This window comes from Rhinolophus sinicus, chromosome 3, assembly GCF_057876585.1.
Source record: "Rhinolophus sinicus isolate RSI-liver-muscle chromosome 3, RSI-T2T, whole genome shotgun sequence".
NCBI classification, from domain to species: domain Eukaryota; kingdom Metazoa; phylum Chordata; class Mammalia; order Chiroptera; family Rhinolophidae; genus Rhinolophus; species Rhinolophus sinicus.
The window spans coordinates 6463886-6524833 of record NC_142503.1 but is presented as its reverse complement, the minus strand read 5'-3'; the positions used below and the strand labels follow the sequence as shown (position 1 = coordinate 6524833).

General features: G+C 45.9%; 3 protein-coding genes across 12 annotated transcripts; 2 read left to right on the top strand and 1 right to left on the bottom strand.

The window, feature by feature from the left end:
- Positions 1 to 268: 268 nt before the first annotated feature.
- Positions 269 to 15189, top strand: CMBL (carboxymethylenebutenolidase homolog). 4 transcript variants are annotated; one of them, XM_074329088.2, is made up of 7 exons: positions 269 to 287; positions 487 to 579; positions 7272 to 7503; positions 10422 to 10529; positions 11368 to 11510; positions 13652 to 13743; positions 14494 to 15189. In XM_074329088.2, the coding sequence occupies exons 3-7, from the start codon at positions 7289 to 7291 to the stop codon at positions 14671 to 14673; spliced, it is 738 nt and encodes a 245-aa protein (XP_074185189.1). In that variant the 5' UTR covers positions 269 to 287; positions 487 to 579; positions 7272 to 7288; the 3' UTR covers positions 14674 to 15189. The 4 variants fall into 4 exon arrangements, with proteins under 4 accessions (XP_074185189.1, XP_074185190.1, XP_019601581.1 ...); XM_074329089.2 differs by lacking the exon at positions 269 to 287 and having other exon boundaries at positions 396 to 682; XM_019746022.3 differs by lacking the exon at positions 269 to 287 and having other exon boundaries at positions 398 to 579.
- A 4384-nt stretch (positions 15190 to 19573) lies between these two features.
- CCT5 (chaperonin containing TCP1 subunit 5) lies at positions 19574 to 34128 on the bottom strand. The gene is made up of 11 exons (XM_074329078.2): positions 33767 to 34128; positions 31021 to 31081; positions 27262 to 27426; positions 26301 to 26499; positions 25432 to 25624; positions 25203 to 25352; positions 23148 to 23267; positions 22329 to 22514; positions 21592 to 21729; positions 20822 to 21002; positions 19574 to 19774 (listed from the first exon to the last, which is right to left on the bottom strand). Exons 1-11 carry the CDS (start codon positions 33869 to 33871, stop codon positions 19647 to 19649), a joined length of 1626 nt encoding a protein of 541 aa, XP_074185179.1. The 5' UTR covers positions 33872 to 34128; the 3' UTR covers positions 19574 to 19646.
- An 81-nt stretch (positions 34129 to 34209) lies between these two features.
- On the top strand, positions 34210 to 56350 carry ATPSCKMT (ATP synthase c subunit lysine N-methyltransferase). 7 transcript variants are annotated; one of them, XR_016020595.1, is made up of 9 exons: positions 34503 to 34638; positions 35006 to 35119; positions 42097 to 42179; positions 43753 to 44042; positions 45822 to 45959; positions 47189 to 47239; positions 52778 to 52950; positions 54806 to 54928; positions 56195 to 56340. XR_016020595.1 is itself a non-coding variant. In XM_088796429.1 (8 exons), the coding sequence occupies exons 2-7, from the start codon at positions 35016 to 35018 to the stop codon at positions 52946 to 52948; spliced, it is 837 nt and encodes a 278-aa protein (XP_088652555.1). In that variant the 5' UTR covers positions 34503 to 34638; positions 35006 to 35015; the 3' UTR covers positions 52949 to 52950; positions 54806 to 56350. The 7 variants fall into 7 exon arrangements, 6 of the variants coding, with proteins under 6 accessions (XP_074185188.2, XP_088652555.1, XP_074185183.2 ...); XM_088796429.1 differs by having other exon boundaries at positions 54806 to 56350; XM_074329082.2 differs by lacking the exons at positions 54806 to 54928; positions 56195 to 56340 and having other exon boundaries at positions 52778 to 53004.
- The last annotated feature ends 4598 nt before the right edge of the window (positions 56351 to 60948 follow it).

Sequence of the window (60948 nt, the reverse complement as noted above, 5' to 3'; positions counted from 1 at the left end):
AAAATAAACTGCAAAACTGCCCTTCTCTGCAGCATTTTGTCAACCCATTGGGATTTTGTGTCCTGGCAATTGTCCTCAGTTTGGCTCAAATATTCTCATAAAAATCCTCTACAGGTTTGAACAGTTTCTTACTTCAATGGTTACCACAACCTTAGCTGTCCAGACAAAATGCGGAGTGGAGGCGGGGCGGTGGAGGGCAATATGATTATGCAATAATTTGTTTTGCAGAATAGCCTAACTTCGATTCACAGCAGAGAAGTTACAGGTCTTAGGAGCCAGGCTCACACGTAAGTTTCACAGCTGTTCCTTCTCCAAGCCGCTTTCCCTCTCCCCTCCTCCCTTTGCACCACCGCAGCCCTGCCTCCCGGCCTCCCCTCCCCTCCCCTCCCCCTCCGGCCCGCCTTCCCCGGAGGCTGGGAATGCGGGGCTGCCACTGGCCCGCGGGATCCGCCGCCCTCAGTCCCCGCGTCCACTTCCGTCCTCCAGGAGGCGCCTCCCACTCCGCTCGCCCCTGACGGTCGCCCTCCGCGTGTCGCCCCCTCCGCGCGCGCAGACCGCAGTCTCCAGGCGGCAGACGAGGTACGTGCGCTTCCCCGGCCCAGAAACGCGGCGGAGACCCCGCTCCGCTCTAACTCGCGCGCGTGTTTGCGGGAGGCGAGGAAGGTCTTTGCCATGTGCGCAGGTAGTGAGCCTGTCGAAGCCCATTTTCAACACCTGGCTTATCAAAGCAGTTCGTTGTCTTTGCAGAAAAGCAACCCCCACCACCCCCCCTGGGCATATTTTCCTGTATTGCTTAGCCACACATTTAAAAAACATACTCCAAATTATACTGTATGTAAACCTGTGGTCGGTTTTTTGTTTTTTCCCCCGTATAACACTATGCCAGAAACCTTTCCTCCCTGCCATTAAATACTCTCTGTAACTGTTTTTCTACAGTTAACCATTTTGGTTGTATAATTTTTACTATTAATATAAAACTATGGGGGGGGGGGATGAGCATACTTGCATTTTTTTAAAGGATATTGAGAGCGGAGGTTCTGGGTCTAGGGGTGTGATGTTCTGGATGCTGGGTACCTGATGCCAAGAAAGACTACACTGTGCACACCCACAGCCCCTGGGCTGGGAGGCAGAAGTGTCGCCTTGCCCAGGCCTTGCTATCATTGGGCACTGCCATTTAGGTTTCTTGTTGATGGAAATTGCCACCTGTTGTTTTCTGAGCCCATTTAAAACACGGTGGTCAGCCGTGAGCCCTGCGGATATCAGGGGAAATCCTATCTAGGCGTGGAACCACCCAAGAAAAGGTCAAAGGCAGCCACGTGATTGGCGTGTTCACAGGCCAGTGTGTGCTCTTGGCCTCTAGCTTTCTCTTTAATGCTGTCTGGACCGTGCGCCCCTTGGAAAATACAAGCATGATTGCTGAAAAGTAAGTAATTGGAGGCGTTCACATTCATAGAATCATTTAAGGAGAAGTAGGGCCCTGGCTTCCCCGCTGCAAGATTGAAAATCGTGGGTGTGTACTTTACCCAGTAAAAAACAAACAAACAAAAACGCTGAGCCTTCTAGTAACCACCGCTTTCCTGTATTCTCTTTCAGTGTTATTGTTGTTGAGCTCGCAGATGGTTTCCATTTCTAAATCTCTGAAGCTTCCAGAAATTGATTGCTAGGCATTTTTGCGAGTTACAACCCCATTTACGGCCAATCCTCTTCGCTCATCAAAATCTGTTTTCCCTATTTCCGGTGGAGAGCTTTATTGCGTTGGGAAGTGTGACTTCTGAGTCAGACTTCTTTAAATCCTTGGGGGAGTGAAAGCAGGAAAGCCACACTTGCTGCATCACACTTTACCACCCATTGCTCGTCTTTCTGACTTCCAGCGAGAAAAGGGGAATGCTGTTCAATTTTACTGTTAAAAGATAATTTTCAGCGAAAGGCAAAATCATGACTCTTCTACAGATATAAAAATGAGCACGTGTTAAAGCTTCTGTTTTATGCATTAAAGAGGGAACCAGGCAGATGTTAGAATTGGTTCCAAAAAGAAGTCAAGAAGCACACATTTGTATGGAGTAAGGAATGCCTGAGGAAGGGACCCCTTAGGAGAGGAGCCAGGACAGGGCAGCCTCCCAGGATTTGCTGATCAGACACGCACAGTGATTCCCATGGGTCTTGACTTGCCATTTCATGGAGGCACTTGCTGCATGAGGCAGGGCTGGAGGGTGTTCAGGAAAAAATTATTCATTCATGACACCTGTTGAAGAACAGTAGGGCAGACCTTATTTAGGATCATCCACAGGTGTAGGGACCACTGCAATGGGATTTTGCAGTAGAGTTGATTGGGCTCAATTCCGAATACAACAAGGAAAAGTGGGGACTTACGGCCAAGGAGCAGGGTAGGAGTCAGTGGATGGATATTACTAAGAGGAAGCATTAGGGACCTGGGAATCCCGCTAAACCAACCTAACAGGATTTAGGCAGAAGACAAGGCACGGCCATCAGTCATCGGCTGGAGGATGGCAGAGGGTGAGGAACGGGACCAGACATGGAGAGTGAGGGCTTCTACTAAATTGACTTAGCAGGCTTTTCACTAAAACTGGACAATGTAGAGATGAACTTGGAAGCCCAAAAGTCAGGGCTTAATTGAGAAGAGAGTTCAGAGGAGCTTGGTCAAGGAGAGAATCTTCATCAAGGGACCATAAAAGTCAGTCTGTAGGGGAGTGGGCCCCTCGAGCATTCATACATGTGGCATCTTGCATGAATGTTATCGGGGAATCACGGGTGTTAGTGCTGCGTTTGGTGTGGCATTGCCAAAAATGTGCCCATCAGGGTGTCCTTTGCAGAAGCATGTCTTGGCCATCCCTGGCGCCATAGAGAGGACCATGACTTCCAGAGGCTTCCGCAGTGGAGACCACAGATCCGATCTCAGGATGGCCGGGATGTGTTGCCAAGCCCACGTGCCATGACAGAGAAGCTGTTCTGGGCACACATTTGATGGGAACCCCACCTTACACGTCAGACCCACAGCCCCCATCCCCTTCTATGAGGACACCGAAACCTTATCATGCACAATGAATGACCCTATAACGTCATGTAGAAGAAACTTCTACTTTCCAGTGGAAAAGTAATCATCGTTCATAGCACACATCCTTCTGGGATGTCTGATTCTAGCCCCATTCACTGTGTTTGAGCTATTTTGCAATGCTTTGAAAGTCCAGGGTAACTGATAGACTTGTAAATTCTCTCCTGTCTGGTAGCGAATTGATTGGCTTCCTCCCCTCGCTTGGAAACATCAGTTTTGTCTCTATTTGCAATTCATCTCACTATTGCTTTACTGCATATAAATTTGTGATCTTTTCTTTTTTCCCTCGAACCAGTTACAACATCTGTCTCATTCCCTCCTATCATCCGAGTAAAACAAAATCCTTCACGTGCTCCTTTTTATAACAGGCAGTTCATAGCCACTGTGGACTGTGCCCACCGTGGCCTTGGCCCAGGACACACAGGCTGCTGTGCCATGAAGGTCTGGCAGGAGCCCAGCCTTCCACATGCAGCACGCTCGGGCCGCTCTTGGCTGCCACCCCTTTCTGCAGGAGAATAACCTTGCAGGATCAGTCCAGAGAGTGAACCTCCTGGCTGTAAACACTTCTTCTGGAAAGTGGGTGTCAATAAAAGGTTGAGAGACACGGCTGCTTTGGAATGGCCGGGATTTTCCCTGGTCTCTGCGTCCTCAGAGGACAGCCCAGGTTAGACATCAGCCCCAGGACTCAGTTCTCAACAATGCTGTGGGGCCTGAAATTCACAGCTATTGACATTGGATTGTTCTCTTACTCATCACAGCTCTCTAATGTAGCTTATGAAAACAAAACCTCGCAAAATAGAGTCATTTTTTTGATCCAATTAATTTCTCTCCTTAAAGTTTAGTTATTTTATTTCTAGTTATGAACATTTAGAATGTTCTAGAAAGTACATGATAGGATATAACAGCGCTCCATATTCATGTGACCCAGATTTAAAAGAAATTAATATTTTGTCCTATGTAATTCAAATCAAAACTTTTTAAGGAAATGAAATGTAACAAATATAATTAAAGCCAGCAATCTTCATCCCTTCCTCCCAGCCAATAGCCACTGTCTAATGGTGGTGAGCTTTATTTCCTTGAGTTATACTTTTACTATTTCCCTACATTTATTAATAAAAATGTGTTCTTTTGTGCTTTACTATTAGCATCAGAAAAGCTATTGTTTTTTTATCGCATTATGTTTTTGAGATTTATGATATTGGTAAATATATATAGTTTGTTCATTGAACTGCTACATGCAATATTCCTTTTATGAGTTTATTTCCTAGGGCTGCCAAAACCAATTACCACAAACTGGGTGACTTACGACAACAGAAATGTATTCTCTCACAGTTTTGGAGGCCTGAAGTCATAAAGGAAGGTGTTGGCAGGCTCAAGCTCTCCTGAAACCTTTCCAGGAGAATCCTTCCTTGCCTCCCTCCTAGCTCCTGGAGGCTGCTGGCAATGTTAGTGTTCCTTGATTTGTAAATGCATCCCTCCAACCCCTGCCTCTGTCTTCGAATGGCCTTCTCTCCTGTGTGTCTGTCTCTGTATCTAAATTTCCCTCTTACAAGGACAGCAGTCGATCATTAGATTAGCGCCCACCCTCATCCGGGATGACCTCATCTTAACTTGACCTCTCTGAAGACCTCAGTTCTGAATAAGAGCACATTCAGGGGTTCTGGGGTCAGCACTTGAACTGTCTTCCGCAGGGACAGATTCCAGGCCACAATAACGAATCACGGTTTGTCCCGTTCTCCTCCTGATGGTTAATTAGGTCGCTTCCAATTGTTGCCATCATATCCGTGTTGCCAAGAATATAACTTACACACACACACACACACACACACACACACACACACACACACACACTTGATTTTCAGTGGTGGGGTTTATGGGTTGCAGATGCTACTGGTGCCCTGAGTTCTTGCCATCTCCCAGGGTGGAAATCAAGAGAGATCACAAGAAAGTTCAGGCAAGTGGCAAAGGTTCATTAAGTGTGTGCACCGGGGAACCAACACCGAGAAAGGGTGGCTCCTCGAAAGAAGTTGGGGCAGGGCTGTAAAGGGAGCAGGGTGGGGTGAAAGCTACGTTTAGGCTGGAAAAGGCGGAGGTTTCTCGGCGCCTGTGCAGTGTGGCTACATGCTTCTTCAAGCATTGCATGTCTCAGTACGGCAAATCTCCACCGCTGGGCGTGATTTTTTAGTGTTTAAATTAGGGAGATGGTCACCATAGGCCTCATCACACTTGTGTGGTGATAGGGAAAGTCTCTTGTTGCTGGTACGCAGATCTTTGTGGCTTGCCTCCCAAGGTTCCTCGATGCCCATCGGTGGTACCCTAGGGCGGATATTCTTGGGAAACTTACCAGGATCCAGCAACTGACGTTTCCCAATAACTCAACAGTAGGAAATTGCCCTCCTGTCTCACAGGGTGTAGTTATCATTGCACATCTTTCCAGAGTTTGTATCAGTTTTCCCTCCCGGGTCACCATCACTTGGTGTTAACAGACTCATTGCCAGTCTGCAAGATATAAAATGGTATCTTGTTGTTCTTTATATAATTTCCTTAAATACCAGTGACCTTTGGTAAATTGCCTGTCCATAACGGGAGCCTTTTGCTCTCCGGGTGGTCTTTTTCTTCTTGATTTATAAGAATTCTTTATGTATTTTACCTAGGTAGGAATTCTGCTTTGAGAATAATATCGTCCCCTAGTCTGTATCTTCTCACTTTGTGTATGGAGCCTTTTATAGTTTTTAAAATTTTAATAAAAATAAAATTTTTTTTATTGTGGAAAATCGTAAGCATACATAAGAGCAGAGAGAAAAGAAGTACAGGGAACAGCCCTGAACTCACCACCCAGTTCCAACATTGACTCACACACACTCTCCTCTCATCGCTGTCACCCACTGGACTATTTTGAAGCAAATCCCAGACATCTGGTCATTTTTTTCTGTATGTACATCTTTAGGTTCAGCGGTCCCAGGTTCTCCTTTCCGATGGCACCTCGATTTGTAAAAATTCAATTTGAGGCGCGGCCAGTCAGCTCAGTTGGTTAGAGCACGATGCTCGTAACACCAGGGTTGCGGGTTTGATCTCAGCACGGGCCAGGGTGAGCTGCGCCCTCCACAACTAGATTGAAACTTGGAGTTGATGGGTCCTGGAAAAATACACTTAAAATAAATAAAAGTTAAAAAACAAATAGTTGCAGAATAATTGCACAGAAAAAAAATGATTTAAAAAAAATCAATTTGAGAATCCGTCTCCAATATGGATTTAATCTACTTATATTTATTTGCATCTCTTTCAGCCACATTACTTCTTGCTTTGGAGTTGATAGGTTTTAATTTGTTTTCTTCTCCTTTCCTGCTTTGTTTGTTGGGTCAAGCTTGTTAGGTCCCTCCCTCGTTTGTACTCCCACTGTCACCCTAATTTCTCCTTATTATTGTTTATTTGGACAGTTTCCTCCTGTGTAGTGCTTCCAAGTGAGTTCCTCTTCAATGCCCTGTGGGGTTTTTTGAGGAAAGTCTTGCTATAAAGCAGTTTTGCATTTTTTTCTGCCCAGGGCCAATTGTTATGTTAATGTCTCAGCTCAGGTTTTCCTATTTGGAAAGGACGGTGTCAATTTAGGTGCTGGTTTTTATTCCCCTTCCTGGGCTTCATTACCATATTCTTAGAAGTCCTGGTTGGCTGTTTTATTTTTGTTGTTGTTTGTTTGTTTGTTTTATTTCCCCCACTAAATAGGAACCTTTGAGGCTTCATGGGGAGGTCTCGGCTATAAATCTCGTCTCACAGGGCCCCAAGGCCTCACTGGATCCCCACAGACTCCAAAGCACTGGTTGTTTAGGGCTTGGTGCTGGGTCTGGCCTGTCCCAGTCTGCCCACGCTCGCTGGGCATCTGCTCATGCCATCCTGAACCTGGTTTCAGTTTCCTCTCCAGTCCTGGTTCAGGTGTTGTTCTCTGTTTCCTATGAGCCCCATCATTTTTGTTTTTATCTGTTGGTTGCGTTCATGCTGGTATAGCTTGTGTTTGCAATGGGAATGGAGTCTTAGCCCCACTCTGTCATGTTGCCAGAGGCAGAAATTACCACTGATTTCTGGCATAAGTGCACTAGGGGTAGAGTTAAAATTAATTGTTTACTGTAATCTTGATTTTAGTTGACTTACTGTTTATAATCTTTGGATTTGCACTGTTTGGAATGTAAGGCGTGTTCTCGCTCTGTAGGCTGACAAATATCTCCAATGGCTAACGAAGCTCATCCTTGCCCGTGTGATATTGGCCATAAGATAGAGTATGGAGGGATGGGCCGTGAAGTTCAAGTCGAGCACATCAAGGCTTATGTCACCAGATCTCCCGTTGATGCGGGCAAAGCCGTGATCGTCATTCAAGACATATTCGGCTGGCAATTGCCCAATACCAAATATATGGCTGACATGATTGCAGGAAATGGATACACGTACGTATAAAGAACTTGCGTAAAATCATGTAAATTTCTGTGATCTGTATTTTTTCCTTTCAGGGAAAACACAAACAAACCCCCAAATCCTGACTGTATTCTAATTTACGTTGTTGGTTGCATTCATGCTGTCATGTCTCGTGTTTGCAATGGGAATGGAGTCTTAGCCCCACTATCTACTTCCGTATCTCTCTGGGGTGCAGGTAAATGGGAAATGTCAAACTTAAACATCCACTGCTGTCCAGTGGAAGCCACCTGCTCCATCCCAGTCCCTGGGCTTCAGGTCCTCCCAGGCGTACCCCCAGGGTGAGCCCTGCCTGGACACAGGTATAGGACATCTCCCCAGCTCTGAAGAGGACCCACTACTTGGTCCCTGAGGCAGCTCCATGTGCATCTCAGCACAGGCGGGGCGTCTGGTATCCTGGTCTCCACACAGACTACCCTGGATGAGCCTGTCTGAGGTAGACTGGGTTCTAGCACTGGCACAATGAGACTCAGGCATGTCCCAAAGTTTGTGCCTTTGTCAGATCACGTGGCCGTTTGCTTTGTACCTCCCCCGGTGCTGGTAACGGCTTCAATAAAGCGCAGGGAGCAGGAACCAGTCCTTCCTTTCCGGCTTCTGAAAGCAGAAAACCTGGCAAGCCCAGAGTTGGGAGCACCCCAGTTTCCTTTGTTTTCTCCAAAAGAGAAGCTAGAAATCAAAGGGAGCACCTCTCTCATTTTCCTACGGAGAGAACTCGATTTAAAGGCAGCAGACCCACTGCACATGATGCAGATTTAGTGTTGCCAAAAAAGAGGACTTTCACTAGATTTTTCACTCCCCCTGCCCCAATTTCTTCTTGAAGAGAAGGCAACCTAACTCCCTAGGGGCAAACCCAGTAATCAAAGCCATGGCCAACTCGATTGCTTTCTGGCTCACCAGACCCTGCACTAGGGTGGTACAGGGCTATTGTCCTTGGTCCCCCAGGTCAGGACTGTCATTGTTCCCATTTTACCAATTAGGGAACCAGGACAGGAAGACAGAAGTGCAGCTGCCCCAGGGCATCCTGCCTCAACCAGCAGATTGAATGGGACCGTGGCCCGTTGGGTCCTTTAGCTGGAGATGGATCCTAAAAAATGAGTTACGATACCTGTGTGATTTACAAAGCCCTGTCACTCTTGTACAATCAGTTTGCCCTTAAAATAATCCTCTGATGCTGGGCGGGAAAGGGTGCAGTCTATTTGTCAGGTCAAGAAAAGGGGGCTAAAAAGTGGTTAAATGATTGCTTAAGGTTACAGGGCAATACTGGGACTCGAGCTAGATTCTTCTGACCCCAAATTCAGTGTTCTTTACACCCCTGCAGGAGGAGCTATGTCCCCCCATCCATGGGGGTGACCCTTTAGTTTAGGAAATGGGTCTCTGGCGGAATCTACCCTCCTGGGTTCACTTGCATGGAAGGTCGTGAAGGGGAGCAGAACAGGTCACCCCAAAACGTGCCACTTTGGCATGTGGGTTGTTTTGAGCTGAAGGCGATCAAAACCCAGCAGATTCAAGAACAACTTTTACTTCTCCTCCTTTCACTACTTAGAAGAATTTAGATAGGGGCCTGGCTCAGAAAGAGAGCTATTACCAGATATAACTATCTAATTGACCTTTCTACATGGCAGGACAAGTATTTAATTACTAAACATTGCCTCTCACTGCCCTTTGGCTTAATCTCCTTCCCCTTGAAGCCCCAGACCCCAGTCCCGTTCCTTAGCGTAGGATGGCACATAAGCCTCAATTGCCTGACTGCCTTTGGGTCGCATATTTTTTGGTCTCATATTTTTTCATACATATTTTAATGGTTTTATGTATGACATTGTTGATGTAAGAAATGTCCAAACCCGTAGAGAATTTTTATGAGTTTATTTGAGCCAAACTGACGACAATTGCCGGGAAGCAAGATCTCAAATGCTCTGGACAATACCAGTTTTACAGCTTCTTTTATGCATTTGAAATGTAAGGCAGAGGACATGGAGGTGGGAGAAAGGAAGGCGGATTGGATTACATGGGGGTTAATAAGATTCTGTGCTCTCTTGGGGTGGTTATTTTAAGCGTCTGTGAACCTATGTGCACAGAAACAATGGACAGGCTTGCTTAAGGCAAAGATAAAACTTTCACTAAAGAAGTTATAGGCCTGGAACATGACTACCCACCATGACCTGTCCAGTTAGGAATTTATGATCAGATCACCCTGTGACGGTACTTTCCATAGAACCCCTTTCTCATCCACAAAGTTAAATTTGCTTTTCACCTGTTCATCGGTCTCACGGTAATTTAATTACTAGAACAGCCAAGGAACCTAGAGGGGAAGGAGGGAAATTTTTTCCTCCCCTACAATCCCCAAGGACTCGGTCCTCTGGCTGTTCTCCCTGTTCGGCCCCTTTTGGAACCCTCATTAGACCATACCCTCTGGGCAGGAAATTGTACCCTGTCGGCATGCTGGGGGAGTCGGGGGAAAATTGCTTGGTCACTGTGACTGGACATGCTAACCAGGTGTGCCGTCCTGCCCTGAGGCTAACGTGAAAGGCCCACTGAGAGGTGTGAGCCCTGCGTGAGGGAGCTGGAGGGGTCCTTGTAGTCACCCTGCTGGAGGCCCTAGCTGCTGGGGCCCCTTGTCCTGTGCCGTAATATCTCACGGTGTGTGTGCACGGCCGGGTCGCCTCGTCATTTCAGATGGGCTGGCAAAGGCATTGCACCTTTGGTTGTGAAACCCGAGAGGGTCTGCCCTGGTGCCAGCTGGCCTCTGCTGTGATCAAAATTGGTCCTCGTGGCCTTGACTTCTCTTTTCCTGGGAGCCAGAATTGCCAACATAGCACGTTTCTTAATGAATGGAAGCAAATACAGAGTCCCAATAGCAACGAAACTAAGATCAATTCCTGTTCCTATTTTATAGAACCATCGTTCCAGACTTCTTTGTTGGGCAAGAGCCGTGGCACCCCTCTGGGGACTGGTCCACCTTCCCTGAGTGGTTGAAAAAAAGAAATGCCAGAAAGATCGATAAGTAAGTTATGGGGGTGTGCGGGTGTGTGTGTGTGTGTGGTTGTGTTTGTGGTGCCTCCCAGAGCACCAGGAAGAGCTGAGTCTGGAGAGGGCAGTGGGTCTGGCTCCACTCCTCTGACACTCAGCCTCCTTCCGGGTTGGACTTCGGTGGCCACAGCCCTCCAATTAAGTACATTGCTTCCAGTTGAAAATGTCTTCTGAGTTGTTCCAAACAACCAATTTGCAAATGAACCATTTGCAACACTAGGGCCACAGTCCATGGTCCCCTCATAGCTTAAATAGTCCTGTCCTGGTGGCTTTCCAAACCTCGCTCTGCTCTTTGGGCCTGGGAGATGAGCAATGCCGAGTGGGGTGTTAGGCAGCGGGAATGAATGTGCCAAGTCAGAGAGTTTGGGGAGCTGCCCAGCTGTGGCTGGTGCCTGTCGAGAGGAGGGAGAGGAGAGGAGTGCTCAAAGGGGCAGACCTTGGGATCAGGTCTTAGAGCCGGCGGTGGCCTTTGGCCTTTAGCGTGAAGCTGTGGACGGCTGTCGCTCAGCTTTCAGCTGGGAAGTGAGCTGGTCAGATTTGCTGGTCTTTTGGAAAGAGCCAGGCTGCAGCCCTGCCAGGTGATTGGAGGAGGCTGGGCTTGGCAGGGAGACCTGCCAGGAGAGGCGACTCTGTCACTTGGGCCTGAGGTGGAGAGATGGAGCTCCAGAAGGAAGAATCTCAGAAGCAAGGAGCAGCTGCTGATAAAGCCCTGTTTCCCTGTTACCACCAACACAGTACTTGCTGCCCAGCGCCCTTCCCAGGGCCTCACAAAATTCCTCTTCATTCTTGAATAACTTTTCTTCCTTTTCTAGAGAGGTTGATGCTGTCTTGAGGTATCTGAAACAACAGTGTCATGCGCAGAAAATTGGCGTCGTGGGATTCTGCTGGGGAGGAGTTGCTGTTCATCACTTGATGATGAAATACCCAGAATTCAGGGCAGGGGTGTCCGTCTACGGTAAATCTGCCTTGTACAAATGTGCACAGTGAAAACAGGAGGTGGGTGGCAGGAACCATGGGCCTCTGCTGAGCTAAGGGCCCCGGGGGCCACACAAAACCCCACTGTCACGAAATTGGCTTCATAAGTCTGAAAGCAGAGGTAGAGGTTTGTTATGCAGTAACCAGAGGATGTCACCGGCAGTGAGGGGACCCGGGTCCCAAGAGTGTGCCTTTGGGAAAGTCATCTAACCAGACACCTCAATGTCTTTACTTAGGATGAAAGGAATGACTTTTATTTTCCAGGATAATGATTCATTCCCCGCAATGTTTCTATGAACAACATCTAGGAAAAGATTTTTCCAAGATACAAATTATTCTTGACTGCACACGTGCACACACACATACACACAATAAAGAAGGGGAGAAAGAAAAGGAAAACGCACTCTAAAATGTAAATAGTGACATAAACATATGTCAAAACAAACCAAAGGTATCATAGCACTGATAGCACATCGCATCTGTGTATAGATGTGGCATACTGAGTTCGTGATTAGAAACACTCAGACCATAAAAATGTAAAAACGAAAAAAACCAAAAAAAAGGAAATTTGGCCTTCTTTCATAATGTATATGTCATACAGTTTATATTAATGATTCTTATTTGGCGTAATGGTTCCTCACTGTGGTATTTTCGCCTACTTTTAGCATTTTAAACGCACTGAATATTTACTTACACGAAAGGAATAGCTTGCCAGTTGCCGCTGGACACAACTGGAGCTGACGGTTGCTAAACGTAGCTCCTTATGTAATTAGCAAAAGGCGGTGCTGCGTGGATGGCTCTCCTGCGCCCCCTTCTGGCCGCTGTTGTGTGAGCTGCGGAGCGCGTCAGGACTCAGAGGCCTGGGGCCATCAAACCGCTGTCCAGCCATAAAACTGGGCGTTAACAGTGGCGCAGGGAGCGTGGCCATCTTTTTCGTGGCTCCCTGCCTCCTAGAGAGGAGTTATGGGTGAGGGGAGTCTAAGTAACCTGGAAAAGGTTACTTAGCTTTGCTGTGCTGCCGAGAGGAAATGGAAAAAAAAAGCCACCTATTATTTTCTCCTCTCTACTAAGACTCTTGACCATATTTGAGTCAGGTTCTGCGAGCCCACTTTCTGAGTAGGCCCTGACCTTGAGCTTTGCCCTTGGCCCACTGGGTCAGTTTAGCGAGAATCCCCCACCTTTGATATCTGATAAAATTCCTCACGGTCCACCCTCGGTCTCTTTCATCTGGCCTGCCTTCAGCAAGAGCCTTGTCATCTGGCCAGAATCCCCCACCCCAATGTTTCCTTTCAGTTTTCTGTCCACTGACCCCATCCTACTCCCTGGCCATAACTCCCCACTTGTGCTTGTATCCCGGGCTAAGCCAGATCTCCCTACTGCAAAAGCCCCATTGCTGGTTTTGAACAGAATCTTCCTTATCGTCCAAGCTCAGAAGAGTCTTAAGTACGACCCTTATCTTAAAATGGCATTATGTTGCAAAGCTTCTGCTTATTTTCCTATAGGAATGGCCACACCCAGGGCTGTTGTCTGAATCCCCAAGCAGAACATCTGACTAAATGATCTCTCAAACTCCAAAACCAAGGATGAAAACGGATGTTTAGGGTTGTCCTGCTAGGACCAGGTGCCCTGTCCAGGGACTTCACACTTCTGGTCTTGTCTGAGCACATATACCCTGTTAAATGGCTGCCCCATCTAATGAATGAACCCACCAGCATGCTGAGGTCAGAGCCTGTGGGGCTTGCGCATACCCTGAGAAATTTCTAGAACAGTGGTGGTCAGACGGTCCAGATTTGAAAGTTATCAGCTCTTGGTAAATGAAGGCACAGAACAAGAGGGAGCATTGTTCAGGCTGCTCCTGTATCTTAATACGCCAAGCAGCTGACAAGGTCTAACTCCATTATTTAAAGGCCCGATTCCTAGTGAGCAAAGTGGGAGAAGAGCTGACTTGCTAAGCTTCTCTGCGAGACTAATTTTATAGGTCGGCCCACTTTGGGGCAGTTGCCAGAAAGAAAATAAAACCCCCAAAGCACATCATTTCACTTTGAAAAATCAAATCAAACCCACGTAGTTTTCTGCGGCATGTGTGGAATCACAGCCCGTGGCCCTGTCCCCACTCTGCAGGCATCGTCAAGGATTCCGAGGACGTGCACAGCTTGAAGAACCCCACGCTGTTCATTTTTGCTGAAAACGATGCTGTGATTCCTCTTGAACAAGTAAGTTGGCAACTTTCACTTCACATTTCTGTATTTAATAGCACGATTTGACAGTTTGGGGAAGACATACTAAAGGGCTGATTTATTGCTCCAAATATTTTTCAACATTGTTTTAGAAGTGGGCTTTATTGGGGACTTAGAGTGGGATTGTAACCCCCCCCCAAAATGCTCTCAGCATGGCCTGGTTACAGGGCCTGCCTCCCCATCCCCCCAGGTGTAAGCCGGGGTTATCACAGGTCTGTGCCCTTAAAGACATGGTGTGTTAAAGCCAGTGCGCTGATGAGGAAAAGGCAGCAGGAAACTGTGGCTCACAAGCAGTCGTTTAGAAATGGCTGTTCATTGCATGAATACAAATTTCAAATAATTTATACTTGAATATATTGAATTTCGTATTGAATATATTGAATATTATATATTTAAATATATTAAAAAATTTGGGGGCGGCTGGTTAGCTCACTTGGTTAGAGTGCAGTGCTCATAACACCAAGGTTGCTGGTTCGATCCCCACATGGGCCTCTGTGAGCTGCGCCCTCCATAACTAGATTGAGACAACTACTTGACTTGGAGCTGATGGGTCCTGGGAAAACACACAATATAAATAAAAGTTAAAAAAATAAATCAGTATAGCTATAGAACTTATTAAAGCATTGATGTTGAATCTCTTTTATGAGTATTCATAGAAGATGTGGAGAAGGGGAAATATTACTGGAGGGTTAAAATCGTATCATCATGAAAACCTTTGCATACCAGGTCTCTTTGCTGACCCAGAAGTTGAAAGAACACTGCAAAGTGGAATATCAAATTAAAACGTTTTCCGGGCAAACTCATGGGTTCGTGCACCGAAAGAGAGAAGATTGTTCTCCTGAAGACAAGCCCTATATTGACGAGGCAAGAAGGAATTTACTTGAGTGGCTGAACAAGTATGTTTAGCAGTGGCCAAATGAAACTTTCTCAAGATAGCTTTTGTCCAGAAGTTTGCTTTGAAATATTGAGGTAATTTGATTTTTCACTTTATATAAAATAAGTTAAGGAATCCTGAGATTCATTATTTCTGAAACACAAACTCAGTAGGAAATGTTAACATATGAGATTATTTTATTTTTAACATGTACATAAATAAAAATTTTAAAAATAGGTCAGTACCTGATGAATTTGAATGATGGAGTAATATCCTAACTATTAGGAAAAACCTGGGGCTATTCAGCGGCCAGTTGACAGCTCAGGTGTGACCTTCCTGGTCTTTTGAGTACGTCCTTTAAAATGACTTAATGTTGCAAAGCCATGAAAACATAAACTGTAAACTCATGTAGATTAAAAGCCCAATTTAGACATTTATCTTTGTCTTAATACAGATAAATGTCACATTCATATTTTGCACTATGAGAGATTAAAAAAGGCTTCCATTGGCCTAATATATCAAGCTAATAAACTTACTTTTTGAGGTTTTGTGGCTCTTTCTAAAGGCTAGTAAAAAAATGGATCATTAACCATCCGGCTGTGTCCTAGGCAGTGGTTTTCCACACACGGGCATCTTTGGGTCCCAGGGGCTGGGGCTGCATCAAACCTCTCCTGCTGCGTTGCGTCCTGTTGACTTTCCGTTAATCCTGTTACGCTCCCGTGTCACAGCGCTGCAGTTTGTCTTCCTGTTGCATCTGAGAATTTCCTTGGCAAACCCAAGCCCAGACCAGTTAGCTGTCCCTCCCACTGAACCCTCTCATTGTCTGCAGACACCAGAAGGGCCACCCAGGCCTGGGTCTTCCACAGGCTCCCTCCATCGGGAGCGGGTTTGCTTGGGTCCTGGGCTGAGCGTGAGGCTTGCATCCCAATGGCCAACTTGGGGACATTCCTTGTCAGTCAGGGGGCTGCTGGGGCTCAGATGGGAGCAAGGGGCCCTGCAGCCTCAGGGAACCACATCTACCCCTTCTTCTCATCCATTGCTGGGGGGGGGGGGGGGACTGCAGAGTCCCATGGACTGGTGTTCTGTTCTTCCTGTGAGAGAGCAGTGACAGATGGGACCCTCTGGAAAGGGAGCAGTGACATGAGCCTGACCCCAGGCTGGGGAATGGAGAGGGATTCCAGAGCAGTTAGAAGGGCACAGTGAACCATCTGAGGTCGGCCTAGAGACCATACAGGATGGGAAATGCCGGCAGAGAAGAGCAGAACTGTGGAGAGGAGTTTGGTTTTGGTCCAGCCTGGAGTATCTGTCAGGTTTTCCTGGCCTGCAAGTTACAGAAAGCCTGACTACCAGTCTCTTCCACACCTCCCCTACGGATTCCAGAGTGGCTCGGCCTTACTGATGTAAAGTCCTCTCCAGGGGGGTGGCCTCTGGCCTCAGTGTCACAAAACCCAGCCGCAGCAGAAGGGCTGTCTTCCTGTCCCTATTTTTGTTGGGAAGGAAACTCTCCCAGAAACCCTTCAGCTGGGTCAGACGGAGCGAACATCAGTTGAATGGGGGTAGCTCATGGCTGGGCAGTGATGAAGGGGACGTGGAGCCTGCTGGGTAGTAGGCAGCGCAGGCTGCCGTGTGGCCCTCGACTGGACAGCCATCCGCCAGGCGAGGGCAAGGACAGCGCGGAGTAAGACGAGGGTGAGAAGGTGGGAGGCGGGCCCGGCGTGGAGGGGAGGCGCTCGGAGTGTCCACGCCCCACCACCATGAGCTAGTTGCGTTGATTCTGGGCAACGCGCCTAAACTCTCTGACCGTTTTTCTCTATGCAAAATCTTTAGAACAAGGAAAAAGGACATTACTTTGCGGGCTCACTGGGGGAAATCCAGCCTCATGTGGAAGTAACATCCATGTGCCTTGTGCTTGCTTGGGTCAAGGGGAGTTGTGCTTGTTTCTGAAGGTGTGTGTCAGCCTTAAGAGGGGAAGTAGACGGAGTGAGATGGAGACAGGGAGACAGGAGGACTAGAACTCTCACGGAAGTCACAGGAGGACATATGAAAAGCAGAGAAACATTAAAAAGAGGAAAAGCATCAGAAGAGCATTACTGAGATCCAGAGAGCAGGTGCGCTCTCCCGACCCTGGACCACGTGAGGATAGGGACCACGTGGCAGTCGCTGGCTGGCTCTCACCAGCACCTTGTCTTGGGCTTGCAGCCTCCAGAACTGTGCAAAATGTGTTGTTCCAGCCAGTCTATGCTAAGGCAGTTGTTCTACTCGTGACAGGCTCACTAGATTCATTTTTCAGAAAATGTCTATCACACATGCGAGTCTGAGTAACCAGCTCGTCAGTCCTTTAGAGTGGTGTCCCATGAGCGGGCTAGTTCAGCCGAGGCCACCACACGTGTTACATGGAAGTGCTTTACACTTATGTTGACACAGAAGACTAAGGGCCGAGATGTAATGACGCAGTGATCTATTATCGTTCAGTGAAAACGGCTTCTCCCAAGTGTGGTGAATATTACTAGCACAATTTGGTGCCATTGCCCAGACTCACGCCAACATGAAGGCAGTTTCATCGTTTTTGCGCCACTGGTGCAAAGCTCAACACTGTGCAAAGGCAACGAAGCTTAGTATGAAAATACTTCTGACCACACAGCCTCCTGAAAGGGTCCAGGACCCCAAGGGGTCTGTGGACCACACTGCAAGCCAATGTCGATAACCACACAAAACACGTACAGCAGCACTCAGGACACAACTGTTCAACACACTTTTACTACTGCTGCCACGTGCTCCCCCCTTTTCCTGACCTTCAACACATTTTCTCAGCAGCCACTCGTCTTGGGCAACCTCGTTTCCGGTGGTTTAGATGATCCCCGTCTTGCAAGCCTGCCCCCCCCGCCCCCAACTCCCAATCCTTTAGTGGAGCTGTTTCACCACGGACAGAGAAAGGCAAAAGGATTGAAGAAATCCAGTCACATCTAACAGACTAGCCTCTGCCCCTTCCTGAGGCATTTGTACTTTGGAGGGGTTGCTTGTAAAGCCAGGTCATTTAACAAACAAGTAAATCTAGTGTAGGGACTGGGAACCAACAGGAAAACGTTGGGTGCTGTGTGGGAATCTGGCTGTAGGGCCAAGTGTGTTTAGTTGCTCTTGCCACACACTGGGTGAGACGGGGGTCATCTAAAGCACTTGACAAGTGATTTGGAACTTGAAGACAAAAAGGGTAACAGCTTGAAGAGGTGCTTTTAATGAAACCACGATAGAAGCTGTGAAACAACATCTCTACAAGTTTTCCTACTCACAGGGCATCCGGCTTCTTTCATCCACAAAGGGCGCCAGAACATTCGTGGAGTTCAGTTTTGGAATGGAGGAGTGGTTTGGTGGCTCTTCTCACACAATCACGAACCCCTTCAGGCAAGAGACTGGCTCAAAGCAGGCTATGTTCTCGGTAGGCAGGCGAGAATCAGTCCTTGTAAATCAACTCATCCAAACTACGTCATTTATCTAAGCACATCTATGCCTGATGTGATTCTAATCTCGGAACAGGGGCACCCTGACGCAGCTCCCAGAATGCAGTAGCATAAACTACACTTGCCTGTATGTTCAATAGGTTTCATGCCTGCAATACTCAACTGTCTAGTTCCACAAACATACCAAAATTAGGAAGAATGGTACTAGCACTTACTCCTAAACCTACAGTGTAGTTTAGTGAAACCACCAATGCACCAATGCAGAGCAACCACAATAACCCAACAGTTATTGTGGGTCAGCATCCAGGTTCACAGAAGGCAACCCCCAAATATTATACATCACGTTAGTCAGGAAGCATCCGTTTCCTAATTCCAGGAAACCTGACTAGTGTTAACAAGGCTCCTGCCCTGGTGGCGTGTAAATGAACTTTATCATCAGTGCTCTAGAAGAAACGTTCTTTAGGAAGATCTAGAAAATCATACACAAGTGAACGGGCAAAACAGCGCCGGGGTTGAGGGGAGCTGGATTGAGACCGCACCACACCTTACTGGCCGTGAGATGTTTGGTAAATGGTCAAGTCTCACCTATGGTATGTGAATTATAAGAAGTGCATCTCCTTCATAGGGTGATGAGAATTGACATAATCCAAGTAAGGGTTTCAGAAGAAGGCCAGGCCTGCAGTCAGGGCTGTCACCGTAGCCAGTGGTATTTTAGTACAGAATAATTCACTATCAGTCTACCCACACACCGCAATCGCAAAGCATTCCCCCCACTCACTCCGTCTCGTTTTCTTCAATTCACTCTGACTCCCACGTACTCTGTCCCTCTGCAAGAAAACCTCACATGGGTTCTGAACTGCCCTCCTGAGCATCTGTGGGTGGTGTAGGAGGCTGCCCACTCGGCCTTCTCCATATACAGCTGGTCTGCGTTGGGGGTGGTGGGGGTGGGGGGACATAGACAGGGCCAGAATAAAGCAACAGGGACCATGTGAGGATTCAACTTCCAATGCGGTCTCATCAGCACTGTAACAAGATCTGGTGTTGGTGTAACCTACCAGCACTTGAGACATCCCCTAATTTTGGGGCAGAAACACTGATCTACGACGGGTCTCTATAATCAAAGGACCCACCATTTAGACAGTGCAGCATTTAAGTCCATTTAATAGGATCAAGCCCATGTTCCTCTCAATGTTAACATAAATCTTGAGAATAAACTCAATGTTTTAAGTTGTCAAAATAGTTTCTAGAGCTTATGAAAAGCAAACAAAGCGCAACCCCCTTCAATGAAGGCGGCATTTGATTGCAGTGAATGTTTTGTCAGAAGACAAAGGCTGTGTAGAGACCCCTTTAATGTAACGGATACAAAAGCTAGAGCAACAGTATCCCCACAATCACACGACTCTGAACAAGTGAAACTATGGTTACTGAACAGCATCTACAGTGTCTGCAAAAGAACGTAATAATAAATAACTGTAGATGCACCATCAGACACCCATTTATTTAATCACAGAAGTGGATCTTACTACTACGTTTCATTCTAAATTTTTTCTTCATTCTTCAGATTCCCCAGGCTTACGGATATCATCAATCTTCAAAATCATTCTAACCATTTGTGTTGCAAGAGATATCTGTTGCTTTTTGCCAATTAAGGTTTCTATGACATGCTGTTGCTTCATATCTGAAAAATACAAACAAATTGATTATCCTAAAACAGAATACACATTTAACATTAGTAACTTGCTTCAATTTACTGAATCATAATCAGTAACACTTAGGAATCACAAATTTGGAAGCCACAAGTCCCAGTTACATTTCCAGAGGAACAGCATTTCATTATCCCCCAGGGCTTTTTGGAATTGGAAACTGGCTATTATCAGACAGCTGGTGGGTGGGGTGGGGTGGGGGGCACACCTTTCTTCAGTCACAAGCTAAAAGGCTAGGCGACTAGCTAAACGGTGAAATCTTTCAGTGACATCCCACCTCACCCCGCATAATTTAGTAAACCTGAAATAAGTGAAATCTGACAGTACCCGAAGTATAATTCTAAAACCGAAAAAGGATAAATTTTCGCACAACCAGGCATTCGAGTTAAAAAATTTCAATACCTATCTGATGAAGAGTTGCTTGGGCTCTGAACACAAAAAGTAGAACATAGCTATCCTTTCAGTAAAAGCAGACTGCCTGATTCTGTGGTCGGGACCGACTGCAGAACTCGCCACGGCCCAAGGAGTGCAGAACCACGGGGGCAGTGATTCCACCAGCAGACACTGCACTAGATTTGCAGCAGGTGAACTAGTTATGTGGCCATGGAGGTCAAGGACGGCACATTTATAAAACTCCCCATACTTTATGGGGTACAAGCACAGAATAAACTGTGGACCGCAAGGCAATTTCAGGGCTGTTTCATGTGAGACCCAGAACCCACTCTGGCAGACACTTGTGCAAAAAAGGCAAGATGGGAATTTTCTAAAACCAGAGATTAAAACGGAAGCTGTTTCTGGTATAAATACCACATTGTAATTCATTGTTATTACAATTAGTTTCATGTGGCTAGGACTAGCCGTCTAACCAACTAAGGCAATCAAATCAAACACCCTGAAATTCAGGACCCGAACACCTCAAGTGTGCTCGAGAATTCAAAAAGCCCCGCCAACCTCAGTCAGCACTACACACCACACAGCCACGCAGGAGGCACCACTCACTGGAATCAAACCCAGCCCCTCACCGTTTGTGCCCTTGTGCAAACAGTCAATGCCCAGGGCGGGGTTCATCTCCTTCACTTGTCTGGCTCGGACTTCGGTCATCGTCTGGATGGGGTTCATGCCGCTGTTCTCCGAAAGGGCCATGGGGATGACCTCCAGGGCGTCGGCGAACGCCCGCATGGCATACTGTTCCAGGGTCGGGCACTGCAGGGCACAGGCAGGTGAGTGTGCTTGGCAGGAAGACCCGGCAGCATTTGGAAACACAGTGCAGTTACATCCTCTGACAAACTAACTCATGAGGGATCTAAGCACAGGCTGTCTGCTATTTTTAATGTGCCAGAATCTGAAAATATCACTACAGAATAAGGATGGAGAAAGTACACATGTGAAAGACGTCTGAGAACAAATCAGCTCTTACTGATCTGTATCACATTTGATTAACTTGTAATTTCAAACAACATTAAGTGTCGAGATTCACACAAAATAGTAACTGTCAAGGCCAGAATGACTGAAAAAAGCTGAGAAATGCTAGTTTATGGTGAAGCTGCACTTGAACGCCTGGGCACGGGTCGACTTAGATGGAACGCCTGTTACAGACACGCCTGAAGAGCCAGGCGTCCTGGTGGCTCTGGCTCTGCCTGGCTCTGACACCCTGTGCACGTCCCCACAGCTCTAACCTCAGCTCCTGACCGTCCCTCTAAGCTCTTGCACCCGGTTCGTTCGCAGCACCATGACTTTACACACTGCAGTCCAGAACCGTCCTATCCTTGCTGAGTCCCAACACGCATTTTACCTTATCTGCCGCTTTGCTCACTGCCAAAGCACACGCGATTTCAGCAGCGCCTCCCCCATACACCACACGATTATCACGGATGAGGTTCCGGATGACGCACAAGGCGTCGTGAAGAGATCGCTTTGCTTCCTCGATGATCTATGGAAAACAGTTTTACCTGAATTAATGTGATCATGATTTATTCATTTTAGAGCCAAATACTTGGCAGCTCTGGTTTAATCTAAGGGCTTAATGAAAATAGTCCTAACCCCCCCCCCCCATTAAAACTATCGTGGTTAAAACAAATGAACAGAGCGTGCCAGAATACTTGTTATGAAATGTTCTCTACCTCTTCTCCCTACAATGTAGTTAAAAAAAATGAAGCAAGCAGAGGCTCATAGACTCATTCCAGGACACACGACCAAGTGAAGGGGTCAAATAAAACAAAACTGACAAAGAACCACCTCACGATGAGTCTCGTCTATCACGATGCACTCTCGGAGAATGGAGAAATTGTTAATGGTTATTTATGTAGGTTTCCTATTTCTACTTAAGGGACAGAGGAAAGGCACACGGGCTGTGGAGAACTGGCAACAGAACGTGGTCTGTGGTAATTTTACACCATGATGCGTCTTTGTTTCTTTAAGAAAAATGATCCTGTTTTACTTACGTTAATTGGGTCTCAGTTACAAACATAGGTAAAGCCAAACCATGTACCCAAATCGGAAAACAACGTAGGACAAAATCTCACTTCTCACCATCTTATTTCCTCCTCTGATGAAAATGGTCACAGCTCTGGAGTTCTTGCACTGCTCGATGACCAGCATTTTGTCTTTGGTTGTCCCAAATGAAATCTCTTTCACAAGCCCAGCATAGCCCAGCTTCTCAGCGGTGAGCTCTGAGAAGCGTGGGACGATCCGCCCTCCTGTCGCAATGGCAATCAGCTAATGGGGGGGAGGGGAAGGGTCAGCGAAGGGAGACAATGTCGGTCAACAGCGAACTTTCAAAACTGGACCACAAAGGAGCTAAGCTCCACCTACGAGCTCACTAGAACTGCTGCCTCACAGCTCAACACCAAACACGCACCTTGTTAAATGAACAAGGCTCTGAAGAGCTGGGCGTCTTGGTCTGGCTCTGGCTGGCTGTCACCCTGCGCCATATCCCCATAGCTCCCAACCTCTCCAGACTGTGCCTCTGGATCCGAGCTCTGTGCAGTCATCCCGCTGCAGACACGGCTGCAGTGAGGACCCATAAAGTCATGTCTGGCTACATGCCATGTCTGGGATAGCTGTTAAGTATTTGGCTGACAGAGAAGTGGGTAAAACCATCTCAGAGCCAGAGAGGCCAAGTGAGATGACATATGGAAAGCACATGCCACAGAACACCAGAAATATATAGCATTGTTACTAAGTCAATAAAAAAGATTCTAACACCTCTCTCTCCCAGCCCACCCTTCTCTAATCTACGGAGCCTTGGCAATTGGATGTGGTAATTTAAGGCAAGCACTATCAAAGCAGCCCCAGGATACACAGAAGCTCAACCCGAGCCCAGAAGCCTCTTCACACGCAGCTTCCTACCTCAATTTCAGGTCCTCCTACCCAGCGAACTGCAGGCAAGTTGTTCTGAAGAAGTAAGTGATTTGCTTCGTCATCAAAGCCCCACTGACAAATAGCTAGGTTAGCACCAGTTTCTTTAATCTGGGAAAATAAATTTGCCATCATGTTAATAAAAAGTAAATATTCTTTGTACTCTGTTTGAAAAAAAGGTGAGATGCACAGTTGGGTAAGTTGGGTGCATTAAAATACAATGAAACACAAAAAAGAAGGAAATATACAACTGCAGACTTCCACCAGGTCCAATTTCTAAAGGAGCGTGTATCAATGGGAATACTTCATTTTAAAACTATGCTTTAAAAACCAGTAATTCACCCTGAACTGAATTGTTACAGAGAAGCAAAACAAGAGGTGGTCAGCCAAGCTAAGCACCCCTGCTGGCCCCCGGAAACAAAGGTTAACAGCTCGGTCCTGCCACAAATACGAAGGAGTCTCATCCATTTGTGTGTGGTTTTAACAAAACATCTTACGGTACATTTCTCTGCAATTTGCTTCTCTCCCTTGAGTGGACGAGCCTCTGTGGATCAATAGATACAGGCTAATTGAGAGGCCAACAAAGGTGATCTCACTTTGAATGAGCGACCCTCCGCCCTTTGCAAATGGCTATGTGAGTTGTCCCAAGGCGGCGGCAATGATCAGAACTGAACGTCCATCCGGCCACGGGTACTCACTCGCGGGAAGATGAGTGTGCCAGGCCATGGCCGCCACGTCACTCCCACCTCCACTCATCCGCCACAGCTGGCTCGCTACCCCTCCTTCTGCCGTCTCCAACTCTCTGGAACCCAGTCCATTAGTAGCAAAGTCCTCCTTGCAATGTCTGTGTCACATCCTTGCTGTGACCAACCCTGGCTGTGCCCTGTACTCTTACTCAAATGGCTTCCCCGCCAGGTGCTCAAAAGGTCCTTTTGGCTCCCTGTTGACAGCCACCTCCAATGTTCCCCACGGATCACTCCCACTCCTCAGTGTTAGCACCTGGCCTCATCACACCTCCTCTTACCATCCCTGCCAAGCCTCCCATCTACCAACACAATCCTCCAAGTCCCCGGGCCTCACTTCCCATCCCTCCTCCTCCAGCGCAGCGAGGCCAGCACCCAGGGCCGCCCAGCGTGCTCTAACCCCTCAGCCCTCCTGGTCCCTGCCCACGCCACCCACACTCCTGCCTCAGGCCTGTGTACATGCTGCCCACGCCCACCTTGCTCGGCCTGGAAAGCTCCTCACCGGGACATGCTGCTCTCACTGCCCATGCGCCAGCTCCGCACAGCATCCCCGTCCTCCCCTCACCCTGCAGGCCAAGAGCAAGAGCTCTGCTTTGTTCACTGCTGTACCTAGTGCCGCAGCACTGCCTGACACAAAGCAGGCGGAGAACTGCATCATGAAGGAATAAATAGACTCAACCACTACCCAGAAAACAGACGGCAAACTAGCTTCTAGATCATTTGCTCTGGTAAATAACGCCCATGTCACGTATCCGTGAGTCCTGGTGCTTCAAGCTCCCAAGGACAGTTCCAAAGACGAACTGCTATGCAGAGAGCCAGAGGGGAAGCGGGAAGGTGCTCATTCAAAAATACTCCAGTTCCGAGCAAGGAACTGGGATCACTGTGATGGAACTCGGGTTTAACCCCAGGCCTCTGGTCGAAGGGTTCTATTTAGAGGTCTCAAAGATGCGGAAAGCCACATTAAAATTGTCCAAAACTTCAACGTACTGCCTAGACGTGTCCAGGAGGGCAAGTACGGAAAATCAAAAGCACGGAGCCCCAGACGCGTCACCATTTTAAGACAAAATCATACTTCTTTCCCCCTTAGGGGTTTCTGTGCCATCTGATTTCTCACTATGAATGCTTAGTACTTTCATAATTTAAAAGTGAAGAGAGCAAGCCTCTACTGTTAAGGTGACTCCTGTAGCCACATAACGAAGTACCAAGCTAGGACAGGTTAGCGCCACACACACTTATCACCTATAGCGGCCCAACTGCATCCTTGGGGAGGGTAACGTCACCCAAGAGCCACGGGGGGACTTACCTGCTGAATCATCTCCTCGAACTTCTCCTTCTCGTACTTCTGAAGGGCTTTGTAGTCTTCCACCGAGGTCACGTCCAGCTTATGCTTTGTCTTCGGTTTCGGTGGTTCAAATGGACACGTGAGAATTGCAATCTTAGCATCTTGTACTTGCTATGGGGAAAAACAGGAACACGTGAATCAGTGGATTCGTCAGTTAAAAAGTCTCCAGCTGTGAAAGGCAGTGACTCACCTTTGGCATCTGAGGGTGACTGAAATCCTTGTCCACAATCACGCCCTTGATAAGCTTGGTGTCCTCCAGTCTCCCGCCCACTTTGCCTTCCACTTTGATGAGCTCAAAGTCAACGTCACTGCGCTGCATGTCGGCCACCGTGAGCACAGCATTCACGGCGATCTCGGCCATCTGCCGGTGACAGCTGTTAACCCTGGTGAAAACACACTCATGTAACAATGACTGCAGCCAAAGCAGGGGTAATGTGGTATCTCAAATACAGTGTAACTTACTGGAACTCAAAGGCATTTTATAAAATGACTCCAAGTCTCAGGAAGGAATGCCATCACAACCCGCACTTTCAACAGCTGGGGGCAGGAATTCTTAACCTGGGATCCACGGACCCCAAGGGAACCAGAGAGCTGGATGGGAAAACACATCTTGATGCAGTGCAGACTGACTGAGAAGTGAGAGCTGACAAGATGTCCCACCTGTGTAGGGGTTTCTATGACAACGTCGCTTACAGCTAGGGGACGCTACCATTTTTGGAAGGCTTTGAAACATTTGAATTGACAGCTCAAGAAACTTACTTTTGATTCTGGGAAAATAAGGGAAATCTAGTACTTGAAATAGTGCCTAAAGTCTTACATCACCTAGAAAAGATGAACATGAAACTAAAAATGTCAGTATCTTAAGTAGATAATTTATAATATTTTGCTTCATGTTGAACACATCTATACCTACCTTAAAAACAAAACCAAAACAACAGAAACAGAAAGAAACTCATCAACTCAATCGGAAGCCACTGAGGTCATTTCCTGTTACCTCTGGGAACAAGCAAACAAACTTTGCAGTCCCTACAAATGTGAAGTGCAGCCCTGGGGACCTACACTTTGGAGCCCAGTGTGGTTTTTGCCGTCTGAACCAGGGGCTCGGTGTTCTGCAGGTCGACGGGGACACTGTCGCTGATCTTGTCTAGGTGCTCGATAGCAATGCGGGCGGCCTGCTCGTAACCGTCGGCGATGCGGATCGGGTGGATCCCGCGGTCCAGCAGCTGCTCGGCTTCTTCCAACAAGGCACCAGCCAGGACTGCAGACAAGAACACACAGCCAGCTCAGGAGAACGCTACAAGCGGCACAACCCACACAAATTAGCTGCTGCCCTGCAGGCCTGAGCGGTCCAGGATTAAGATGGAAGCACCTTAAGAGGCTGAAACCAATCTAATCTATTTTGAAAAAGGGAGCCTCTTGTTTTAGTCTGGAAAAGGTCTAACAGGTCTCGCATTATAGACAAACGTCAAACTCTCGGTGATGTAAAGAATGTAATGTAAAAACAGTTTCATAAGGGGAGAAAAAAACCCTTGCTTCCTGGGGCAGGGATTTCTATTCTGTGAAATTCATGCTGGTAATAAACATGTATTATTCACCCCCCCAACCCTTCCCCAGCTTCATTTTAGAGCCACGAAGATCGCTGTTGGCTACGTACGACACTGCCATACTCCAAGCACATCCAGAGCAGGGCTTGGTACCCAGTCAAGACTCTGAATAAATGGATTCAAAGTTCGCCTACAGATATAGTAACATTATTCATCTCTTCGGTCCTCCCCAACTTTAAGTTCTGCGTGTTAGTTGCTTGTCACTTCTCTTTAGCTCCTTTGCTCTAACCCTTACCCCCCTCCTATTTTTTCATGGTAGTTTTGAAGGGTCTGGGCCACTTGTTTTGTAGTGTCTTTCAACTTGGATTTCTCTGTCTCCTCATAATTTGATTCAACATAAATGTTCTCAGCAGCTGTTAGCCCTGTGAGTTAAATAACACCTCTTAAATGAGAAAGGGTATTTTGCCCTTTCTTACCAACCACTCCTGTGGTTCCATCTCCAATTTCATCATCCTGCGACTTGGACAGTTCAACCATCAGCTTGGCAATCTGATGGTCAACATCCATCATGCTCAAAATGGTGGCGCCGTCGTTAGTTACAGTCACATCACCATCCTTGTCCACCATCATTTTGTCAAGCCCTAAAAATAAGACAGCAAGGTTTAGACTGGCTCTGAGCAAAACAATTGGGAACCTATACCACATCTGTAAGGAAAGTTAGACCTCTTGACCCAGTTCCTATTTAGGGATTTATCATAAATATTTAACGTACATAAAGGAGTATCTGCACGAAGACATATTTATGTTGGCTTCCACCAAGTGAAATGCTGGAAATAATCTAAAATGGCTAAAACCAGAGAAATGACAGAATTACTGACCATCACTAAATGCAATTAATATTAACCACAAAAGAAGGCAGCTGCGATATGGAACACCGCAGGGGTGCTGCCATTTTGCAGGCATTTGCTGATTACTACACCAGGGACCCACGCATGTGCGGTCTGTACCCACACTCGGCAGCAGATGCCACGGTAGACCATGGCTGCATTCCTTTTCTTTTTTTTAAAAAAATCTTTCATCTACCTTGAAAACCCTACGGTGAGACACTGCAAAATGAATACACTAGAGGTGGAAGATGACACTCCCAGATCAGACATTATGGGGAGCACAGAGAACAAGTACGGACAGCCCTGTTGCTTACGACGCAACCAGAGCAAAGCCGAAAGGACCCCTAGTGCCTTGTGCACAAAGGCGAAAGGGAAGTCCGGTGCTGCCCTCCACCACGTCCAGCCGGCCAGGGAACGGAAGGTGCGTGACCAAGACAAACTGGACATTGTAAAGTGAGAAACGGAACGTCCCAACATCGCAGTGCTTGGTGCTAGCAAACTGAAATGGATGGGAGAGGACATTTCCAGAAGCATTCTGCTCTGTTAATGACAAGTGAGAATAAACGGAGTGGCTTTGACACTGAGGCAAAATGCAGTAAGGCAGTCAGGGCCGCACTATGAGGTCTGACGAGACAACATCAGTCAGACTTCTAGGAAAACCTATGAACATAACTGTCGTTCAAGCCTATGACCTAACGACAGAGGCTGAAGATGAAATTGAAAGCTTTTATATAAACAGGCAATAAACTGGTCACTCACCAAAACAAGACATGCTGATAACTGCAGGTGACCAGGACACAAAAGTGGGAACAAAGTAGAATCAAATGTCATCATACAATTTGGAATAGGGGTCAGAAATGGAGGAGACTGCCTAGTGGGTTCGGTGAAGCCAACAACTTGTCCACTGCAAACACATGCTTCCAACCACTGAAGAGACTGTACACGCAGACACCAGCCCACGGCGAGCAGGCAGATCAGACTGTAAATGGAGGCAGGCGCTGGAGAGGCTGCACTCGCGGCCAGACACGATGGAGCAGTGTGGTGCTGACCACACACTGTTAATACCAAACATCAGAGCAGAGCTGAGGAAGAGCGCTAAAGAATGGGAGTGTGAAAATATAACGTAAGCAACACTCCTGATGGATTTAAAGTCCACATAAAACAGATTTGCCTGTTAAACGTAACAGACCAAGAACCAGGACAATTGTGAACTGAAACTAGAAATAGTATTAGAGAAGAACGGGAACAAATAATGCTGGAAGTCAAAAGGAAAGAAAAATCAAAATGAATGACAGAAGAAAACCCTAAACATTGTTAGGGACAGGAAAGAGGCAAAAGCAGCAGGTGACAAAAGCAGGGTTAGAATTCTGAATGCAGTTTTCTAATGACTGTCATGTAGAGAGAGAGAACTACTACAGTAGTCAACGAAGTCAAGAAGACAGACAATAACAAAAAAGGAAAAGCAAGAGCTTTCTACCAGAAGATTCAAGAAATAAAAGGGAAATTCAAATCCTGACTAGGAATACTGAACACCCAACCGATCTTCTGACCAGGAGAAAATAAAGGTGGAAATGCTACACTGAAAAATCTATACAGAAGAGACAAAAGGATGACAGATACCTTTGAAAAAAATTCCTATGAGGAAGAACCTGTCATTCTAGAAAGTGCAGTGAATGCAGCCCTGAAAGTATTAGGAAGAAATAAATCACCAGGGATAGATGGGATACTGACAGAATTGTTTCAAGCCACAGAGACCGAATCTGTCAAAATCCTAATAAGAATACGTCAACATGAAAACCAAACAATGGTCTATGGACTGGAAACGTTCAATATACATCCCAGTCTTCCAGGAAGCAGATGCCGACGAGCAGTGTAACTAAGAACCGCTGCTCTAAGTTCCCACACAGGTAAGGTGATGCTCGAGGTGATGCAACGAAGACTTGTGTGGATGTGGAGCAAGAAACGCTGATGTTCAGGCTGGAGTCAGAGAAGAGGCACTCGAGACCTAACTGAGCATTCGCTGGATGTTGGAGGGCTCCAGAGAATTTCAGGCCAGTCTGTGTTTCACAGACGGCAGTGGAGCCCTGGCTGTGTGGACCACGAAAAGCCCTGAGTTGCCCTGACGGACATGCGCGTGCCTCAGCATCTGATCGTCCTGAAGTGTGACCTGTACTGCGGACAGGAAGCCACTGGCAGGACAGAAAATGGACAGAATGGTTTCCTGTGGGCACAGGTGTCAGACAAGGTGCATTCTCTCTCCCCATTTGTTTAATCTGTACACGGAACATATTATATGAAAAGCTGGGCTAGACTTAGAGGAAGGAGCAGTGAACATTGGTGGAAAACGTATCGATAACTTCAGATATGCAGATGACACCATCTTACTGACCGAAAGTAGCAATGATCTGAAACCACTGCTGATGAAAGTGAAGGAAGAAAGTGTCAAAGCAGAACTGCAGCTGGACATCAGGACGAAAATCACGACTATGAAGAACCGCACAAGTTGACGACAGACAAGGGAGACACTGAACTTGTTCAAGATTTGGCTCACCTTGGTTCAGTTATCAATCCAAATGGAGACTGCAGCCCCGAAATCAAGAGAAGGCCGAGACTCAGAAGGGCAGCAATGGGAGGATCAGGAAAGATCGCCAAGAGGAAAGAGGTGTCACCAGAGCCCAAGGCTAAGGTCACCCACACCCCCGTATTCCCAATCACTGTGTACCGACAGGAAGGCTGACAGGAAGAAATGGAATCATGTGAAACATGGTGTGGGAGGAGGGCTCTGCGGGTGCCCTGGGCCGCCAGGAAGACGGACAAGGGGGTCCCAGAGCAAATTCTGCCTGAAACATCGCTGGAGGCAAAAATGACAACACTGCAGCGGTCCTAACTTCGGGCACATCACGAGAAGGTGGGGTTCTTTGGAAAAGACAGTAATGCTGGGGACATAGCAGGCAGCAGGAAACAGGAAGAAAATATCAGATGGACTGACGCCGTAAGAGAAGCCATGGCCGGGAGTCTGCAGGAGCCAAGCACGGCTGTGAGGACAGGACATGGTGGACGTCACTCATCCACAGGGTCGCCGGGAGTCGGAACCGAGTCAATGGCATGTAACAGATACACGATTTGGAAAATGCCAATGAAATGATGTTTAGTGGAAAAAATATCTGACCTAAAACTGTGCACACATTATGACTAAAACTGTGTTTAGAGTATGGAATAGATCAAGTTTGGCTGTATTAGGGGAGAAAGATGGCCCCCCTCCATTCTCCAACTTTCTGTTAAGAAGTTGTACTGACTAGTTTATGGCTGAAAACTTTTGTTAAAGAACTCGGAATGTTAGTCTCTTACCATTTGGTCCAAGCGATGTTCTCATTGTATTTGCTACAGCCTTGGCCGCCATTATATGAGACTACATGTAACAGAAAAAGCAAATATTCAAGTTACATATTTTTAACAGTTCAAAGCAAACAGCTGCTGATTATAAGACCACTCTGCAATGCTAACTTCACGGAAGAGTCCAGCCATAAACATACAGCACCTTGAACTGTCCCACTAGGGTTTACTGCAGAAACACTCTTCTCTCAAACGGTCCAGCCAGTACCTAACTCATACACGAAGTCACCCGTGCTTGTCACCTGCCAAAGGTATCAACACTGATGAAAGGAATGGAAGCCTGAAAGCATGTTTCTGTTTTCACACATAATGAGGCCCATTTTTCTCCAAACGTCGTTTCCTTTTTTCTGTTCTCACTGTCACAGCCTAACCCAGATCCACAGCACTCTACAGAAATCCAGGGGCTCTTCTCACCTCCTGTCCTTCACATCCATCCTATATCCAGCTAAGCCATCTATTTTTCTTAAACGTGCCCCTTACCAGTCCCCAAACCTCAATGAACCCCCCAGTGCCTCAACGCGCAAGTTTAAAAGCTTCAGCGTTTCTTCAAAGCCCTCCACAATCTGAGACCTAGTTCCCATCCAGAGAGGATGCTCTGCCTGTTCTCAAATACGTCTTCTGACCCCTGAACTATGGATCACAGAAGGCCCCTTCTCTACTCATCAAGACACTGACCAACTTTTCAAGCAGTTCAAATTGCACAGACACCGTGAGACCTTCCATGGTCTCCCCACCTGGCAGGTAATAACAGCAAGTTCATTGGATCTGTGACAATGCTGTAATCCTTACAATACGCTTTGACTGATAGGTCTGTAAATGGCATTTTAAAAGAATAATAATCACAGGGAGGTGGTTCCTAACACAGAGGTGGTTTTGTCCCCCAGGAGACATTTGTGGTTCTGAAAACTGGGGAGGGGGCTATTACTGGCAGTATTAGAGGCCAGGGGTGCTGCTAAACCCCCTCCACAGGACCACTCCCCCCACAAAGAACCACCTGGCCCCAAATGTTAACAGTGCCAAGGCCGAGAAGCCGGGTCTACACCACTGGCTTTGGAGTCAGAGGTGGGCTTCAGTCATGGTCCTGTTCTTCACTAGCTCTGTGACCTCAAGTGATTACGTACGTCACTGCTTCGGACCAAGTTTCTAAGAATGTAAAATAATACCCGTCTCAGAGTGTGAGGGTTACATGAAATAATGCATCCACGTGGTTAACACAGTGGCTGACACAAATTACCCATAGCTGCCACTGTAGCGTTATACTGGGGGCGTGTGTCCAATGTTACTTTTTCTGCTGGTCCCTTCAAGTGAAAAATGGAATTGAGTACGTGATACTAGTGGCCCGAGGACCTACCGCGATCAAACACTGTGTAGTCACTGCTTGATTTACTCCACTTAATTCTCGTTCTCAGCTTCACAGATGTATTACTCCCACTAAGAAAGGCGGTTCAGAAAGCGTGTGTAACTTGTCCAACAGTCCAAGAGAGAACTACACTGTTTCTTAAGTAAAAGGCCAAGACATGAAGTGAACAGGGAAACCTCAGACCCGGTGACTAGGTCTGGTGACTAGGTCTATGCAACTAGGTCTATGCACGTTAATGTGGTGGATCACGTCACTTTGTAACAAACTCTAAGGAAGTCAGTGCCCTCTCCAAGTTTCCCTCCTCTGCACGTTCTGTGTCTGTGTTCAGATGACCTGTCCTTACACTCCTGCAACGGTGCAGTTAACCCCCATCTTCCTCCTTCCCTCCAGCCCCCCCCAAACGCTACTTCCTAAGGTACAGGTGCACTTTAGTTGTGACTCTGCTCAAAACCCCATGCAGCGGCTCCCCTCCTTTCCACAGGATGACATCTTGACTGTGGGATATTCAAGGGCTTCCATCTTTGGGAATTAGTGTAACTTGGACTCTGCTCCATCAAAACCAGATTATGCTCTCATCCTACAACGTGCCATGCGATTTCCTGCCCAGGTCTTTGCTCTCACTGTTTCCTTTTCCTAGACTGCTAGCTCTTTCCCATTCAAAACGTTCCTCCACGCCTGTCAAAAGCCAGTCTCCACCAAATGTCTGAAGGACACCCTCCAACGTTTATCTGCATCCCCTCCAGTAACTGGTCATTCTGGTCTCACACCACCTTGTAATTTGGTTACCGGCGCCCATTTCTCACATGTCCTTCCTTAAGGACCTACATTTAAAATTTTTACGTCCAGGAAAGCACCATGCATGAAGGCACTAAAAAACGAAACACTTTGTAAATGACTAAGCCTTTAAAAAGCGACAAAGGAAAGGAACCTCCATTTATTTTATGGCTGCGGCAGGTACGCTAACTGGAGATTAAGCAACAATCTTACACGTCCCGGTGACGTGAGAAGACTTTCTCTGCATCTTACGAGAACGAAAACGCAGGTCGCCAAGACCGCTAGGCTGGAGCAACGAGCGAGACGCGGCGGGCTCACGGCCTGTGCTTCAAAACTGCCCCCAACTCTGAAGGGCGCTTGCGGCTCCCCCGCACCCCACATCGGGACTACACGCGCATACACGGGCCGCGCCCGGGCTCTGGGAGCGGGGTGCGGGGCTGGACACGAGTGGCGCTCCGGGTCTTCCCCGCGAGCACATGGCAGAACCGCTCCCTGGCTTGCGCAGGCGCAGACACGGGTTCGGCCGCCTCCCCTCATCCCACCGCCAGTGTGTCCCGGTCCCGTTACCTTGAGGGCCTCAAGTCCCATAAGACGAGACTTGCGGTCCTGATCCTTGATGATGAGGAAAGGGCGCCCATATTCATCGAAAGCTAGAGTCCCCACCGACGCCATGGTGCAGCAGCAGAGCTTACTTCCCCACAACCGGCGAAGACCACTCCGGCACCGAGAACGCACCTTCCGCTCGCGGGAGGGCGCAGGAGCGCGCGCATGCGCAGCACACGCTGCGTGAGACTTCCTTTTCGCCTGAGACTAATTTAACGCCGGACAGTACCTTCTGGAATCCGCGGCTGTCGGAAACTTCTATCATACAAGAAGTTGTGGGGGGAAGCGCGAAGACACGGACGGGAACTTTAGAACTCACAAGTCAAGAGCAGGTCGAATTTAGTCACTCATTGAAGTTACACAATTTCTGAACTAGGGTCCCGACGAGGAACTCATTTACTTTCTTTTCTCCCTCCTTCCTACACCGACTCCGAGAAGATGGTAGAATCCACTTCCGGGTTCCTCCCCCCCCCCCCCCCCGCCGCTGCCGGAAATCTCGCGATGGAGGGAGGAGGAGGTGAGGCTGGTTGGGCATGGCGGGCTCCTGGGGTGCAGGCCTGGCGCGGGCCGTGTCGGAGGCGGGCGCTGTGGCGGCTCTGGCTCGGAGTCCGGCGTTGGGGTACAGTGCTCATGCCCGCCGCGCCCCGGCGCCCCTCGGCCGGCGTGCCCGTTCGTCGGGTCGCGGGGGCGTTTGCTGGTACTGGGATCTGGCCGCCCACAACTGTCCTGAGCCCTTCAGGGTGAATAATTCACCTAGTGGTTGGCAGAATCTTGGGGAGTCTCGGTACTGGCAGTCACACTGTCTTGGTGGGCGTCACAGCGCTGTCATTGACTAGGTGTGTCTTTGGGGCAGGGACTTCTTTGTGCCTCAGTTTGCTTGTCTGCGACAACGGCAGTAGCAGTACCCGTGTCGCCCTGCAGCGGTGCGGACTCAGAGAGCACAGGCCTGGCTCTCAGCAAGCGCTGTGTGAGTGTTTGTTAAAGAAATGCCCGTTGTGCGTCAATGTGCAGCAACTTGCCCACGTTACACAGCTAGTAAGCAGGGTCGCACTGCCTTGTGCTCAGTAAGGGTCCCCCTCGGAAGCCGGTGCTGTGCTGCCTGGGAACGCTCTCCTGACGCCCTCGCTAAATAGTACCCCGTCCTCCAGATCCCGTAACACTGCTGTTCCTTTGGCGCACTGATCACAACCTAATATTTTACAGGCTGTTTGTTATGGATTTCCAGCCCCCCTGCACCCCAGCTGCCAAAGAACACAGACCTACGCCTGTTGGATTATTCCTGGTCTTCATTAGCTACTCAAATGTTCAAACTGATGGGTGCGTTGAACTTTTAACCCTGGCCTGAAAGTCAAAAACTGGATTTGTCCCTGGTTGGTTCGTGATCATTTAACTTCTAATGCTTGGCCCACTTCTCTTAGACTTAAGAGTGATGATCCAGGGACATTTCAGATTTTGGAGTCAGGTCTCAATCCACTTTAACTTGGCCAATTCAGTATTTCCTCATTCAAAATGGTGAATTCTGCAATCTCTTTGGCTCATTAGGTTGTTGTGAAGTATAGGAAATATCTAATGATGTTCTCCGTGCAGTTTATTTTTATTTCCTGTCATTTTTTTCTAGTATTGATAGGTGCTGTATATCAAAAGAACACAAATGGCATTAGACCACTGCAAGAAAGGCTTCTTAAGGGACCGAAAAATATGTTAGAGACATAAATATATGCTGTAGTTTTTCAAGTGGTGTGTGAATGCAAGTACACAATAGCCCTTAAATATTGTGATATTTAAATATAAACCCCAGTTTATTTTTATTGTAAAATTATTTTTATTAAATTTATTGGGGTAACTGGTTGATAACAAATTTCAGGTGTACAACATTATGATATGACATCTATAGAGGGTGCCAAAAAAATGAACACACATTTTAAGAAAGGAAAATGTATTAAAATTACACTCATGGTAACCAGTTTGAGCACCTCTTGTAATTGCACAAGTCAAACGTGACTTGTATTCATATTTTCTTATTGGTATATACTGAGTATTACAATTTTAATAGTTTTTTTCTTTCTTAAAGTGTGTATACATTTTTTTGACACCGTCTGTATATACTCTTGTGTGCTAACCACCCAGAGTCTGGTTTCCTTTTGTTACTATGGTCCCTTACTCTTGTCACTAACATTTTTTTGTTTTTAGATGTCTCCAGGGTACCTTATTGCCTTCTATTTGGCCTGTAATAAAACTCATGTGGCATTGAACTTTATTTTTTTTAAATGTAATTCTCACTTTTTTTTTGTAAATCCCACTTTAAACAAATACGGCAGGTTATACTTCCAAACAGTCCTGTTCTTTCTTCTTGGCCTTTTTCCTTGGGCTTGAACTTGAATGAGAACCCTGTGTACTTTTTTGTACGTCTGTCACTGCCTCTAGCTGGCCCAAATCTGTCCCTGAAAATTGAGATTTTCAACCATTATCAGAAGTCACTAGCTAAGCAAGCATGGATACAACAGAAATTCACCTCTTTGGGTTCTTTACTTTCTTCTTTTTAAAAAGAGTCTTCTTTTTTAAAAGATTAAAAATATAGGTAACACAATATTGTATTAGTTTCAGGTGTGCACCATAGTTGATCAACATTTTATATCTAAAGAAGTGATCACCATGATAAATCCAGCAACCATCTGACACTGTACCATGCTATCACAATATTATTGACTATATTCTCTATGCTGTACATTTCATCCCCTTGATTTATTTGTTTTATACCTGGAAATTTGGACCTCTTGTTCCCCTTCACCTCCCCCACTTTTGATTTTTCAGTTGTAGTTGACATTCAGTGTTATTTTATATTAATTTTAGGTGTACAGCATAGTGGTTAGACATTTAGGTAATTTAAGAAGAGATCCCCCTGACAAGTCTAGCACCCACCTGGCACTATGCAGTTATTACCATATTATTGACTATATTTCCTATGCTTTACATCCCCATGACTATTTTTTAACTACCAATTTATACTTCTTAATCCCCCCTTTTCACTCAGCCCCCCTCATCTATCACCCCAACAAATCTAGTACCCATCTGACACCATACATAGTTATTACTATATTGACTATGTCCCTTATATCCCTGTAACTGCTTTGTAACAACCAATTTATACTTAATTCTTTCTCCCGTTTCACTCACTCCCAACCCCACTCCCATCTGGCAACCCACAAAATGTTCTCTGTGAGTCTGTTTCTATTTTTTCATTTTGTTCTTTAGATTCCACATATAAGTGAAATCACATTGCATCTGTCTTTCTCTGTCTGATACTTCGTTAAGCACAATTGCTTCCAGGTCCATCCATGCCGCTGCAGATGGCAGGAACCCATTCCCTTCCATGGCCAAGCAATATTCCACTGTATATATATACTCTTTATCCATTCATCCATCGACAGACACCCAGGCTTCCTCTGCATCTTGGCCATTGTAAACAATGCTGCAATGAACATACGGATGTGCATGTCCTTTCAAAGTAACGTTTTGGGTTTCTTCGGATAAATACCCAGAGTGGGATTATTGGGTCCCTCTTTGTCTGTTATAGTCTTTGTTTTAAAGTCTGTTTTGTCTGGTGTAAGTATTGCTATCCCAGATTTTTATTTGTTTCCATTTTCATGAACTACCTTTTTCCATCCCTTTACTTTTCATCTCTGTGTGTCTTTCGATCTGAAGTGAGTCACTTGTAGGCAGCACATGTAAGGGTCTTGTTTTCTTATCCATTCAGCCCTCCTGTCTTTCGATTGGAGCATTTAATCCATTTACATTGAAAGTAATTGTTGATAGATATGTAGTTATTGCCATTTTATTTTCATAATTCTGATCTTTTTTAGCCTTCTTAACACGTTGTGTACGGCGGGGTTTAAATCCCTCGTGAAGAATCTCGTGATCCGTATGCAACGTGTTAAAGAAGTTCCTCTAACATTCCTTGTAATACTTGTTTAGTGGTGATGTTTGGTAGCTTTTTTCTTGTCTGGGAAGCTCATTATCTGTCCTTCGATTTTAAATCATAGCCATACTGGGTAGAGTACCCTTGGTTGTAGGTCCTTGCTTTTCATCACGTTGAATAGTTCCTGCCAATCCCTTCTGGCCTGCAAAGCTTCTGTTGAGAAATCAGCTGACAGTCTTATGAGAAGTTCCTTATAAGTTACTAGTTGCCTTTCCCTTGCTGCTTTTTGGATTCTCTCTTTGTCTTTAACCTTTGCCATTTTAATTATAATGTGTCTTGGTATGGGCCTGTTTGGGTTCATCTTATTTGGGACTCTCTGCACTTCCTGGACCTGTATGTTTATTTCCTTCACCAGGTTAGGAAAGTTTTCAGTCATTATTTCCTCAAATTGGTTCTCAATCCCTTGCTTTCTCTCTTCTCCTTCTGGCATCCCTGTGATGTGAATGTTATGCTTGATGTTATCCCAGAGGTTGCTTAAACTATCCTCATTTTTTGTTTTTGGATTCTTTTTTTTTTTTTTTTTGCTGTTCCGACTGCTACCTTGCCTTCCAAATCACTGATTCGATTTGACCCTCTGCTTTATCTAGTCTGCTGGTGATTCTTTTTAGTGCATTCTTCATTTCAGTTATTGTACTCTTCACTTCTGACTGGCCCTTTTTTATGGCTTCTATGTCCTCTTTTATGCTTGCTCTCTCTTTGTTGAAATTTTCACTAAGTTCCTTGAGCATCCTTATAACCAGTGTTTTGAACTCTGTATCTGGTAGATTGCTTGCCTTCATTTCGTTTAGTTCTTTTTATGGAGTTTTCTCCTGTTTTATTTGGGATATATTTCTTTGTTTCCTCATTTTGGCTGGCTCTCTGTGTTGTTTCTATGTATTAGGTAGATCTGCTATGTCTTCCACTCTTGGCTGGGTGGCCTTACATAGTAGGTGCCCTGTGGGGCCCTGGCACAGTCTCCCTGGTCACTTGCTTTGAGTGCTCCAGGAGTGTCCCTTATGTGGGTTGTGTGTGCCCTCCTATTATAGCCTTGATTGCTACTGGCACATCAGTGGGTGGGATTGACCCTCAGGCTGGTTGGCTGTGGGCTTCGGACCCGTCCATAGCTTAAGGCTGCTGTGTGGGGAACTTACCCCACTAAGTGTGATTCACCCCAGCAGGCTCTTGCCTGTTGAGACCACCCTTTAGGTGTGCCTCTTGTGGGGTTAATTGGGTGGTGCTCTGCTGTGGTCTGAAGCCAACCTCCAAGTATGTTGGCTCTGGAGCTTCTTGGGAGGGGCTACGATGCAGGCCCAGGTCACTCACTGCCTGTGACCTGCTGGGGACTAGCTGGTAGGAGCTACAGAGTGATCTGTGGTGGTTTACTGCCTGTGCTAAAGTTGTATGCTCATGTGAGAGGCCACGCTGTGAACTGAGGACTTCTGTCACCAGTATTGGGCTTGGGGTAGCTCCGCAATAAGCCAGGACAACTCGAGGCCTGCTGCCACCTGCTGGCTTCCTTAAGGTTTAGCCACTGATAAAGCCTTGCGCGAGTTGGATGAGGCAAGGTCTTAGGGACACTATGGAGTGGAAAGAGCTGTGGTCACCAGGTTAATGTAGGCTCTGGTTTGGTTCCAGTGCTGAGCCTGGAGCTACTCAAAGTCCCAGAGCACACCAAGGTCAGTCCCGGCCTGCCTGGGGCCTGTGGACTCCAATAGTTTTCCAAGAAAGGGCAATGTGGGTGGGGCTGGCTGCTGGCAGAGAAAGTGCCTCCAGCTTTGGGGAAGTTGGATGGAGTGGGGTCCTAGTGAGTCAGCAGGCCAGAGCAGTGGATCTCACCACGCCAATCAGATTCAGCTTTGGCCGGAAGGGGAGGGTTCAATACAGGAAAGTTGGTGCCCACCTGCTGGCTGCACAGGAGCAGTCCCACACAGGGAAAATGGCAACTGTCTTCCAGGCCTCCCCCTGAGGTCACACACCTCAGTCTGCCCCCCCATATGCCTCTGACTACCCCCTGAGTCACCATCCCTCCCCTGGAGCCCAGAGTAGGTGCCTGAAACTGAGTGAGTCTGTGCGCAGGCTGTTTTAAGAGGACAGTTGGGTTTCCTACAGCCTTCTGTCCCGCCCAGATGGTCAGAATCTCCACTGTTTTTCACAGTCAGATATTGTGGGGGGCTCCTGTTCCCAGCACAAGTACTCCAGGCTGGGGAGGCCAGTGTGGGGCTGGGACGTTTTGCTCTCGGGTGAACCTCCACGGCCGAGATACCCCTCCTGATTCTCAGCTGCCACGTGGAGGTCTGGGGCCAGCCCACTTTGCATCTTCGCCCCTCCTACCAGTCTGGATGTGGCTTCTTCTTTATATCCTTAGTTATAAAACTGTTCAGCTAGACTTCAGGTGGTTCTCCAGGTTGATCTATAATTTAGTTGTAATTTTAATGTGTTCACGGAAGGAAGCAGGCACAGTGTTTTTCAACCCTGCCATCTTGGATCTCTGCTCTGGGTCCTTTATTTTCAAGGACTGACACTCTCCAAGTGCTCAACAGCCAGTGGCCGCCACAGCTTTCATCTAATGGAATGGATCGATGTTCCAAAGAGCACAGCTGACAGAAATCTTTGTCATTTATTTCTACCATAGTAAATAGTCATATGAATCTGAACATGTCTCAGTAAAAGGATAAAAGGATTAGAAATTTGTAGAAGCAGTCTTGAATTTAGTTTTGAATCTTCAGAGACTGGTTTTCACTGATAAAAATCAATACTTTTTTTATTGACTGGAGGTAGCAATATAATTATATTGGATTTACATAATATCTTTAAAAGTTCATACAAATTTTTGTGAAGTTGAAAGACTTACAGGTATAAAACCTTGTGACAGAAAATTCAGTGATTGCATCAAGGGACACTGCTGCTAGTGTTGCTTTTCTTAAAAACACAAATATTGTGGTGATTTTGCTCAGTTTCATCCCAGTGCACAAGAGTAAAATGCATGTTTAGCCTCGCATCAAGGTCTCCCACCTCCCTTCCTGGTCTATCTCCCACTTTACTCAGCAAATGGTTTCCCCGCCTCCTATGCCTTAGTTCCTAGGCTTCCTTCTTTTGCCAGCACCCTCAGGCCCAGCTCAGATTCTGTCTCTCTGTCAACACCTTCCTGGTTCCATTCTTGGGATCGGTCTTCCCTCCACCTACCCCTATATTCCCACAGCATTTTGTACACGTTATAGCATTTCTCACAACCTGCTTTGTATCTGTCTCAAGTGGACCCTACACCACACACAGGTTATATGGAAGGCCCTGGAGACAGGAGCCCATTATTATATCTTGCTGGTTGAATTCAAGGGTACAGATCTACACAGGTGAAGTAGAATTTGGGTTGTCTGACTCATGTTTGTGTAATCGGCTGTCTACAGGCTTATGCTGACTAGAGAAACTGTCCATTTATGGACAAATGGATAAACAAAATGTGGTCCATCCATACAGTGAAATATTATTTGGTCATAAAAAGGAGTAAAAGCTGATACGTGGTACAGCACGGATGAATGTTACAAACATGCTAAGTGAAAGAGGCCAGTCACACAAGACCACATGTTGACCACTTTCATATGATTTCACTCCTGTGAAAGTCCAGAATAGGAACTCTGTTAAGACAGAAAATAGATTAGTGCTTGCTTAGAGCCAGGGAGTGAGGGGGAGGCTCGGAGGTTGGTAACTGAAGGATAAGGGTTTCCTCTTGAGGTAATGCACATGTTCTAAAATTGGGGATTGTCACACATATGTATGAATATACTAAAAACCTTTGAATTGTACACATTAAATGGGCAAATTGTATGTTATATGAATTATAGCTCAAGAAAGCTGTTAAGAACTATTGGTTCCCTGTATCCCCCCCACACCTCCTATAGTATTGAGAATAATAGCAGCTAACTCACTCACTCTCTCAGGCCTGTGCTAAGGGCTTTATATGTATTATTTATATAACTTCCAACAATCCCATGAGGATGCAGCAACTTACCCTAGTTAAGTTCTGAGCCTCTTGAACTGTGTGACTCAAATCCTCTTAACCACTGTGCTGTACAATTGGAATGCCCACAGGATAATTTTATGCAAGCCATGACATGTGCTGTGCCTTTTCAAAAAATAATCAAATGCATGACTATTGCTATAGCATATAAGGTCTTTCATACAATGCTGAAAAGTATAACTGAAAATGTATTTCAGACTCTTGCTTTCTATAAAACACCATCGCCTTTCTAAACTTTAATTTTACCTCAGCACCAGCAGTAGACCTGTTGTTTTTGTTTCTGCATTGGTTTCCCCTATGAACCGGTTTTAAACCTCACTTTAGCAGACCTCAGGCATCACAACAAAAGAGGCACACTGAACAGAAGGTGTCGGTGGTTGATCAGCCGCCCTGGAGAAGGGACGCAGGTATGGGCTAGCCCTTGGTGTGTCCGGTGTTCAAACTTGTGCTTTACAGAGTTGTAACAGGTCACCACATTTCATGGCTATGGTAGGTAGAATAATGACTCCCTCCCCTCGCCCCCAAATAGGTCCACGCCCTAATCCCCAGAATCTGTGACTGTTACCTGAGGGGTTTTGCAGATGGGATGAAGTTCAGGACTTGGCGATAGGGAGATAACCCTGGCTTGTCTGGGTGGCCCCGTGTAAACACAAGGGCCCAAAGGAAAGGGAACACAGGCAGCCCTGGGAGCAGGAAAGGCAAGCAAAACTGTCACTCCCTGGAGCCTCGGGAAGGAACGCGGTCCGACCCATGTCCAACTGTTGGCTTCCAGAGCTATACGACGGGAAACGTGTTTTAACCATTAGGTTGGTAATTTCTTAGAGCAGCAATAGGAAACTAATCCGTTGGATCTCTTCACTGACTTACTAATTACTGAAACTATGAACCCTGCTGCCTTTGGATGAATCTGTTGTCCTCCCTCCTGTTTCCTTGGGTTTCTGTTTTTGGTCTCAGCTCCTGAGCTAGACGGTGAGCTGCTTCAGGGCAGGATAGTCTTGTTCCCTGTGGGGTTCCAGTGCCAGGCACCGTTCTGAGTGCTTTGGCTGCATCCACTCATGTCATCCTCACAACGACCTTGTGACCCCTAGTTTGCAGATGAGGAAAACGGGGTTCAGAGAGGTGATGGGTCACGCCCTTAGCAAGGTTTGTGGCTGGGGTCCTACCTTCGGCAGGCTCATGCCCCTATCTGTGGTATTGTGCTGGTCGTTAATCAATTTCAAAATTAATTTCAAGTCAATTTCAATGTGAAAAACTCGAGATCTTATTAAGACTGTGTTTAAAGGATAAAACTCAAGAGAATAAGGTATTGTTCATTTCTCTATAATCAGCAATTGGAATTCTTTTGTTTTATTCTATACTTGTGATAGCATTGAAATGATTGCTTTTTGTTCTTTTTTGGATCTGCTTTAAAAATCTCTTTATTACCATTAAGATTTTTAGTAAAACATGATTTTTTGTCTCTATTACTTTAAAATTTTGTGTGATGATTAGAGATGCCTAATTTTGATATAAAATCATTTTCTCCTATTTGGAATAGGGTAATAATTAGACATTTTCATGCTTATTTATGAGTCTTTGTTCTGGACCATAAAAATATGGAGTTTATGGTGAATATTTGTATTAGTGGATATTGAATTCATAAAATACCAAATAGGAATGAATACGTTGTTTTCTAAGGTTGACTTCTGGAGACAACAAAAAAGAATGTTGGAAAGAAAACACTGTAGTTTTCCACAAAAACTAAATACCATTTGATTAATACTATTTAGTGTCAAATAATTTTCTCTAAAACACTTTAATTTAGTTCGTGAAATTTAGGACTCATTGTGGAGTCCTACATTTATAATTCAAATTGTATTCAGCTATATTATCCTTTACAAAGCATGAATTTGTTTGTCAATGAGAAATTGTAGAAGAAAACGCTACTTTGGATTTCAGATTTGGTGTTACATGTATATTTTCTGCTTGTTCTCAATCTAGGTACGCGCCCGGGGACACGTAAAGAAGAAAGTCAGTCAGGACATGTTCTGCCCACAAGTCTTGAAGCCAACGGCTTGAAGAAGAGCAGTTGGGGATTCTTAGTTACTGGGGTTGTTGGGGGGACACTGGTGGCTGTGTATGCCGTGGCCACACCATTTATAACACCCGCCCTCCGAAAAATTTGTTTGCCTTTTGTACCTGCAACCACAAAGCAGATCGAAAACGTTGTGAAAATGTTGCGCAGCAGAAGAGGACCGCTGGTGGACATTGGTAGTGGCGATGGACGGATTGTGAGTTGTGCTAAGGCATTTTAAGGTTTGGCGCCAGAACTGTTAAAATTCTGTTTCACGTTTTTTAGGAGGTTTATGCAAAGATTTCTCGCTAAATCTGACATTAATAAAGCAGTTGTTTAATTTGGCTGAACTATCAAATCCTCCAACATGAATTTGGAATGTATTTTTCTCAGTTTAATTCATTATCTCTTAAAGGAAAATGTTCTGCAGACACACCGGGTAAAGAGAAACAATTAATTGGTAATTATGACATTGCCTGTTAAGAAACTTGGGCCAATAGAGGTGGCGTATCTAGAATAAACCTGTTAAATCATCTCTTTTTACATTTATCTATACTTACACGTGTATAATTTCTATGGGGTAATGTAGAGTTAAAATAAGGAAGAGTTGGTTCACTTATCCAAAGGTCAGACGTTTAGTGCCCTCAATTGACTCTGATCCCAACTGGACACCTGTGAGTAAAGACTCAAGGCCACTGACTGGCAAGTGGGTGTCCCAGAGCATGTTCCTCCACGGGGAAGGTGACACTGTCTTTAGGCCTCCATCTAGTGATGAGCTGAAAAGTGAGGATAGCCGTAGGCAAGTCTGGTGTTCCGGAAACATTTAGTGTGGAGAGCAGCAGGCCACAGGCCCCCAGCGCCTGCACACATGGGCCCTACACTTCATCATGGTGACCCGGAATAATCAGAAGAGGTTTCCACGTGCCTTGTGTTTTTAAGAAATCAGGAGCTGAGTATATGAATCAGGAGGAAGTCCTGAAGTCTAGGTCTGAATGCCTTACCTATCCGAATGGTATTTTTGTGGTTTCTCAGAAAATGGGTCCTTCTTAAAAGAGGCAATACTGCAGTTACTCGGGAAGTTGCCATAGTGGGACAGCTCCTTCAGGGGTGCTGCCTGGAAGAGTGGTGGCAGGATCAAGTGAGCAGAGAGACCCCCCGGGACCAGCCCACCCTCTCTCTCACCTTAGGAGACAGGTGGCATTCTCCAGTTGGCTTGATTCTGACTTGTTCCATTTTACCTGCTTTCAATTTTGAGTGAACAATCTTAAATACTAAGGAGATATGTAATTCATTGCAGGTTCTTTGCTGACAGTAGGGTTTCCACGCGGGAAATTCCCGTTCTCAGGAATTGTTTTCGCTTTCCTACTCCCGAATCCCAGAATACAAACTGTTTTCTGTTCTCCACGATGAATTGTTTCCGCAAAGTGACGGCCGATACTACCAACCACCTGGGTTCAAGGAGCCGATTTTCCCGATTTCCCAACCAACTTTTCTCAGGATTCAGGGACAGGAAAGCAAAAAAAAAATTCCCGAGAATGGGCGGGAATTCCCGACCGGAAAGCCTAACTGACAGGTTATTTTGATTGCCTGTTACAAACTAGCTCACACTTCGTCCTCCTGGGCTCATGCATGTTGCCCGCTGCCGTGCTGTCCCTGAGGGAGAGATGCCATGGGTTTTCTGTAACTTTTTGTCAGACCTACCCAAGGCTTGGCCCGTCCAGAGTTAATTACATAGTCGTCCAAAGCAAACTGGATTATCCGTACTGATGCTTGACGTGACATCTTTGACAAAAACACGAAAACTGAGTTACCTTGTCTAGTAACCGGCATTACCTTGTCCACAAAGCTACACTTATCTTCCAGTGGTGTCTTGAACGAAGGAGTTGCCTTTCGATGGGATGTTTTATGATTATAGATCATAAATAGGAAATATATCATTCGCCCATGTAAGTTGATGTTTTTCTTACCTTGAGTAAATGCTGGCCTCTTTCCGCAGGTGATAGCAGCTGCAAAGGAAGGATTCACAGCTGTTGGTTATGAGTTAAACCCATGGCTGGTCTGGTACTCTAGATACCGCGCGTGGCGAGAAGGGGTGCAGGACCTGGCCAAATTTTATATTTCAGATTTGTGGAAGGTATGTAAGTCAGTGAGTGGTCCTAGAAAACTCCAGCCAAAACTTTGTAATTCATAATTAGTATGAGTGAGAACTGAAAAATGTGTAAAAAGAAAAGTAATTAAAATACAAGTGTGTATTTCAGCATAATGAGATGTGAACATCTTTTAAGTTGATAGATTTGCAAATCAGCTGGACTCTAGAGTAGAAGCTTAAGGTTTATGACATGGTCGGTCATGTGAGTTCCAAGAATTTATTTGCTTACTTAAGGAAACCCTCATTTCTATTTATTACAAAATGATGAGATTTGTTTTTAATCTTATTTGGGAATCTTATATATTGTAATATAGGCATTGTTAATGTCATTCTTGGTAAACAGTAGACTCTTCTGTGTGTGTGTGTGCGTGTGTGTGTGCGTGCGTGCAGAGAGACAGAGAAAGAAAGAATCTACCAACCATACTGTCACGTCCTGGTCTTTGTAAAGTACAAAATACTTGCAAGTTTATTTGTACTCTTAAAAAAAAAAAGCCCTGTAATTTTGCTCTAGCAATGCTCCGTAAAATGCTTTCTGTTAAATAAGAATTTCCCACTGTAATGTTGTCATCAGTAGCTTATAAAAATTCATTTGAGTTTTGCTTGCATTTTTTTTATGCCATACATAAACGATCTCTCTATAGAGTAAATAAGACTTTTATTGGGCAATAAGAATTTTGACTGGCAAAGCACTCCCCCCCCCAGTTTTTCAACCAGAGACCATTTTACTGCTTTTGAAAACTTATTTTAGAGAAGAAGAGGGGGGACTAGAATTTTAAGGATGGTTCAACTTAAAAACCAGGTGGTTTTGAGATTCCTTGAGTTCTTGCAAAACCACTTTGGTGTAGAGTAGAGTAGGAAAGTGTGGACCAGGGGCATTGATGGCCCAAGGTCAACTGACTCGGCTACCAGCTGGTCACTGGACAACTCCTTGGCCTTTCTGTCAGATGACCCCTGGGGCAGGCCCTGGGTGGAGTCGCTGTGAGGATGAAATGAGGTAATTTACGGGGAAGCATTTGGAAAACTGATGGATTGAACTAAAATGAACAAAAGTGTGCACATGATTTTTTTTCTTTGTGAAATCTTAAAGGAGGCCACTCTGTGAAAACCTACTATTTAGTGAAATGGAAAATTGCTACTCATTTTGAAACAAAAGTTAAGCTGGATGTTTGGCTTTAAAAGTTAATCCATGAATTGTTTCCCTCCCTCTCCTTTAGGTTACTTTTTCGCAGTACTCAAACGTTGTTATTTTTGGGGTGCCTCAGATGGTGAGTATGCACTCTCCTGTCCCCTGTCTGGTTTTGGGGCGTGGAGGCCCTTCCAGCTCTAACAGACCACCTCTGTATGGCCTGCTCACCCGTGTGCAAAATGCCGGCCTCCCAGAGATTCTGAGGCAACACTGGATTTCAGTTCATTGCTTAAACAAAATACTTCAGGGCTTTACAAGTTTAATCGTAAAAGATTCAGTCGTATTTTTAAGCTTTTGCTCCAGATAAAAAGTCTTAATGATCTACCTAAGCCCTAAAAATTCCATTCTGAAAACTGCTTTATGAGCTCCTAGTGTGTCATGTAGTTGGAGATTTTCACGGTCGCTCACTTCCATCCAGCTCGAATCACTCGGGAAAGTTAATGGGAATGTTCCCTTTGAATTGATCATGCCTCCGATTTTGCAGGGAGATAATTTTCAGGGTGGGTGAGCGCTGACTAGTTTCAATTGACCTCAGATAACTGATTTGTACTGAACTCTGATTATGTACTTTCAAAAGTGAAAATACTGCAGAGCGTACTGAAAATGGCCCTAAATTTAGCCTTTGGAAAGATGACCAGGATGGGATGCTAGTGTTGTAATTGTTGGTTTTCAGACCATGGCAAGAAATCCCTGTTCACTTTTCAAAGTCTGTAATTGTAGCCATAATAATCTTGCAGAAACTGGATGTTTGCTGAAATGCCACTATAAAACTGAAAAGGCTTTCAATTAAAATACAGGGAAATTTGTTTTCTTATTCATATCTTAATTTTTATATGAGATATTTTAGTGCTTGAAATTTTTTCTTACCATTGGAACCTTCAGTGCAATGCCATTTTCTTTTATTATTTTGAAGTCAATTTAGAAGTGGTTTTGTTATATATTCTTGAAAGTGACAGGATTCTATATGTTCATAAGCATAAAATTAAGATGAAGCCTAGGTGTCTACACTTTTGTTATAGAAATCAAAAGAGGTAGAAAGGCATGATCCTTGGCCATTAAAAAACACACAGACTATTTGGGATTGTAGAATTGCTGTGATATTTGATGGTTATTTGATACTTATGATATTTGGTCATTCCTTCAGAATAATTAGCATTTGGGGGCAAATAACTTTAATTTGAAATCCACGCTTTCTGAAATTAGAAAGGTGATACGTAGTGGGACTCCCGGCAGCAGTGAGAGGCCGGATGATGGCCTGAGATGTGGGCCGTGAAGCCACAGCAGCTCCGTCCCAGCGGGGGGCAGCAGTGGCCTTTGGTCGTTGTCACTGCACAGCCCGTGGGGTCCGAGTCCTGGTGCTGCTCATCATGTGGGAAGGATTGTCAGTTTTTGGAGCTGTTCACTCGGGGAATAAGAGCCCAATTTTTTTGATCAACACTTGTGCAGTTATTGTCCATTCTTCTGCACACAGAGAAATCTTAAATAAGGAACTTGTAGCATTCCACTGTTTCCAAGAAGAAGGGGAGCAGCTGACATCCAGGAAGCACCCACATTCCTGGGAATGACCTGCAGTTTTCCATGCAGGTGGATTGATCACGGGCGCAGAGGGCCCAGTTTCAGGTGTGGAGGCCCCTGCTTTCCATTCTTGCCAAGCTTGGCCTGCAGGGAGGCCGTGAGCAGGAGTGAGAGCACGTGCTGGGGAGCCAGAGGCCAGGTCAGCCCTGCCAAGTCCTTTTACCTCTCTGGGCTCCATCATTCAGTCTTCTGTGAAAATGCATTTCCCTTCCCTGAAGTCGGGGGCTCAGCAAAGCTGTTGTGGCATGAAATGTTTCCCAGGGCAGCGGAAGCACACATAGGCCCTCAGAGAGCCAGGAGGACACTCAGGGCACTTTGCAGGTAGAAACCTTGGTGTTATAAACTCTCACCCTGTTTCCGATACCAGGCTGATTACTCCTCACAGCTCTTTGCAATCACAGCTCGATGTTAGAGGTTCCCTACACGTTCCTACACTGGTGTGCATCTCACGCACTAGGAGTGAGGACTGCCACTCGGACCTGTGCGTCCAGTGGTAGGATCGGAAATACGCACACAGAGGACTTGCTCATGCACCAAGAGCATCTCTTCACAATGGAGGACCGATCACTTGTGTCCCTGTGAAAACCCTCTGTGACTTCTTGCTGCTTAAAAGTAGCAAGGATAAGGCCCAAACCCTCCACAGGGCCCCAAGGCCTGGCACAGAGTGACCCCTGCTCCCCCAGCTCCCTGTACGTCCTCTGGGCCCCTTTGTGTGGGGCCGTGTCCATCCCTCTGACTTCAGTCCCCCAGCCCTGGGCCTGCTTAGTGAACACCTGTGGACCTTTCATGGTCAAATGTCTTCCTGTGAGAAGCCGTCCCTGGGACGTGAGGGACTCTGGGCCCTTGTAAGGCGGGAGCCATCGCAGCTTTGAGCAGAGGAGTGGAGGAACCTGCTGGGGCTGAAAAGGATCACAGGCTGTCCTGGGTGAGCAAAAAAGAGTCAAGGGTGACTCCCAGGTTTGGCCTGAGCAACTGGAAGTTTGCAGTTGCCATCTGTGAGCTGGGAACGGTGCAGGTGGAGTGGCTGGGGAAGATCAGGAATTCGGGAGGCATGTGGTGCTGGAGATGGATGTGGGGACATCGAGTTGACAGTGGTGGATAGAGGGCGTCTGGGGCTCAGGAGGGAGAGTGGGCTGGAGGTCAGGTTTTAGGCATCAGTGCCCAGGGAGGGGGCAAGGCATCCAAGGTCTGAGGCCTGGTCTCTGACAGGTGAGAGGCAACCCGCAAAGGACTCAAGAGGAGGACCTGGGAGGAGGAAAGCTGGGGTGGGTTCCTAGGAGCCCAGTGAAGCCAGTGCTTCGGGGACGAAGGAGTGACGAAGGGGCTCAAACCTGCCGACGGCCATGGCTGGTTTGTCTTCCATGCCTTTGAGCTGGTGTCAACTTACGTGTCAGGTTTTGAAGATGTAATTAGAATATGATGAGTTCGTGTCACTCTAAAGCCTATAATTGTGTGAATAAGTTTGAATTCCATTAGACAGACATGACACCTCACTGCTTCCCTTTGTGTGTGATATCAAGACCCAGATTTGTTGCATATTTATGCGTAATTTAGTCAGTTAATTTCTTATGATTGAAATAACTCCTTTTCATTTTTAGGTTTATCTTGACTTAGCATATGACAGTCATTTGGAAGTAAAAGAAACTAAAAGAGAAAAGAATAATGGTAATGTGGATACGTTTACAATTACCCTTTTTATGAACACAATTACCATAAGAAATCCTTGATATTTTGGAAAAACACATATTGTTTCATTCTTTGCTTATTTAACTTCCCCCCCCATGGAGCAAAACATTTTCTTTTTTAAAGTCATCTTTTCCTGGATGTTAAAAGAATAGAAATGTTCCATCCTTAATGGAATTTACTGTTTGTTATCTTGGTATTGAGTCTACTGAAGAATCAGAATTTTGGCTCACTGTATCTGTAGGTCATGTAGAGGAGTTTTTACAAACCACTTTATAAAAGAATAAAATCTTCATAGAAGTACTATTGATTTGTTTGTCTTGATTTGCTTTGGTACTTTTAAAGGTAGTAGTTTTTGCTCAGATCTTGGTTTTTAAATGTCATTTCCCACCCAGAGGAAGCAGGAATATCTGAGAAATGGCTGATCCCAGGGCTTAGGAAGGGAAGATACAAAAGCCTTGAACATTTTGTTAGGGTCAAATATAAGGAAGTGCTCACAATATTTGACAAGGGCACTTCCAAAGGAAAGAGCAAGCCGCTTGAAGAGGCTCCCAGTATCCAAAATGGAACAATTTGAACATTAGAATAAACGAGAGGGCAGATTATTGTCGCTGATGAAATGAAATCAGATCCTAGGCATTCATCCTTGTAGTGCTAGCTAGCCAGGTAGGTAGGGAGAAGGGAAAGCCCTTCCTTGCGGTAGATTGTAGAATTCCATCTAAGAGAAGTGATGGAATTAGCAAATCCACACTTTGCAACGATTATAGTAAAAATTGACTCAGGCCAGAATCATCAGTGAACGCTGCATCTAGTGGGAGGACAGTCTGGTGAGTAACAGGATATGTACATCCTCTCAAGGTAGTTCCCCGCAAATGATCCATTACAAAGGACAAATAGTGGCCACACTGTGGAGACACCAGATACCACCTTAACCCAGTGGTGACCATCACCCTCAAAGCAGGAACACCCCATGGGCGTCTGACTGTGGGGCCCTGAGATGGTCACAGACCCACTTAGGGGTCATTGCTAAAGACCCACACGCTGAGTCATTTTGAGCAAACATCAAAGGAAACCCAGGTGAGTACCATTCGGAAAAATAGTTGTCCCGTATCCTTAAAGGATGTTATTGTCATAAGAGACAAAGATGGAAGAACTCCAGATTAAAGGACAGTAAGGAAACGTTACAGCTAAATATAATATGGGATCCTGGACCCGGGGAAAATGTTAGCAAGGCCATGACTGGGACATTTGACAAAATTGGAATGTTACTACTAGAATCATTTTATTGGAATACAATGTTACATTTCCTGAATGTGATAACTGCTGGGGCGATTTCTTAGAAAATATTTTCTTAGAAAACACTGACATTAAGGAATAAAGGAGCATGTTGTATTGAACCTATTCTCAAATTAGAAAGTAAATGTTCATAGAGAGGTGAAGAGGGCAAATTGGATAAAGCAAATATGACAAACTTAAAAGTTGGTGATCTTGGGTATAGGTTTATGGGAGTTGTTTGTTCTATTCTTGCAACTTTTCTGTAAATTTGAAATTGTTTCAAAATAAATTAAAAGAAGAAAGCAGAAAAAATATTCTCAAAGGTGAAAGTAGTAATATATTTTTAGGACATGAAGAGAAATTTTTAAATGATTGTTAATTTACTCATATAATGTCAGTACTCTTTTAGCAAACAATAAAATGCTTTCATCACCAGTAGATTGGTAAAATGACACAAAAGTGATAAGTAAGAGGATTTTACTTTTTATAAGTTGACTATAAGTTATCCATAAGTTATAGATATATTTTTAAAAAAGTATGAAATATTATATTTCAAGTTGGTAGAATGTGTATATTTTTTCACAGTCTAATTATTCCGTATCATTGACTAAATGCTATTGATTTTAATATGCACATTTGCTGTTGAGAAAGAAAAAAATATTGCCAATTATAATTCTAAGATGATGTCAATTGTGAGATTTCAGAGATGTTAAAAATGTGGAAATGTGTTAAATAGTTGAGACAGAGTAGATTGAAATACTTAGGTAGTTAAATAATTTCCATCTGCTTCTCATTTTAATTATTGCCACATCATAATTTTAGTTAGAAAACCAGAAATATGTGATACACATCTGCAAAACATGGTGTATTTCATGACTAATACTAAAAAATGTTCTTATAACTGTTGTTAATAGTCTTGTGTTTTAATGGCTTGTTTGATAATGTACTCACGCCCCAACGTGATCTTTTTTACAATTAGTAATTTTTGCACAAGTATTTCCAGGGACTCAAATACAGAAGGACATTTGGGAATCATTTCCTCTGACCCACCGATCGCTGAAAACATGGCTGTCATTCTCCACAGATGCTGCAGTTGGAGAAGAAACTTGAGCTTGAACTTGAGGGTGATGCTAGAGTCATCGCTTGCCGGTTCCCTTTCCCGCACTGGACCCCGGACCAGGTCACCGGAGAGGGGATAGACACCGTGTGGGCATATGACATGAGCTCGTTCAGAGGAAGGGAAAAGAGGCTCTGAAGGTCGATGCATTTTTGTCTGTTGTTCAAACATAAAATTTACTGAGTTTTTCTGAAGTGTTGGTGGTCTTTGATTTTACAGACTTACAGTTATGTGTTTAGCAAAGGGTATATTTTTGTTTGGTGTGGAATGAGAAATTGCTATTACTTTCCCTAACTTTTGGAGGAAACACATAGAAGTTAAGAACCACAGGTAGCTTTAAAGTCTCCTTTCTTGGTATATTCTAAAAAAAAGTGCTTACAGCTTTTTATGTACTTGGATGCATGAAAATATGACTAAACAATGGTCATGTTGATGGACAGGCAAGAGGCTGACAGCAGTTCCCATTACCAAGGATATGACTGAATGCCGCAGATGAGAAGAAACAATTTTAAAGAGGGTATATATCGGTAAATGTTTGCAGGTTCTTATAACTTCATTCATATGTAAGAGTTAGCTCTTTCTTCTCTGAACTTCATGACAAAATTAATTTTCTAAGGGATTTAGAGAGGCATTTATATTTCATAACATTTGCTAGGAATAATTTGTTCCAAGACTAGTAGATTACTGTATTTTATCGAATCTAAGGTGTGTGTGTGTACGTGTACATACACCTTTTAACATTTCTGGAATTGTGATGTACCTTTCAGTAGATGGTGTTTTATAGCTGTAATGGGCAGCCTACATCATCAACTACCATTGATGGGCTCTCAGATTTGACAAAATAGGGTATTTAGAGAAGATACGTGGCAGTGGAGTGGTTGGCGATGATTTAATAGTAAAATAAATTATTGTGAGCTTTGGCGTAAGCCAGACCTGAGTTTGGATCCCTCCTGGACCGAACAGGAGGCCTTGGACGGGGACTTACTTTCTCAGAGCCTTGGTTTCCTCAATTTCTCTGTCATTGGGATAATGATACACTGAACTGGGGCCTGGGGACTGATTTATAAAACTCATGGCATGTAGTCTTTGGTCTGTAAATAGTATTTGTTACTGTAGGTGCTAATGGAAACCCTATTCACAGAGGTTGCAGATTGTTTCTACTAGTCACTTTGTTTTATGAAAGCAGCCATTTATTTAATATTTCTCATTTATGAGAAGAGACTTGACCGATTTAGATAAAGACAAGTTAAGGAAAAATCTTTGAATATGAGTAGACAGGTTTCATATATCTGAAAAATTAATATTGAATAGTGACTCAAATAATCCTTGCTTATCACAGAAAAGAATTGAACTCCCAGCCTTGTAACCTAAATAACAAACTGCTGCAGAGATCTGATAAAGTGAGATGGTTTGCGTCTTTTACTAAACTGATAAAAATATGATCAATTTGATAATTTTTATTTAAATGAGAAGTAACTGGGGACTCATTTATTCATTCAGCAAATACTTACTGAATGTCTACTGTGTAATGAGCTTTTCCGATTCAGTGGTGAATAGACATGTAAGGTCCCTAATCTTATGGAACTTATATTCTAGAAGGGGGACACAAAGAAATAGGTGAGTGAATGTTAGTGTGTATGAAGTTGTCTATAAGAAATAACGGTGTGATAGTGTAGAGAGCAACTGTTTGGGGACAGGGTGTTGTGGACATTTGTCAGGGTTTTTGGCTGCTATCACTTGCCCTTTTCCCAAGAGGCCCAGATTTGCTAATGAAGCAGGAATTCTCTGCCATGGTGTGCAGCTTGGGTGTGTGCCCCTCACCGTCTGCTCTGGCCAGCCTGTAATGGCTGGGCATGCGTGGAGAGGGGCCCATCGTAGCTCCTTGCCAGGAAGTGTGGTGGCCAGAGGCACACGCATTCCTGGTGGATTTGTAGAGGCATCAGGTTACACGCAGAGTACTAATATAACTTGCCACTTTTGGGGTTTCTCCTTTAGCTTCCCAAGAATTAGACGATGCTTAATCCTGCGACCTCAGAGTAAAACAGACCGTTTCACAGAAGTATTGTGATTCACGGAAACTGCAAGATCTTTAATTGCTTTTTAAAATTGTACCTTCAGGTAAGAAGTGCACCTTTTGGTAAGGATTTCCCTGTAGAAGTGAGTGTGGCTTCTCTGAATGGGTGGTTTGAATTTTCACCAGTTACTAGGGTAAGGACATTGATGAAATTTGCACAGGACACAGGTAGGGAATGACAGCTACTATGTTCGAAGTCAAAAACAGGATTCAACAATGTCTGTGCAGATTGGAATCAGGGATGAGTGCTAATCTGGTAAAATTTCGTTAAAAAAAATCAAACACGAGTCGAAACACATCAGGGTGACGTAGCCTAAAAGGAGCCATGTGCCCATCTGAATGCGTCTTCTCCAGAAGCATGGCCCCAGGATCGCAATCCCGGGGGGGCGCCATCAGACCCTCCGCCAGTTCTGGCATTCAGACTCCTTGCAGTGCTTAGCTCCACCATGTGCATGTGAAACGAAGTTTAAAGGATTTAAGAAATGAGGCTCTCTTCCATATGAAGTGTGTTCACCATTGCTAGGGGGCGTTGAACCCCACGATAAAACAATAAAAAAAATGCCAGCTTCCTGACAAACCACAGCCGGCACTACCCCTCTGCCAGTGTAGTTTCTCTGTGGCTGGCGGTGTGAAAGCCCAGCTGTGAAGACATTAACGTGCTCACGTGCAGGAGGAATCTTCTAAGCTCGCGCTGCAGCCCGAGTGCCCTAGCCCAGCCCGGCTGAGTGCATTTCAGGAAAGACCTGTGAGTTGCTGCACAGTGCACTGCGCGAGTCTGCCTGAGTCTCAGCAAACACTCAGGAAGCACAGGCCCTGGCTGTGTGGTGTGTCTTGTCGCCTGCTGAGGCCACACAGTGTGCCCAGCCCTTCATAAGTCAGACTCACTGGCCACAGGAGCGTTGCTCACCTGGCCTGGGTGGCAGAGTCTGCAGGCTTCTGACCCAGGCCACCTTTCCCAGAGCAGGGGGCGCCAGCGGGCCCCCAAAGGAGGAGTGCGGACACTGCTTGCTTCTACCCCGCTGTCATCACCCCTTTTCTTAGTAACAGAAGCCCCAGTCTTTCAGGTGTCAGGCACTGAGGTGTTGAGGGACGAGGGGCCCTGCAGTTGTCTGGTCCCGTTCCTGGGCGTCAGGGTGGGTGGTATGCACGGGATCCAGTTCCTGCCAGTGAGGTTGCACATCTGCTGGGAGCTTCGGGAGAGGTTTTGTTGCTGATAGAAGAAGCCTGAGGAGTGAGCGTCCTTCCTGTGTCCGGACAGGCTGCTTAGGGCAGTAACACCTGACGTTTTAGCAGCTACTTTGCACCACCAGGGAAAGTGAAGGGGAAGTCCGATGTAGTGAAGCTGGTGGAGCAGGAAGAGGGAAGACCGGGTCTGCGACAATGCGTTGCTGAACCGAACTGGAGCCTCCGACTTCAAGACATCTTGTTAGAGTGAAGTAATAAACCCATGTTGTTTTAAAGCTGCTTTGACTTGGGTGTTGTGTGACTTGCAGGAAGCGGCAGCCTGTTAGAGGCAGGAGGGTGTGAGGCTGAACTGGGTGAGGGGGCTCCCAGTGTGCGATGGCAGGGGCCTGTGAGCCAGCAGGGGCACGTTCCCCGTCCCCCTAGAGGAGAACACTAGAGGAGACAGTACTGGTTGGCCAGGTCAGAAGGTGTGTCGAGTGTGTGAGAGGGATGGATAGCTCCCGCATCGGGGGGCCCCATTCTCAGACTCAGAGTAGCTCCCAAAGCCGTGTCTGGGGAATTGTACCAAGTCAAGAGGGCTGTGAACTTGGACACGGCACTCACAGCTGACATGAGTCATCCCAGGAGAGCGTCCTGTTCTTGGGGACATGGGCAGGGCTGAGGGACAGCAGAGCCTCAGCCGTATCCCTGCACCCAGCGAGTTTTATAGGGGGGAGATGGTTCCTCAGGAGTACAAGGAATTAGGAAAAGGAAGGGAAGCAGTTACCTTCAGACTGCCTCCTTCGCAAGTAGGGTTGCCAAGCAGAGGAGCTGTGTTGTGGATTGCTTGTTTGTGTCCTGAAAAATGTGTATGTTGGCGGGGGGGGGGGGGGGGGTTTGGGTGATTAGGTCATGAGGGCAGAGCCCTGATCACTGGGATTAGTGCCCTGATAAAGCGACCCCAGAGAGCTCCCTGCCCCTCTGCCAGGTGAGGACACAGGGAGGAGATGGTTATTTATGAATCAGGAAGCGGGTTGTCACCAGACACTGAATCTGCCGGCGCCTTGATCTTGGACTTCCCAGCCTCCAGACTGAGAAATGAGTGCTTGTTTGAGCCCCGGAGTGTGCGGTGGTCTGTTATAGCAGCTGAGCTGCCCGACAGGCTGGTAACTTAACCACACCCAGCTCTCCCCAGATGTGTCCTGACTCTAGCCCGCTGTTCCTTCGCCCTTAGGACAGGCAGTGGAAGGGGACCAGGCTTCAAGAGCATTCTCCACGTGCCAGCTGGGCAGGGGCAGGTACCATACCCCTGACGTGTGGTCAGGCTGGTTGGCTGAGAAGGTCCCCCAGACGACCGATGGGGTGCGGTTGGCACCATCCTCATAAGAGGAGGCCTTCCTGGGAGGGGTCTCCTCTGTGCCTCCCCCTCCTGGCTCACATGGAGGATGCTTTTAGCACGGTTTGTCCCTAAATGAATATGGATGATACAAAACACTAGAAATAGAATAAGTCACGTTGATAAGCAGAAATGAATTCTAGATGGTAAAAGGCCTTGAAAACATACCCTAAGAGGCACAGTTAAAGAGATTGTGGGCGTTTGCCTGGATGAGCGATGGTTTGGAGGAGACAGGACAGATATTTCCCAGTAATTAAGGGTTGCTGAGCAGAAGAAGAAAGGAAGGTGACCGTGAACATGACTGTACCAGGAGTTTCCATGCACTGCAAATACCCCATTCCCATCCTCAGAAAGGAGGCACTGTCTTCATTTTCTTTTTTTAACCAAGGGGTGTCATTGTTAACTCTCTCAGTTCACCCTGACACAGGAGCTCAGCATCTTACTACACTCACTTGCTTCCCTGCGTAGACCTCTGACTGGCTCTGGGTGTAAACTCAGTCATCGGGTGGGTGCTGAAGTGACGTGACGTTTAAGCTGCATCTGAAGAGCAGTCTTATAAAGTCATTTAAAGTTAGAATGAGTTCCTCGTCCCTGGAGATATTGGAGCAGAGGCTGGACAGCCACTTGGTGGGGATGTTGTAGAAGGGATCCACCTGCAAGCAGGTGTGGAGTCCTAAAATGACCCGAAATGTGTGAGCTTTGCAGCCTTAGCAGGGCCGCCTGCATCCTTCCAGCCACCTCTGTGGGTCTGCGAGGCATCAGAGACACCTCCAGCAGTGAAGTGTCCGAGTCCAACAGAACTTAGCTTCCCCCCAACATGAGGAGGCTGTGGCAACTTTTGACTCTGATACTGTAAAACAAATACTGGAACACCTCGTTTTATTGCACTTTACAGATGTGGTTTTTACAAATTGAAGGCGAGACTCTCCACAAGTAAAAAGATTACAACGCACTTGATTGCAAGACTCGCCTATTGCGGTGGTCTGGAACTGATCCCGCAATATCTCCGAGGTCCGCCTGCAGTCCGAATATTCGGGAAGCTGATGAGTGAAGACAGCTGTATCAGAACCCCAGTGGAGAAGGGTGAATGCTCGGCGGAGAAAGTAGGAATCTATAAAACCCCAAAGGGCTTGGCTAGAGAGAACACAGTGTGTGTGTGTCCCCACGGACTGATTAGAACAGGGACTGTTCTTGAAGCCCCTGGGAGAAACACGTCACTAACGGTGCCTCATCCTCTTCTAAGTGACACTGCCCCACCCAGCACCTCGTCAAGGGAGCAGCCTTATGAGGACCCAGTTCCTTGACCCTTCACCAGTCGATGGGACCAGGGTCGGGCTTCTGAGCCAAAGGCAGGCCGTGGAGTGAGATGAACTATGCAGTTTATGTTGGGGAACAGAAGGATTGGAGACCGCTAGGTGGAAGTTAAGGTCCTGAGGCTGAGGCTGTGAGAGATGAGAATACCAGTGGGTTTCTCTCTGGGTCAAGGGCTCAGTCCAGAGAACAGGCCAGCCCAGGGGCCCACCCTGACCCCCACTGCCAGTCGGGCCAAAGGGCCGAGGTGGCAGGAGCAGAGCTGTCAGTGTCCCCAGAGCACCTCAGCCCGCCTCCACGTCACATTCGGTTGAATGTTGTGTTCTTTGAAGAACTCCATTTGGGAAATAGGTTATTTTATGACAAAATACTATGTGCCACAAAGGTATTAAATACAAGGCACTTCTTATCCCCAAAGATGGTGCAGGCCGTATGTTTAAATGGAAAAGTGGATGTTTATATAAAAGTAAGGAAATGTCCATCTAAACAACACAATAAAGCTTGGTCCTCTGGGATTCTCTGAGGCAGGACACCTTCCTTCAGAGTGAAGTGTTCCTGTAATAATGACACACTGTGGTTTTATTGGAATCGGCACACTTGTGACCTAATGGGCTGATGCAAATTGAACATGAACAAAAAAAAAATCACATAACTTTTATAGGTGAGGGAAATGCAATGTCTTATTTTTTCTAAGTTAATATTACGGCGTGAACCTTATCCAAGGAGGACTGATAAAATGATAGCTCATTGATCACTGGGTTTAATTTAAGGACCGGAGAGAGGAATCTAGTTAGTTTTCTTGTCTGTAATACTGTAGGATGAAAAATTGGGCAGCAAAATTGTTTTTTATAAGAATGAATCCCAGTGTCGGAATAATTGACCAAAACTCCATGCATGTCCCAAACTTGGTGGGTACATTCGTGTAGGGCGGCCCTGTAGGTTTTACTGTGAAGATGGCTTTGCAGTGTTGTTTGTGGGGAATGTGGCAGCTGAAGAAGAGACAAGGCGTTAGGCTGAATGCCCGTAGAGCATATAGCTAGTGGTCAGCAAAGCTGTAAGGTAGGTGACGAAGCTCCTGCAGTTTCCGCCGTCCTTCCTTTTTGCTCCCCTACACCTACCTGTCCCATGCACTCACGCTTTGTCATTTGTCACACGGTCTTTCCCGCACACGTCCACTCATCTTTGATTTAAGGGTTATATTACGTATTGCTATTTTCAGGGACATGTGCGCTTTCTTAAGGAATGCTTTGATATGAATTTTAGTGAGACTGAAAGAGATGGATTTGTAGTGGAGAAATGTCAGATTGCTTGCTTCTGCCTGGTCTTCAGCCCAGGCCAGACTACTCACCTGGTATATCTGTGACAGCTGAGAAAGGCAAACTGTGGTCACCATAGTTTCTCTTGATCTGAAAATGTTAATAATGATTAGAAATGTTAATTATGAGTAAAAATAGTCCAGAAACTACGAGACTAAGGCTAGCTCTCATGTGTTGAGTGTCTTATCATGTCGAAGGTCTTTTACATACATTATTTTTAATTCTTATATTATTAGTTCTGCCGTCTAGATGTGCTGTTTCTCAGTTGGGTAAACTGAGGCATTTAGAGAGTAATTTGTTTGTTGAAGTTCATGCACTGATTAGCAAATAATGGAGCTGGTACATAAGCCTGATCGTAACACTGGTGTGATTTCCTCTCTTTAACTACCTGGCCAGGTAGTGAAATATCTACCCATTTTGTGTAGATATTAGCAACATCTGTTTAACTCTGAAGCTTGAGTCCCATGTCTCATTGAATCAGAATAACTCTTTTTTTTGTAGGCACAGGTGGTCTTAGAGTTAGAAGCATGACTGGGAGAAGGATAGAGCAGCATATTTTCCAGTATTTTGCTCTGCTCACTCAGAAATAGATAGATGAGATAGGATATCCTAAAAAGCAGAACTGAATTGCCACCTGCCTTTTTAGGTCTACCCTACCTAAGGGTAGGTTAGTGCAAACATATCACCTGTCTTGAAAATGAACGATTTGTGAAAGTACATGTCTGTATTTGTTTACTCTAGCTGCCATCACAAAATACTATAGGCTACGCAGCTTGAGTAACAGAGTTTATGTCTTATAGCCTGGAGGATGGAAGTTCAAGATCAAGGTGTTAGCAGGTGTGGTTTTTCCTGAAACCTCTCTCCGTGGCTTCTCACT

Coding starts and splice junctions, on each gene's coding strand:
- CCT5 (XM_074329078.2), bottom strand. CDS start 33,871: ATGGCGTCGGTGGGGACTCTAGCTTTCGATGAATATGGGCGCCCTTTC. Junction 27,427..31,020: donor AACATCGCTTGGACCAAATG/GTAAGAGACTAA, acceptor TCTTATTTTTAG/GGCTTGACAAAATGATGGTG. Junction 25,625..26,300: donor ACCACACTGGGCTCCAAAGT/GTAGGTCCCCAG, acceptor TGTTTTCACCAG/GGTTAACAGCTGTCACCGGC.
- CMBL (XM_074329088.2), top strand. CDS start 7,289: ATGGCTAACGAAGCTCATCCTTGCCCGTGTGATATTGGCCATAAGATA. Junction 7,504..10,421: donor ATTGCAGGAAATGGATACAC/GTACGTATAAAG, acceptor CCTATTTTATAG/AACCATCGTTCCAGACTTCT. Junction 11,511..13,651: donor GGCAGGGGTGTCCGTCTACG/GTAAATCTGCCT, acceptor CCCACTCTGCAG/GCATCGTCAAGGATTCCGAG.
- ATPSCKMT (XM_088796429.1), top strand. CDS start 35,016: ATGGATTTCCAGCCCCCCTGCACCCCAGCTGCCAAAGAACACAGACCT. Junction 35,120..42,096: donor TCAAATGTTCAAACTGATGG/GTGCGTTGAACT, acceptor ACCTCACTTTAG/CAGACCTCAGGCATCACAAC. Junction 44,043..45,821: donor GTAGTGGCGATGGACGGATT/GTGAGTTGTGCT, acceptor CTCTTTCCGCAG/GTGATAGCAGCTGCAAAGGA.